Source organism: Drosophila virilis, unplaced genomic scaffold, assembly GCF_030788295.1.
Source record: "Drosophila virilis strain 15010-1051.87 unplaced genomic scaffold, Dvir_AGI_RSII-ME tig00001170, whole genome shotgun sequence".
Taxonomy (NCBI): Eukaryota; Metazoa; Arthropoda; class Insecta; order Diptera; family Drosophilidae; genus Drosophila; species Drosophila virilis.
Window position 1 is genome coordinate 3,089,548 of NW_027212828.1, and position 72,089 is coordinate 3,161,636.

At 38.0% G+C, this 72,089-nt stretch overlaps 4 protein-coding genes and 2 long non-coding RNA genes across 12 annotated transcripts; 2 read left to right on the top strand and 4 right to left on the bottom strand.

Moving 5' to 3' along the window:
* Window positions 1-3,843: 3,843 nt before the first annotated feature.
* LOC138911518 (uncharacterized) lies at window positions 3,844-4,678 on the bottom strand. The gene is made up of 2 exons (XM_070210838.1): window positions 4,579-4,678; window positions 3,844-4,526 (listed from the first exon to the last, which is right to left on the bottom strand). Exons 1-2 carry the CDS (start codon window positions 4,676-4,678, stop codon window positions 3,844-3,846), a joined length of 783 nt encoding a protein of 260 aa, XP_070066939.1.
* A 6,584-nt stretch (window positions 4,679-11,262) lies between these two features.
* Window positions 11,263-13,243, bottom strand: Alg-2 (Apoptosis-linked gene-2). The gene is made up of 3 exons (XM_015169323.3): window positions 13,083-13,243; window positions 12,533-12,908; window positions 11,263-11,548 (listed from the first exon to the last, which is right to left on the bottom strand). The coding sequence occupies exons 1-3, from the start codon at window positions 13,139-13,141 to the stop codon at window positions 11,447-11,449; spliced, it is 537 nt and encodes a 178-aa protein (XP_015024809.1). The 5' UTR covers window positions 13,142-13,243; the 3' UTR covers window positions 11,263-11,446.
* Window positions 13,244-17,794: 4,551 nt separating this feature from the next.
* Window positions 17,795-37,895, top strand: shams (glucoside xylosyltransferase 1 shams). Of its 7 annotated transcripts, none has more exons than XR_004305315.2 (11): window positions 17,796-18,281; window positions 18,338-18,459; window positions 30,634-33,739; window positions 33,810-34,055; window positions 34,246-34,579; window positions 35,236-35,831; window positions 35,895-36,061; window positions 36,126-36,161; window positions 36,221-36,346; window positions 36,403-36,427; window positions 36,507-37,892. XR_004305315.2 is itself a non-coding variant. In XM_032440798.2 (4 exons), the coding sequence occupies exons 2-4, from the start codon at window positions 18,350-18,352 to the stop codon at window positions 23,554-23,556; spliced, it is 1,068 nt and encodes a 355-aa protein (XP_032296689.1). In that variant the 5' UTR covers window positions 17,825-17,891; window positions 18,328-18,349; the 3' UTR covers window positions 23,557-24,269. The 7 variants fall into 7 exon arrangements, 2 of the variants coding, with proteins under 2 accessions (XP_032296689.1, XP_015024793.1); XR_004305316.2 differs by having other exon boundaries at window positions 17,797-18,281; window positions 30,634-32,091; window positions 33,583-33,739; window positions 34,246-35,831; XR_004305317.2 differs by having other exon boundaries at window positions 17,795-18,281; window positions 34,246-35,831; window positions 36,224-36,346; window positions 36,507-37,895.
* A 3,979-nt stretch (window positions 37,896-41,874) lies between these two features.
* On the bottom strand, window positions 41,875-44,997 carry LOC138911491 (uncharacterized). Its single transcript, XR_011417110.1, has 2 exons — window positions 44,940-44,997; window positions 41,875-44,830 (listed from the first exon to the last, which is right to left on the bottom strand). It is a non-coding gene; the product is annotated as an uncharacterized lncRNA (long non-coding RNA).
* A 5,808-nt stretch (window positions 44,998-50,805) lies between these two features.
* Window positions 50,806-52,844, top strand: LOC138911494 (uncharacterized). Its single transcript, XR_011417120.1, has 2 exons — window positions 50,806-51,345; window positions 51,627-52,844. It is a non-coding gene; the product is annotated as an uncharacterized lncRNA (long non-coding RNA).
* A 3,316-nt stretch (window positions 52,845-56,160) lies between these two features.
* On the bottom strand, window positions 56,161-60,106 carry veli (L27 and PDZ_signaling domain-containing protein veli). The gene is made up of 5 exons (XM_002058717.4): window positions 60,009-60,106; window positions 59,874-59,920; window positions 59,555-59,821; window positions 57,902-58,035; window positions 56,161-56,930 (listed from the first exon to the last, which is right to left on the bottom strand). Exons 2-5 carry the CDS (start codon window positions 59,908-59,910, stop codon window positions 56,781-56,783), a joined length of 588 nt encoding a protein of 195 aa, XP_002058753.1. The 5' UTR covers window positions 59,911-59,920; window positions 60,009-60,106; the 3' UTR covers window positions 56,161-56,780.
* Between the last annotated feature and the right edge of the window lie 11,983 nt (window positions 60,107-72,089).

Sequence of the window (72,089 nt, forward strand, 5' to 3'; positions counted from 1 at the left end):
AATGTGTTCGGAGTATTAAAAGGAAAATAGCAACTGGTCAACCGCTGGATTCCACACAAGACCAAGGGCCTTGGTGACATAGCTTCCATCGTTGAACTTCAAGTACATTGGTGACTGGAACTCCACTTTCGAAGCTTGAAGTTTCCACGAGACAATATCCCGGCCGTCTGACGAAGGCTCATCAACAGCTGGTGCATTGCCCGCCCGGGCTGAAATTATGCTGATTTGGTCCCGTATGTTACTGTATCTAATTTAAAGATTTCGATGTCCTTCTGAGGCGAGTCCCTCCACAGGATGCACTGGAAGTAACTATCAGGCGAAGACACTTGTTCACAGCGATACATTTTGCAAATGTCAGCTGTCAGAGCAACAGGATATGTGCGGAAGCGAATCAGAATGTGAAACAACTTAGGTTGAATGATTGGTCCCGCCATCAGTACATCATTAAGAGAATGTCCAGAATCAGTGAGCCAACAAACGCAACACGCAACTTGGTTGTGGTGCTGTCTTCCTTCAAGACGCAATGATGTGGGAGGAAGTATTTACAACAGCCACTTAACTCTTGACTAACTAGCGACATGTGATTTAGGTCAAAATACTTTTTGATGAATGGCGAATACTGCCCCTTCAGATGCAAATTCTGACCCAATTTTCGCTCAAGACTGATAAATCGACGAAAAGCCTAGCCATAAGACTCTCCTAGAAGCTGAGACCGGCAGCCAAAAACAAGGTACTGTGAGGTCTCTTAAGCCCACCGGTCACGACCCAGCCAAGAGGAGTTTTCTGCAGAAAAGGTAATACTCGCAAAAGCACAATTTGCTAAGCAGACAAAAGCTCATAGAAGAGGCTCGCTCCAATTAAGAGGTCCACTCGCTGTGGTTTGTTCAACGCAGGGTCAGCCAACCTTAGGTTCGAGGGAATTTTCCAGTTTGATGTATCGATGACGAAGCTGGGTTGACAATCGGCAATTGTTGGAGTCCCAAGAGCATTAAAGGTGCCTGAATAATCTGAGTCTGTGACTTCATGTGAATCCTAACAATTGATCCTTCAGAAGATACGCTTGTGTCTCCGAGACTTAACTGAAGTCTCTGTGCGAAATAGGATGTGACCTTGCGCAACTGCGAGCAGTTAAAACAAAGGCTTCATGACTACCTTATGCCGAAGGGATGGAGACAAGTTTCCGTATTTACTACAGGTGTAGATCTCGTGACCAGATTCATCACAAAAATTGCACCCATTTTGGTTAGTCTCAGCTACAAGCATTCTTTTGCTGTGGTTAGTGCTATGGTTGAATTTGCCCACCTGATAATTGGTTATATGGGATGACATTGCATGTTGCCCGCTCTCCAGCCTTTGACTACGCCTTTCCAGAAATGTGAAGAACACAACGGCTGTCGGAATTTTGTCAATGCCTGCAGCCTCCTCCCATTTGATCTGAGTCTGGGTGTCCAACCTTTGTAGCAGCGTGTGCACTATTATGCATTCTAAAATTTGCTCCAAACTGCCTAAAATAAGGCACGCAAATGCGAATTGTCCTTGTCCGACAACTCGCGTAGTTTTGAAGCCGACTCCGAATCTTCCCTCTTGAACCCAAGAATCTCATTGATGTGTGCCTGGAAACAAGACGCTTGTTAGTAAATCTTATATTAAGGATATCCAAAGATAAACGATATTTGGCACCGGAATACTCCAAAGATCGAACCGAATCCACCCCAGGGCCAGACAAACATGAGCGAAGATTCTGCCACCTTTCAATATTAGACAGCTCGGTATCGTTGTCGATAGCTGATTCAAACATCGCGATGATGTCCGAATATTCGGTATAGCCACCGAAAAACGTTGGGAAAGATCATGGTTTGGTTTGGCAAGTCCTCATGACGAAAAAAGGTTGAGTGGGAAGAACCGTTAGATTGACGACGCCAAATATTTACGCGAACGCGAGCTTCAACCATGGCATTCAACTCGTCAACATCATTTTGTAATTTGCTGCCAATTTCATCGAAATTTAGCTCCTATAACGAGTTATGCGCGGCATTAAAGTCAGACTTAGTTTAAACAATTGGCAATAGGCGCAATTCTTAGTCAACGGAACAAGAGCTGTTAATTTTATCCTCATATAATTCATTTTAAATACACTTGGCTCGCTCTAACAATGCATTCGCCTTGCGCTTAAGAAAATATATCCTCATTTGTGTTCTCGCCTTGCATCATTTTTTCACAAGCACGAAATCAGAGCATCGAACTGAGCACACAACATGCGACGAATTGTGCAGCTGCTTATGTACTAGCGTATGTATGTATATAAGCGGAGCCGGCGAATGACCGCGCAAGGGGAAAAGCGCGAAAGTCAACTAGCAGCGTTTATGTATTTGCGAATATTTGGAAGCTGTTAATTGTCAGCTCACACAGGCGGCTTGCACTTACCTAATTATAACAAGTTACGATGTCCCCGGGGCCTCCAAAGAAATAAGTAAATATTTGGCCTTTTTACAACGACACGTAAAATTCAGTTTAATTTATTGAATTTACAAGGTTACAAGGCTACAAGGTTAAGTTACAAGGTTATTTGGCTGTGGTTCAGAAATAGTTCTTCGCTTCGGCTCGATCAACAATGAACTTACCTGATAAAAGGGAATATGCAGGTTTTTAGAAGCTGCGAAAAGTGCAAGAGAGGCTTGCCAACCGTCTTCATAATAAACAACTAGACAAAGATTGCGACCTCTTATGTTTACATGAATGTTTGCTTATGCTGATTTGATGCAGAATCCAACATACTCCTCCGGTTGGAAGCCTGACTATCAACTGTATCCTTAAGGGGCAGCAAACACAGCTTGTTTACGGCTTTTCCGATGATTCCAGCCGTGGTCTTCAGATCAGCTACACGATTTACTCCATCCTTTCCAGAAATCAAGTTAATAACCCTACCAAGCGGCCACCGCATAGGAGGCCGATTTTCGTATTTAACGAGCACAATGTCGTTGATGCACAACGGTTCTGTTTAAGTGCTCAATTTAGCTCACTGTTGTATTAAGGTGAGGTACTCTTCACGCCATCGAGCCCAGAACACCTGTTGTAGCTGCGTCACAGGCTGCCAACCATCCAAACGGTCGTACTTTAATTTGGTCAAGTCCACCAAGCAGTAGATGAGCAGGATTCAGGACATCTAGATCTGCTGGCTTCTCTGAAAGCGAGAGTAATGGACGTGAGTTAACAATAGCTGTGATTTGGCAAACAAGACTAGGAAGCTCTTCAAAGGTAAGTAAAGAGCGGCCGATAGAGCGATAGAAATGGCGCTTGGCCAACTTCACTGCCGTCTCCCATAGTCCACCAAAGTGCTGAGAACGGGGGGGATAAATTTCCACTCGATCTCATCGGGGAGGCAGAACAGCCGAACCGCTTCCATTTGGGGATCGCCAAGCAAGAACCGTTTCAAATCAACCATCTCATTTTTCGATCCAACGAAGTTATTTGCGTTGTCGGACCAAATTTTCACAGAGTCGACGAAAATAGACATCGTTCTGAAGCACCTCACACAACTACTGACTGCTCTAGAGACTGTTTTCAATCCACCAATCGGCCAATATTTAAATCGAAGTTTAACTAGGAGTGCACGGGGACCAGTGTGTAGATACCAATCATGAAACTGAACGATGATAGCTGTATAATGGGATGTTGCGCATCATAGCCCAAAGGCAATGGACCCAAGGGTTTTTGTGTGCTCGCTTCCCAGAGATAAATTTGCTTGTGGAAAATTAATGATTAGTACTCTTTTCGTCAAATCAATGGTTGGAGTTTCAGGCAAACAGGACGCCGGCCAATTTACGCGATCATCTATCTATAAAACTAGATCTCCGATTGGGCTAGGATATCGGACACTGCGCCACGGGCCTTGGTGATATCGCTTCCATCGTTGAACTTCAAGTACTGTTCTCTATCTTCATAAGCTACTCCATTGAGAACTTCTTGGTGACTGGAACACCACTTTCGAAGCTTGAAGTTTCCACGAGACAATATTCCGGCCGTTTGAAGAACGCTCATCAACAGCTGGTGCATTGCGCACACGGACTGAAATAATGCTGATTTAGTCCCGTACCTTACTGTATCTAATTTAAAGATTTCGATGTCCTTCTGAGGCGAGTCCCTCCACTGGATGCACTGGAAGTAACTATCAGGCGAAGTCACTCGTACACAGCGATACATTTTGCAAATGTCAGCTGTCAGAGCAACAGGATATGTGCGGAAGCGAATCAGAATGTGAAACCACTTAGGTTGAATGATTGGTCCCGCCATCAGTACATCATTAAGACAATATCCAGTATCAGTAGTCTCTGAGTCATCAAACACAATACGAAACGTGGTTGTGGTGCTGTCTTCCTTCAAGACGCTATGATGTGGGAGGAAGTATTTACAACAGCTACTTAACTCTTGACTAACTAGCGACATGTGATTTAGATCAAGAAACTTTTTGATGAATGGCGAATACTGCTCCTTCAGAAGCGAATTCCAACTTAATTTTTCGCTCAAAGCTGATAAATCAACGATAAGCCTGGCCATAAGACTTTCCTAGAAGCTGTCCACTCCGCTTCAGAGGCAACCGCACTGAATACTCGCCGGATGGTAATCGGGAGAAGTTATTGGCAAAATGCTGCTCGCACTCCGACTCTTCTTTGGTGGCCATTACTGTAGGCTCTTCCAAGCATTCAACTTCCCAAAAACGTCCAACCAACACATCTGGACGGAAGTCCAACCAAAGACAATATAATCACTAAGATGTGTAACGCCATACAACAAAATGCTACTATGCAGCTTGATTTTTTGAAAATTGAGAACGAAAACGAAATCTGTAGCATTGCGCTCTCACAGCCGAGAGAACGAAAAAGCTAGAAATAGAATTTGGTCTCAGCTTCGGCTCTGTGACGGCCGTGCAAGCAATTATGTTTGTATGCGTGTGAATATACATACATAACAGCATATTTGAATGAGTTGTTATCCACTGCTCTGGCAAAGTCTCTGGCTGGCAAAGAAACAATTTTCTTTGTTTTTTAGCGCAGATCACGACCTACCCAAAATTTCTGTTGATATATGAATGCAATTTGTGTACTAAGGTTGGCTCAGTAAAAAAAATTTGTATTTTTAAGTCGATGCAAATATGTAATTTTTTATATTTGAAATTATTAATTAAATTATTATTTTTTCAAAGATACATTTACACGAGGAGACCATTATAATTATAATGGGATCATAACTAAATATGACCTTCGGGTATTTTCTGCGGAGCCAACCTCAGTACACCAAATGCAATCATATATCATCACAAATTTGGGATAGGTCATGATCTGCGCTAGAAAACTAACAAAATTAATTTCTTGCCAGCTAAAGCCAGAGCAGTGAATAACAACACATACATACATACTTTAAAGTTCTTGTGCATGTATAATTCACGCATACAACCAAAGGTGCACGCACGCTATTGGCTGAGACAAGAACTGTTTTCGAGCATACACTGTCCAAAAAGAAAAGTGAAATCAATCTATGTGTGCTATTTTCTTAACATAGTTAAAAAAATTATAAAAGTTCTTAAATTTTCCTGTAAAATTCTTTGTTAATATCTAGGGTAATATATCATTTAAATAAAGTATGCATTTCATGAATAAAGCACAAGCACTTTGCGTCAATCGTAAGTTCTAAACTTTTTCGCTCAATGTACTTCGAAAACGAAGCGACGCAAAGCAGCATCGACCAGCTTTGCTGAACGGAGGCTGGCGACTTACTTCGTAGCTCGTGTCAGCATCAGCAAGCCGCGACTTCGGCATTCGTTCGTCTGGTCTTTGGAGAACGAACAACCAGTCGGCAGGCATGCCGTACGAAGACTCAAAGGCCAGATGAAAGGCCAGGCTAGAAATTTTGCGTCGCATTCAAATGTATGGGCGTTACTCATCTTAGTGTTTATATTGTCTTTGGTCCAACTGACTTACTTCGCTCTCAGGAGTGAGGCAGACAGCAAACAACGAGGTACTGTGCGGTCTCTTAAACCGGTCACGACCCAAACCAAGAGGAGTTTTCTGTAGAAAAGGTAAACCTGGCAAAAGCACAATTTTCTTAACAGACAAAAGCTCATAGAAGACACTCGCTCCAATTAAGAGGTCCACTCGCTGTGGTTTGTTCAACGCAGGATCAGCCAACCTTATGTTCTAGGAAATTTGCCAGTCTGATGTATCGATGACGAAGCTGGGCTGACTATCAGCAATTGTTGTAGTCCCAAGAGCATCAAAGGTGGCTGAATAATCTGAGTCGTGACTTCATGTGAACCCTAACAGCTGATCCTTCATTAGATACGCTTGTGTCTCCGAGACCCATAACAACTGTCGACGACCAGGTTTTCCTTAACTGAAGTCTCTAGGCGAAATAGGATGTGACCATGTGCAACTTCGAGCAGTTAAAACAAAGGGCCAATTTCTTGACTACCTTATGCCGAAGGTATGGAGACAAGTTTCCAATTTTACTACATGTGTATCTACACCCGATGCCAGATGACCAGACGCATCACAAAAATTGCATCCATTTCGGTTAGTCTCAGCTACAAGCACTTTTTTGCTGTCGTTAGTGCTATGGTTGGATTTGTCCACCTGATAGTTGGTTATATGGAATGACATAGCATTTTGCCCGTTCTCCAGCCTTTGACTACGCCTTTCCAGAAATGTGAAGAACACAACGGCTGTCGGAATTTTGTCAATGCCTGCGGCTTCCTCCCATTTGGTCTGAGTCTGGGTGACCAACCTTTATAGCAGCGTGTGCACTATTATGCATTCTGAAATTTGCTCCAAACTGCCCAAAGTCTCTAAGGCACGCATACGCGAATTGTCCTTGTCCGACAACTCGCGCACTTTTGAAGCCGACTCCGATTCTCCCCTCTTGAGCCCAAGAATCTCATTGATGTGTCCCTGGAAAACAAGACGCTTGTTAGTAAATCTTATATTAAGGATATCCAAAGATACACGATATTTGGCACCGGAAAACTCCAAAGATCAAACCGAATCCACCGCAGGGCCAGACAAACATGAGCGAAAATTCTGTAACCTTTCAATATTACACAGCTCGGTATCGTTGTCGATAACTGACTCAAACATCGCGATGATGTCCGAATATTCGGAATAGCCACCGGAAAACGTTGGGAATTTGAGCTCGGGCAGGCGCGTTCAGTTAGCCAAGATCATGGTTTGGTTTAGCTAGATGACGAAGGGTTGAGCGGGGAGGGCCGTTAGATTGACGACGCTGAATATTTACGTGAACGCGAGCTTCAACTATGGCAATCAACTCGTCAATATCATCGCGTAATTTGCTGCCAATTTTATCGAAATTTAGCTCTTATAACGAGTTATGCGCGGCATTAAAGGCAGACTTACTTTGAACAATTGGCAATAGGCGCACTTCTTAGTCGACGGGACAAGAGCTGATAATTTTATCCTCATATAATTCATTTTTAATACACTTGGCTCGCTCGAACAATGCATCCGCCTTGCGCTTAAGAAAAGATACCCTGTTTGCCTGCATATCATTTCGGTTCTCGCCTTGCATCATTTTTTCACAAGCACAAAATCAGAGCATCAAACTGAGCATACAACATGCGACGAATTGTGCAGCTGCTTATGTACTATCGTATGTATGTATATACACTTCCGGACGGAAGTCCAACTGACTTACTTCACTCTTAGGAGTGAGGCCGGCAGCAAACAACGAGGTACTGTGCGGTCTCTTAAGCCGGTCACGACCCAAACCAAGAGGAGTTTTCTGTAGAAAAGGTAAACCTGGCAAAAGCACAATTTTCTTAACAGACAAAAGCTCATAGAAGAGACTCGCTCCAATTAAGAGGTCCACTCGCTGTGGTTTGTTCAACGCAGGATCAGCCAACCTTATGTTCTAGGGAATTTACCAGTCTGATGTTTCGATGACGAAGCTGGGCTGACTATCGGCAATTGTTGGAGTCCCAAGAGCATCAAAGGTGGCTGAATAATCTGAGTCGTGACTTCATGTGAAGCCTAACAGCTGATCCTTCATTAGATACGCTTGTGTCTCCGAGACCCATAACAACTGTCGACGACCAGGTTTTCCTTAACTGAAGTCTCTGGGCGAAATAGGATGTGACCATGTGCAGCTTCGAGCAGTTAAAACAAAGGTCCAATTTCTTGACTACCTTATGCCGAAGGGATGGAGACAAGTTTCCGAATTTATTACATGTGTATCTACACCCGATGCCAGATGACCAGACGCATCACAAAAATTGCATCCATTTTGGTTAGTCTCAGCTACAAGCACTCTTTTGCTGTCGTTAGTGCTATGGTTGGATTTGTCCACCTGATAGTTGGTTATATGGGATGACATAGCATTTTGCCCGTTCTCCAGCCTTTGACTACGCCTTTCCAGAAATGTGAAGAACACAACGGCTGTCGGAATTTTGTCAATGCCTGCGGCTTTCTCCCATTTGGTCTGAGTCTGGGTGACCAACCTTTATAGCAGCGTGTGCACTATTATGCATTCTGAGCTTTGCTCCAAACTGCCCAAAGTCTATAAGGTACGCATATGCGAATTGTCTCTGTCCGAGAACTCGCGTAGTTTTGAAGCCGACTCCATATCTCCCCTCTTAAGACCAAGAATCTCATTGATGTGTGCCTGGAAAACAAGACGCTTGTTAGTAAATCTTATATTAAGGATATCCAAAGATACACGATATTTGGCACCGGAAAACTCCAAAGATCAAACCGAATCCACCGCAGGGCCAGACAAACATGAGCGAAAATTCTGCAACCTTTCAATATTAGACAGCTCCGTATCATTGTCGATAACTGACTCAAACATCGCGATGATGTCCGAACATTCTGAAAGCCACAGGAAAACGTTGGGAATTTGAGCTCGGGCAAGCGCGTTCTGTGGGCCAAGATCATGGTTTGGTTTAGCAAGACGAAGAAGGGTTGAGTGGGGAGGGCCGTTAGATTGACGACGTTGAATATTTACGCGAACGCGACCTTCAACTATGGCAATCAACTCGTCAATATCATCGCGTAATTTGCTGCCAATTATATCGAAATTTAGCTCCTATAACGAGTTATACGCGGCATTAAAGGCAGACTTAATTTGAACAATTGGCAATAGGCGCACGTCTTAGTCGACGGGACAAGAGCTGTTAATTTTGTCCTCGTATAATTCATTTTAAATACACTTGGCTCGCTCGAACAATGGATCCGCCTTGCGCTTAAGAAAAGATACCCTGTTTGCCTGCATATCATTTGTGTTCTCGCCTTGCATCATTTTTTCACAAGCACAAAATCAGAGCATCAAACTGAGCATACAACATGCGACGAATTGTGCAGCTGCTTATGTATGTATATAAGCTGAGCCGGCGAATGAGTGCGCAAGGGGAAAAGCGCGAAAGTCAACTACCGTCGTTTATGTATTTGCGAATATTTGGAAGCTGTAAATTGTCAGCTCACACAGGCGGTTTGCAATTACCTAATTATAACAAGTTACAATGAATGTTTTACTTAAATGAATGTTTTACTATAATATATTCACTACAATGTTAAATCTCGCCGGGGCCTCCAAAAAAAATGAGTAACTATTTGGCTTTTTTACAACAACACGTATAATTCTGTTAATTTTATCGAATTTATATAAGTTACAAAGGTTTCTGGCTGTGGTTCAGAAATAGTTCTTCGCTTCGGCTCGATCAACAATGATTTTAAGAAGCTGCGACAAGTGCAATAGAGGCTTGCCAACCTTCTTCATAAGAAACAGCTGTTTCACTTGACTAAGACTACGACCTCTTACGTTTACATGAATGCAGATTCCAACAGTAGGGTTCAAGCTCGTAACTGACCGCATTACTTGCTGACGACGACTACAAGGTTTAATTCTGACTGTAGATGTTGGCAAGCTTTCCCATTCTATAAGCTTGTTGATATTACGGCTGTATCATCTGTGTATGTTGCATTAATTGTGTAATTACAAACTGGCATGTCAGCCGTGAAATGGGTGTACAAGGCAGGCCCTAAAACGTTTCCTTGCGGAACACGTGCATTTTAGGAAAGCAATGGCGACGATTCACTTTTTTGCTGCACGCAGAAGCATAGTTTACCCAAATACAACTTAAATAAATAGTTTGGTGTAGGTTGCCACTTCTATATTTTATATAATATACCGCTGTGCCAAACGCTATAAAATGCTTTTTGAACGTGAAGATATGCTGCAGTACAATATTTTTTGTTTTCAAAAGCTGATGTGATTTCATTTTTTACTCTGTGACACTGCTCAAGGTTTCCGTGGCCTCTTCTAAATTCGAACCGATGTTCAGGAATAATGACAAGTTTTTCAAAAGTTGGCAACATTCTATTTAAAAGTATTTTTTCAAATACTTTAAAAAAGGTTAACAGTAGGCTAATAGGACTGTGCGACGAAAGCTTATTTTCAGGTTTGTTTGGCTTTAGAGTCATAATTATCTTTGCGATTTCTTATTGGCTCGGAAAGTGGTATAGTCTGAGTATTGAATTGAATATAAACGTTAGGAAGCCAATGCATTTTGGAGGAACATTTTTTATAAATTACCCTTCGATGTTGTCAGAGCCTGGATCTTTTTTATTGTTTATCCTGTTACCAGTTCCTCGAACCTAATGTGACAAATTGGTATGCTTATTTGACGGGTTGAGTCAATAAACCATTCTTCTTACCTTTCGATTAGGAATATCATTTGTTCTATCATCAATATCATTGGTCCGAAATACCAAGTGAAAGTCCTCTTCAAATGCTTCAGCTTGCTCGTTACCTACACCATTCACCATTACTTTTACGAAGAGAGAGAGACTAATTTTTCAAATCAGACAATTTCTTGAGACCAGATGCTGCTTGATTATACAATCTTTTGTCAGCGAGGTATCAGATTGCCATAGATTCTGCAAATTTCTTTTATTTCGTACTTCTCGCCGGATTTCAGTTAAAATATAGTGCTGGCTAGCCCAAAACAGTGAACGGCGAATAGCATGTAGGGCGCTTGTGATTAAACTGTTAAAATGTGTGTGCCAACGAGCGAATATATATGGTTTGGCTTTTCTGTATCGACATCAATTAACTTGCATTTAACCTTACAAAACAACAAGTGAGATTTAAGTACATGTGATTTTTTGTTCAATGGTAAACAAATAATCTCTTTCACTAAAGAGCTCAATCGTTTATATTTTAGTATTGAATTGCATTATCTTGCTATCAAACAAAGGCTTTTCTTTGTATAAACAATCAAATATATTTGATCAGTTTTAAATATTTAAAGTATACATAAGCTTAAGATTTATATCGAGGGTAGGATTTCATGTTCACAAAAAGATTGAGTCACTTTCATTATTTACATTTATATACATATATTAAAGATATTGTTTGTGTTATAAATTTGCTCAAAACATTATTATATTTTAAGTGAGAAAACCATGCTTAAAAACTGTTCATAGTGGATTGTGATGACACCATCCATGTCGGTATCATGTTGCCGGAAGGCTGTAGTTAACGTCTGTAATTGGATCAATTATTATCGTTATTAGATTCGAATTTCATATATTCCTATAACGATTTCTAATAATGTGCGATTTACATGAATATGTGTATATGCAAATAAAAAATTGAAGCATACCGTTAGTAAAAACAAGAGGGTTCTCTAGTTAGGAGGGAGGGCACGACTAGGGGATACCCTGAATATTCTTCTATCAACTACATATGCAACTCGCGGTCTGTGCTTGCTTGCCTTAGAATTAATAATAACAAATTTAAGCAAGTAAGAGGTTCTAGTCGGGAGCTTCCGACAAGGGAATACCCTAGACCCTCTTATTCCAACACCAAATGCAGTTCGCATAACGCGCGGTGAGGTAGCGATAGGTATAAAATGAAAGATTTTTATAAATATATAATCGAGAAGTATCATATAAAGTTTGGTGACGCTAGCTCTTTATATTTACCCAATTTGCTCAAAAAACAGGATGTCGGTATCGATTTTTATCAATTATTTGGAAACTAAGTAAGTTATCGATTATCGAATGCAAACTCGATCTGCGCAGGCACTAGGAGGTCCTACAGCTAATTTCTAGTCTATGGCTCTTTTAGGTTCTGATATCATTGCGTTCATACATACAGACAGACGGACAGACGGACATGGCTAGATCGACTCGGCTATTGATGGTGATCAAGATTATATATACTTTATGGGGTTGGAGATTTCTCCTTTTATGCGTTACACATTTCACGACAAAATTATAATACCCTCTGCAAAAGTATAAAAAGATTTTAAGGCATTATTGGTGATCTTAAATTAATACATATTTACAACAGTATGACTAATAAGCCTGGGACAGAAAAATGGTGGTTGTTAACAATTTCAAATTTCATAATCACAACTGTTTTAAAGTAATCTTTGTTGTATCGCGACAAAATATTTGCTTAATACTTAACTTATTCATTGTGTTAGATACAATAAAATGAGAATAATAAATTAGGTACTCACATAGAGGACAATACAACATTGAATAAAATCGTCGAAAAGAATAGTTCCCCGGCCAAACCGGTCGAATTTCCGAAGTAAAATTTCAATGAGATGGTCAGACAAACGATAACCAAAAGAAGTCAGTGCGGTTTTAAGTTCTTGCTTATCAATGTTTCCAGAATTATCACGATCAAACGAACGAAAACAATTTTGCCAATCAGTTACATATTTCCACAGCGCTCCAAAATCCTGAAATGACACAGTTCCTCTATTTTCCCGATCAAACATCCCAATCATAAGTCGGACTGTTTCCGGGTTGAAAGCAGACCACGTGCCATTAGAAAGGGCCACTTGTAGCTCATCTGCCGATATATGCCCGCTTCTGTCTTTATCAACCCTATAATTGCAAGAAATATTATAAATACATTTAATACAGTTTGACGTTATACTTGTTTGTACATAAAAGACACATTCATGTATACTCAAGCATATATACATATGTACATATATGTACAGCTTTCAGCACATGAACGAATACGAGTACATATGATATAAACATATCAGCTTATACCTTTGAAATACGTCCCAAAGAAACGTTTGATCTGGCATTCCACTTTGTTGGTATGACATATTTTGTAAATTAGATAAACAATATTAAAAGCCTTTTAGCAATTTTACGAATACTCCCTCGAGCCTTAAATAGATACTAAGAATTCAATAGTCAGGTATGAGTCACAACTAGTATAAGTCGTAGGGTTCAGCGATATTTATTCAACCAGTTACAAGTATCTAGAATTTAAAAGTAACTAGTTACTGCTATCACACCTTTCAAAAGTAACAGCGACAAATCCTATGACATGCACGCATAGTGGATCAATGTTGAGGGCGAAATTTGTATATATTTGTCATGCCCCCTCTCAGCCCACCGCAAAATAATTAGCCGGACATTATATCTTATAATTATCGTCAATTAATCTTATTTTTTACTACATTATCTTCGTCATACGGTTATGGACAGTTAATATCAATCTCTAAAATTTCAGAGTACATTTCTTAACAACATCAAACTGAACAGACGACGAATGTACGGACAGTTCGCCAGTCGCCACAAAAAGCAGGAAAGTAAATAATTATAAATAATTGTACCAATGGTAACAAGGTACACACACATATATAACTATAACTGAGTATGTTACGATAATCAGTCGTGTAACGGGTATGTGATAAGCCAAATCGCTTGGTAGCCTATCCTTCGTGATAGCGCCGGTGATAAGTGTACCGAAGGGCATGGCTGACATGCGCCGCTAAGCCGAAAGCGAGCCCGGGTGGTAGGCCTCTCTAGCTCGAGAGCTTCTTGGACGGTCTGAAGTCTTGAGCGTGCATCCTTTCTTTGTCGGAACCGTTGGTCGTTTATTTCTATTTGTAGTACATATCGGATTGGCCGGCTAGAAACTTTTTCTCGAGTAATTTTGTTGTCGACTGTACATTTGGGCACCAACATCATTAGACACACGCATACATAGGTCACCGTTACTGCCCATATGCACAGCTGCATTTTTGGATCAACCGCCCAAATGAAGGTCAAGGGCATTGCCAAGGGCATACGATCCGCTCTCCTTCTAATCTCTTTAGCAGCGAATCGGGTGGCAAATCGCAATCGCCCTTTTCCATTAACCGTTAACCTGGCGCCGTGGATCGCAAACCGGACGTGCCACTCTTTATTTTATTGGTTGCCACTATGTGCCCAATACTCTGCCCACAGGATAAAAAGAAATCGGCGTGGTCGATTATACCGAGCGCAATCAACTACGTGAAAAATCGATGCTGCCGATAATGCCAAAAGCAGCATGACCGCTCAGATTATTGTAACGGCAAGTACACGACCATTACATTGAATCTCCGTACGAATATTTTATATCGGTCTACCCAGCCGGTTAATAAGAATGCCCAAGGTATGCCACACCCATCCTGAGATGTCAGCATCGGGACCGCTGCCGCCAGCGTCTCTGTAGGAGTTTCATTCGAAAACCGAAGTCCCTCTGGCGTCCTTGCCGTCAAACCCCTTGTCCCACTGTTTGAACTTTAGGTCCGCGCATCGAATTCATTAGCACCCGCTTCTGGCAGATATTCACCCGCTGAGTCTGACAACTCCCGGTGAACCTTGGATGCCTATTCCTTTCGGCGTCACTGGCGTGGAAACGTTCCGCGCTGTAGCCCTTCGTTATTCGGGATTGGGCTTGATTCCGGGTCCGGCGCGATGCACGGTCTGGAAATCTTTGAAGATTCATTGGCGTTCCCCTTAGATCATCTGCAGGTCGTGGAGGTTCCCAATCGGATCCCTGTTCCTCAGCTATGAATGACTTCTTACCTCAAGGCACTAACCTAACTTTTAATGAAACCAATGTGTGTTAATCTTACCTCATATCTCTACCAAAATCCCTATCCAAGACCACAAGATCTTACCTTCAATAATAAATAAGGCAATAAATAAAAACCGGCTACCAAAATAACTCACAATTAATTTAATATTTTTAATACATTTTCATACAAGTACTTCGAGACAAAATCCTAACGCAGGCTAACTAATCTACGCATAATCTAGATAATGGACAACATTAAAGCTTTCATCAAATGCTCAGTTCGTCAGTTTGACTGGGAGGAATGCCAAGGAATGCTACCTTGAAGTCTATTCGGTTTCTGTCACACTTCTAGACACATCAGAAGCATGCAGCATGACAGATGCGGTGCACGATCAAATCTATATCGTCCTGGGTCAGTTGGTTCTGAAGCTCATATAAATACGACCAGCACTCACCAAACGTAAACACAGAGTGAGACAAAACTAAATAGTTTAATAGCGTTACAACATCAAACTGAACAACCGACCTGCTAGTCGCCGCAAGAAGACGCAAAGCAGACAATTATAAAGTAATCGTTGCACCGATGGGAACAAGGTACCCACAAAATTATACCTATAACTGTATGCTACGATAATCAGTCGTTATGTCGGTATGTGATGTACCGAACCGCTTAAATTTACCTTACCCTACCTACAGAGCTCAGTGAGGGCGTTAATGGGCGATAGAAAAGACAAGTGTGAGTGTGTAAGTATAAAATATAACACTTTTATATATATAATAAGCATATGCAATAAAATTTGGATTGTTCACTCCCTGTTTGTACTTTAGGAAGTGATTCCTATGTGAAACTAGGCGTTAGTAATAATATAATTACCCATCATCTAATTAGCCCTCTTTCAGGAAGCTCGATCCTGTGTCTGCGTCTGATTTTGCTTATTACACAGGGTGAGGTTCGAGAGCTTCTTGGACAGCATGAAGTCATGAGCGTGGATCCTTTCGTTGCAGAAACCGTTGGTCGTTCTTTTATTTATTATCTTATCTATTATTTGTCCGTTTCGTGTCGCAAGCAGGTTTAAAGCTTTGAAATTTGTATGCCTCGTCAAAATGTTTTAATTTAAGTTTCATTATCAAACAACAACAAAATTCTTCGTTATTTTTGTTATAGTTCATATCAGCTTGGTTGGCCAGTTGACAACTTTTGCTCGAGTACTTTTGTACGCAGCCGACATGAAAAAGGAAAAAAAGCACGGCATGCCCGCCATTGACCGCTAACAAATATTTTAACTTCTCGACTGTACATTTTGGCAGTAACATCATTCGACGCACGCATACATAGAAAGGTGCGAATTGGGTGGCAAATCGCAATCACCATTTTCCGTTCCCCCTTGGCGCTTGGATCGCAAGCCGGTTGCTTCTATGTGCCCGATAATTTGTCCATAGGACAAAAAGATATCGGCGTGGCCAATAATGCCAAGCGCAATCAACGACGCAAAATATCGATTCTGCCGATAATGCCAAGTACTGTGTAACAGATCTGTACCCAGACTGTTCCCTTCGTACTCCTCAAAGAGCTGCGTACTGTGTCACTTGCCTCTATTCAGGCTCTTTCTTTCGTACTCGTCGAAGAGCTGATTCCTCTGTCACTGGCCTGTGCCACTAACCATGCAATCTTTTTCATCGTAACACAATTCATCGCAACAAGTGAGCCCCAAGGATGTGTGAGCCCATTTCAGTGTGCCCAGATAAAGCAAGACTGCTGAGAGTAGCAGCCGAACGCTGATTTCGGAAGCAAAACGTTCAGTAGAAGTCGCTTCTCGCTCAGCGGACGACGTGGCTGCGGCTGCTGCTTTTTCTTAATATTTGTATGCCAGTTTTAAAACCTACAGACCAAATACGTACCTCATACGTGCCTCGCTCTCACTTATTGCTCATCCCGGACTTGTGTGCATCTCTTTCTCCCTGCATAGCTTTCCACAAAACCTCCGGGACTTACAAACATACACATGTTTGTGTATGACGACGTTTGTCGCGAGCCGTTAATTTTTTCTTCAACCACGGGCGCAAAAGGCACACACATTCAAATGCTCTATTATTTTTTTCTTCGTCCAGTCAGGCAAATTGAGCAGATTCTGCTCTATTTGTAATAAATTACAATTAATTGACCTAAATGAAATATTTATATATTTCTTCTGTTTTCTGTAGGGACCTGATTTGCTTAAGATGCATTAATATCTACGTCGTATTTCTGAAAGAGTTATTTATCGTCGGCTTGTCCACAAATTCTAAAAAAGACAACAAATTGTAGTTATTCAACTTTTGGGACTTGCTACGTATGCACACGCAAACTTTTTCGAGTAAGTAGTTGAGTGATATTATTATAGGGTTTGGTCTCTTCATGTGCAAAATTGCTATCTTCCATGCTTGTTGTATGGGTAAGGGTAAGGGTATCTTTGGCAAGTGTGATATCTTTTTGGGCCGACCGAGCACACCCAATTTCACACGTCTCTATATGGTTGGAAGTATTTATGCGTTTGCCTGATGTAAATTTTACAAAATGTGAAGTTTTTTGCATATGTGAATTTAGTGTATATTTAATGGCTATAGTCAGAATCCAGATTGTGGCTTACGTTCAGGTTGCAAAGCTAAGATCGGTGTTACTGATGTGTACTTGGCTGTTATTTTGAACTTGCAACTATACGGCCTTTTAACTAACCAACTAACTTAACTAAAAATATCATGTTAGCACAATACCATATATTTTATTCATCGTAACATAATTTTATTTAAGTTGGATTACTTAAAAGTCAACTATCAGTCGCTGTTATTTGTCGCTGACATGTTTTGAACTCTCACAGTTGTCACTGTGACATAAAAAATAGCAATATCAATCATCCCTAATGGTTAGTGCTATCGCTTAGCTCGAAGCATTAGGGATAGTTCAAAACTATCGGAAAATCATCGTCAGTAATATAGTTGTTGGACGATAATCAACAATCGTTCTGCCATCGCGTTTTCTGCAAGTAATTGTATATTATATTTAATAAAAACACAATAAAGTTAAGTTTCAATGCTGGAAATGGAATCATGAAAAAAGCTACGTGGAATACACTCCACCCTCGACTTATTTGGAGTGACTTGTGTAGAGTGATTAAAACTAACAATAACCGAAACTTTGTGCAATAGGAAACACATCGATATATGACATAAATTTAAAAAGATCAATGAATCGATGTTTCGTCCACCAATAACAAGCGCTCTTCGTAGGATTCGGTTTCCAGGAATGAGCAGATGTGTTTTTTATACCCTTGTCTTAACTAATGCTAGTTATAATTGCTTATGTGTAGCCGTGGAAAGAAATTCATACATAGATATTTACGTGCATTGCAATTTACTTATTAGAAAACAAAATGGTATAAAAAATTCGTATGATATTTTAACTAGCTTATCTTACTATAGCTTATTTTAGCGACATTTTCTAATGTCTTTTCTTATTATTATGGCACTCACTACGATTTTCTACATATTGAGTGAACGTCCACATCGGGACTCCATAGAATCATTCAAATCCGACACTGGACACAGCGAAATGTAAGTATATTTGCATGCATATATGTTTTCATATGGATAAAGAAGTATGTTAATGTCTTTAGATAAATATATTAAATAATATATAATCGATTGCCCTTAGGAATAGTTTTTTTCGGCAATAAGTGCTGCTGAGAGTTTATATACCGTTCGAAGTAAGAGAATATGGCACAGACACGATTTTTGTTATATTTTGGCGCGTTCGACAAGCTATGACCAAAGACAATATAAACACTAAGATGAGTAACGCCCATACATTTGAATGCGACGCAAAATTTCTAGCCGGCCTTTCATCTGGCCTTTGAGGCTTCGTACGGCATGCCTACCGACTGGTTGTTCGTTCTCCAAAGACCAGACGAACGAATGCCGAAGTCGCGGCTTGCTGATGCTGACACGAGCTACGAAATTAGTCACCAGCCTACCTTCAGCAAAGCTGATCGATGCTGCTTTGCGTCGCTTCGTTTTCGAAGTGCATTGAGCTAAAAAGTTTAGAACTTACGATCGACGCAAAGTGCTTGTGCTTTTTCCATGAAATGCATGCTTTATTTAAATGATATATTACCCTAGATATTAACAAATAATTTTACAGGAAAATTTAAGAACTTTTATAATTTTTACACAAGGCGCTTCTTGCGCAATAACTATGTTAAGAAAATAGCACACATAGATTGATTTCACTTTTATTTTTGGACAGTGTATGCTCGAGAAGAGTTCTCGTCTCAGCCAATAGCGAGCGTGCACCTTTGTATGCGTGAATTATACATGCATAAGAACTTTAAAGTATGTATGTATGTGTTGATATTCACTGTTCTAGCTTTAGCTGGCAAGAAATTAATTTTGTTAGTTTTCTAGCGCAGATCATGCCCTATCCCAAATTTGTGTTGATATATGAATGCATGAGGTTGGCTCCGCAGAAAATACCCGAAGGTCATATTTAGTTATGACCCCATTATAATTATAATGGTCTCCTCGCGGTGTTCCCTGCGTACTTTGTTCTTTATAATTCGAACAACAAAAATAATAAAAAAAAAAAAAAATAATTAAATGTATCTTTCAAAAAATAATAATTTAATTAATAATTTCAAATATAAAAAATTACATAAATATTTGCATCGACTTAAAAATACAAATTTTTTTGTACGGAGTGCACAAAATGCATTCATATATCAACAGAAATTTTGGGAAGGTCGTGATCTGCGCTAAAAAACTAAGAAAATTGTTTCTTTGCCAGCCAGAGACTTTGTCAGAGCAGTGGATAACAACACATTCAAATATGCTGTTATGTATGTATATTCACACGCATAAAAACATAATTGCTTGCATGGCCGTCACAGAGCCGAAGCTGAGACCAAATTCTATTTTTAGCTTTTTCGTTCTCTCGGCTGTGAGAGCGTATTGCTACAGATTTCGTTTTCGTTCTCAATTTTCAAAAAAACAAGCTGTATAGTAGCATTTTGTTGTATGGCGTTACTCATCTTAGTGTTTATATTGTCTTTGCTATGACCTTATCTAAAGCTTATTCCATTGTCATTAGCTATCTATCTTCTTTAATCTTTAATCCCTGACCCCATTAAAAATGGCTAAAAAGGGGATATTGTGTTGCAAAATGGAAATGTATGTAAATAGGCGGAAGAAATCATCTCCAACCGCAGAAAGTATATATATGTTCTTGATCAGCTTCAATAGCAGAGTCAATCTAGCCATGTCCGTCTATCTGTCTATCCGTCTCGTATGTATGATCGCAAGGATATTAGAACCTATAAGAGCTAGAGATTTGAAATTTTAGCCGTAGGTCCTCCTAGTGCATGCGCAGATCGACTTTGTTTCCGATGTTCGATAATTTGCCCCGTTTCAAAGTAATCGATAAAAATCGACGTCGACGTCCTGTCTTTGAGAAAATTGAGTAAATATTAAGAGCTAGAGGCACCAAACTTGATGTTGCTTCTAGAATATTATATATATATATATAAGTATTTTTCATGTTATACCTATCGCCACCTTCCTGCTACCACCGCAGAGCTATCAAACTAGTTAAAAAACCAATTTATGCTGCCCTCCAATATAAGACACAATTTAAATGCAATTGACTTTTCAGAACACACAAATATTGTATGGCACAATAAGATATACTATAGACATTTTTTTTAATTTTTATGTTTTACTGCGCAAATGGATAGGGCAGCTAGCGCAAACTGCAAGAATTTCTGTATACATGTACATGAATTCTATCAACAGGATTGCAATGGCGATTGTTTTCAGTGCTGCTATTTTAAAGCAGAGGCATAGCGGGTGGAGAAGTCGGTCGCGATATCGAGCCCTACCGGGGAAACAGTTTTTTTTTATACCCTGAACCCATTGAAAATTGCTAAAAAGGGTATAATGTATTTGTGTATGTAACAGGCAGAAGGAAGCATTTCCGACCCCATAGATTATATATATTGTTCGATATAACCATGTTCTTTTGTTCGTCGGTCTGTCCGTGTGTCCGTATGTACATATGAACGCAAGGATCTCAGAACCTATAAAAGCTAGAGACTTGAAATTGAAATGGAATGTAGGTCCCCCAATCGCATGCGCAGTACACTTGCCAACGTCAGCTGGGGACAAGGGCAAGAATTTCTGTATGTACACACACACACATTCAGTGCAAGAATTAAGTCGCAAACCACTTATTTCGTGTATTAACTAATCGAAGAGATTGGCAGCTGCCAAAGAGTTTAAATGGAAGCTTTTAACTTACTGGAACTATGCCCTATTCTCGAACGGTAAATAGTTATCGCTTAGAATACCGAATTAAGGTATGGAGAAAACCCAATACGGCAATACTTTTCGCATTGTACCCAGCCTTGTGTAGTACCCTCTGTAAAGTTTTGGGGCGAATTCGTTTCCCAGTCGCTTTAACCTCTGATACTATTTAGGATGATAAGATTTTTGATCTTACGTATTATTTTAGCGCAATCATGACCCATTTACTTTCGTGGGCGGCCGGTGCGTTCAGCATTTTCTAGCGTAGGGTTGTCCAAAAATCTGCGGATTAATTTCTTAATAGGATCTGCTGTGTTTACGTAAATTTATTTTAATTTTTCGCTGCTCTACTACGGTGGTTTCACACTTCTTAGCGGCCATTTTTGCAAAAAACGGCGCTTACAGATTTGCATTTTGGCAATGAAAAGTGTGACCACATAAAAAGAATATTAAAATAACGTTTTATTGAAAATTGACAATACATTTGTCCCTATAAAATTACAGATATTTGGAATTAAATAGTTATTAACAATTGGCCATTCCGCCAACATTTATAAAAATAATTTGATCGCCTGCACAAATAGCTAATAATCGTATAAAAATGATTAAGTAACATGGTCATTTACGAGTTCGAATCCTATCGAGGGAACTAATTTTTCATATATAAAATATTTACTGGCTGGCTCGAGGTCCGGGTTTCAGGTGCACATCGGCAAAACGTCATCAAGGCACTAATACCAAGATACAAAAAACAAGATTACGTTAAGTTAAACAATAATTTGAACATTTTATATACATTATTTTACACGTCCGTGCTTTCTGACGTAGAGACTGAAACTGAGGCTCTTTGGCTGTTTAAGATATGTCTGTACATGTGAGTGCAATTTTCTGTGTCTGTCTTGTAGTTTAGTCGTTTGTTGGAGGGTGTGTCAATTATGTGTAGCATTATTGTTGTTTCATTGAAATTTGGTGTGTGATTGCTTCTCATGCTGCTAAAAAGAAAAGCGATCGTAGAGCATTTGGTGTTGTTAGAGGAGGGTTCGGGGCATCCCCTAGTCGGGAACTCCCGACTAGAGCCTCTAATTTGTTGGTAATATTATAATTATGAAAAAATTAATTTCATTTGATTTTTGTTTAGCAGCTGGATAACTTTTCTGTTAGACCAGGAATCTGAAAATAGAAATTTGTTATTTATTTTATTTAAAATTTCTTTAAATTAATATATTTTTATTTATTAACCAAATTTGTATACAATTTCATAGGCGACATAGGCGTCCCACCTATCATATTGTTGCAGTCGCCTGTGGCCAGCGAGCCCAAGAGACTTTAGTTATGATAAAGTCGGCTATCCTTTTTAATTATTATCACGAATGCCTCAAGTTCTTAATATTTACTGAAGATCCATTAACTGAAATAATAAGAGAGAAGCTGACGGACTGGCGTGATACACTCCCCCAACTCTTTGAATTTGAGCTTTTGCCATTAAAATTTCCAAATCAAAGTGAAATGGAGTGGAAAACCCTTTTTAAGCCATGTGCTGCACAACGCCTATTTTTGCCGGTAAGAACTTGTTGCACGAAGATAAATATTGTTTTGCTTAAGCAGTTAAAGTTATGTTTTATTTGTATGCACTAAGGCTCTAAAATTTTATTTTAGAAAACTGAAGATAATTTGTATATTTTAATTTATTTCTAGTCCCTATTGACGGAGGTCGACTCGTTGTTATACGTTGATACAGATATTTTATTTTTATCTCCGATAACGGATATTTGGAAATTTTTTGACAAATTTAATGACAGTCAAATCGCTGCTTTGGCGCCTGAGCACGAAAATGGAAATGTTGGATGGTATAACCGTTTTGCACGGCATCCTTTTTATGGTGAACTTGGAGTAAACTCTGGAGTCATGCTGATGAACCTCACACGCATGCGAAACTTTAATTGGGAACAACATGTATTTCCTATTTATAAAGAATATAAGTTCCGCATAACCTGGGGTGACCAAGATATTATAAATATACTTTTTTATTATCATCCCGACAAACTACATATTATTCCATGTGAATACAACTATCGCCCAGATCACTGCATGTATATGACAATTTGTAATACTTCTTATTCAGGAATAAAATTGATACATGGTAATAGGGGCTACTTCCATTCCAAAAAGCAACCATTATTTAAAATAATTTATGATTCTATTGAAAGTTTTCAATTTAGTTCTAGTGTATACACCGATTTTTTGTTGCCGCTTCGTTCAGCATTAAGGGCCCAATCTGTTAATGAATCTAGTTGTGGAAAAATTGCAGGTGATATTCTCTTTGTGGCGAATATTCTTTTCGGCGCTAGTTATTAGATACTAAGTATTGACTATTTTTAGTACTCGCTTGCCTTACAGTCCATAGTGAAAATCGCAGCTAAGTTAAAAGCCGTAAAATTGGGATATATTATCCATCTCCATTTATTTATTACAGCCTTTAAATTACATATTTTAACTGAATATAATAAATTATCATTTCCTTATTATCTTTACTAAGGTATTTCCCTTCTCGATCTTTTTTTTTTTTTGAAAGTTAGTTTTGCAACATATGGTGTTTCTAAAAAGCATCTTTTTTTACAAAGTAAGGCAGTCAGCTTTACACGAAGAACAATTGGGACAGGAAAATAACTAAGATTAGAAACTATATTAGTCCAGACAATGATTAAAGCACGAATAGTCATTCAAAATAATTAGCTATCAAAAGGTTTGTTAATCACATGGAACATTTAATGTAAGGTCCCAGCTAATTTATTAATTTATGGAAAATGACGTGCCGTCATCGTGATGACAGGTTGATAAATTATTATTTCATTATGTAATACTATTGTACTTGCCCTATTATTAGTTTGACTTTTTCTAATATTGTATATGTAAAATGTAGATTTTATTTTAATGAAGTAATAACAATGTCGGGAATGCCCGACTAAGCGATTCTCTTCATAAAAAAACAAAAGCAGCTCGCGCTACGCGCTTACTTGCTAAAGCTTTAAAATATATATATATATATTTTTTTTACATTATATACAATATGAGACAAATTTGGTGAATCTAGCTCTTAAAACGTAAGAGATTTGTCAAAAAGCATTGTTTTTATATCGAATACTTGGAATCGGGGAAATTTTTGGATAATTCACAACAAACTCGAACTGCACGGACACTAAGAGGACCTACGTTTTAAATTGCAAGACATTCACAAATAGGTTCTGAGATCGACCTCTACGACGTCGCGCCTAACCAAGAATATATACTTTTGGGGTCGGGTTTGATTCCAAGTGTCTGTTACATACATTAGTTGAAAACCATATTACACTTTGCCAATTTAAAATATGTTAATGGTATAACCAAAGACAATATAAACACTAAGATGAGTAACGCCCTACAACAAAATGCTACTATACAGCTTGATTTTTTGAAAATTGAGAACGAAAACGAAATCTGTAGCATTGCGCTCTCACAGCCGAGAGAACGAAAAAGCTAAAAATAGAATTTGCTCTCAGCTTCGGCTCTATGAGGGCCGTGCAAGCAATTATGTTTGTATGCGTGTGAATATACATACATAACAGCATATTTAAATGTGTTGTTATCCACTGCTCTGGCAGTCTCTGGCTGGCAAAGAAACAATTTTCTTTGTTTTTTTTAGCGCAGATCACGACTTACCCGAAATTTCTGTTGATATATGAATGCATTTTGAGTACTGAGGTTGGGATCGTACAAAATATGTATTTTTAAGTCGATGCAAATATTTATTTAATTTTTTTTATTTGAAATTATTTATTAAATTATTATTATTTTTAAGTAATAAACAAAATAAAGTAAGGAAATAAAAGTGCAAATTTGGTTATTTTCAAAGATACGTTTAATTAATTTTTATTATTTTTTTTATTTTATTATTTTTTGTTCGAATTATAAAGAACAGATTACCCAGGGAACACCGCAAAGGGGCCATTATAATTATAATGAGGTCATAACCAAATTTGACCTTAGAGTTAACTTGAAATGTAATTGTATTTTCTTAATTGGAGAATAAAAATAATATTAATTTAATTGAAAGAAGTTATGTAAATATTTGCATCGACTTAGAAATACATACAAGAACAGACAAGAACTTTTCTCGAGCATACACTGTCCAAAAAGAAAAGTGAAATCAATCTATGTGTGCTATTTTCTTATCGTAGTTATTGCACAAGATGCGCCTTGTGAAAAAATTATTTAATTCTTAAATCTTCCTGTAAAATTAATCGTTACTATCTGTGGTAATATATATTTTAAATAAAGCATGCATTTCATAGACAATGCACAAGCACTTTGCGTCGATCGTAAGCTCTAAACTTTTTAGCTCAATGTACTTCGAAAACGAAGCGACGCAAAGCAGCATCGACCACCTTTGCTGAAGGCAGGCTGGCGACTAACTTCGTAGCTCGTGTCAGCATTAGCAAGCCGTGACTTCGGCATTCGTTCGTCTGGTCTTTGGAGAACGAACAACCAGTCGGCAGGCATGCCGTACAAAGCCTCAAAGGCCAGATGAAAGGCCAGGCTAGAAATTTTGCGTCGCATTCAAATGTATGGGCGTTACTTATCTTAGTGTTTATATTGTCTTAGGTATAACAATGCATGTTTGTTTTTTTTTGCGGGATCTTTCAGACGCTAACACTTAGGTATTTTTCCAGATTCATCTATATAATTGATCCTGCGGAAATGTACTATATTGTACACTAATTTATCAAATCGAGATAATTTCGAAGCAAATACACACTACTAACAGATCGACAAACGGAAATACGTACCTGTATCGACTCAGCTGCTGTATTTAATATTTTTAGTAAATTCTTTTCAAATTTGTTATACCTTTTACAAGAGTACACATAGTATAACTTCCACAGGTAAGAAGCCTGCTTTTTGGAATGTATTTAATCTTCGTTTTACCAAAATTAACTTGTTTCAAATTTTCATAAAATGTTCATGTTAAGTGCATTTAATAGATAGCTATATTTTGTGAAATAAAAGAAAACAATGTGGCTGTTTAAATCAAAGCAGAAAACCTTAAATGCATAATGCATAAGCTATGCTCAATAATATTACTAACCAAACAACATGGTGTTTGGTTAGTAATAATATTTAATGAAATATAATTCTATTTTCTCTATATTCTTTCGATTTAGCACGTTGTATTTGCAAATAAAAACAAAAAATTATTAAATGTTGAAGCCTAAAAGTGGAGCAACCAGAGTGGACACACCAAAATTGGCCACTACTGGTCTTAAATCGGGAGCAAGAGAGGAAGATATACACATGACGTCTTTTTATTCGCTTACACTACAGGAAAATGCGTTGGATTACTCTCTTCCATATGATTTGTGCTCGCCCAAACCCTTTCATATTACTCGACCCTTCAAATTAATTTATTAGTTTTACCAAAGACAATATAAACACTAAGATAAGTAACGCCATACAACAAAATGCTACTATGCAGCTTGATTTTTTGAAAATTGTGAACGAAAACGAAATCTGTAGCATTGCGCTCTCACAGCCGAGAGAACGCAAAAGCTAAAAATAGAATTTGCCCTCAGCTTCGGCTCCATGAGGGCCGTGCAATCAATTATGTTTGTATGCGTGTGAATATACATACATAACAGCATATTTGAATGTGTTGTTATCCACTGCTCTGGCTGGCAAAGAAACAATTTTCTTAGTTTTTCTCAGTTGATATATGAATGTTGGCTCCGTACAAATAATTTGTATTTTTAAGTCGATGCAAATATTTATGTAATTTTTTATATTTGAAATTATTAATTACATTATTATTATTTTTAGGTAATACAAAATAAATTAAGGAATAAAAGTGAAAATTTGTTGTTTTCAAAGATACATTTAATTAATTTTTATTTTTTTTATTTTATTATTTTTTGTTCGAATTATAAAGAACAAAGTACGCAGGGAACACCGCGGGGAGGCCATTATAATTATAATGGGGTCATAACTAAATATGACCACTAACCAAACAACATAGACTGGACATCACATACAAACAGCGCTGTCACAAAAAGTATCGGAAGCATCTGGTCCAAAATCGCGAGTAAGGGAGTAAGATATACATATGATGTATTTTTGAACCGCTTACTCTACAGGAAAGTGCTTGGCGCACTCTCTTCCATATGATTTGTGCGATAGAGCGGCAACGCTGTTAACTTTTATCTCGCTCGCACTTACTCTCAACTCTCAATGCTCTCTCTATGTTTAGGACAAGCAAAACTGCGCACAAATTCAATTATTCTCAAATGCTGAGGTATTTCTACCCTTTTGAAGGCACGGCTAATATGAAATAGAGAAAGGGTTTGCCACGTCGATGCGAAACACAGATTGAAACGATCCCTAAACATAGAGAGAGCATTGAGAGCTGAGAGTAAGTGCGAGCGAGATAAAAGTTAACAGCGTTGCCGTTCTATCGCACAAATCATATGGAAGAGAGTGCGCCAAGCACTTTCCTGTAGAGTAACCGGTCCAAAAATACATCATATGTATATCTTACTCCCTTACTCGCGAGTTTGGGCGAGATGCCTCTGATACATTTTGTGACTACTTTCCGGTACTCATGTCCAGTCTATTGGCTGAGACAAGAACTTTTTCGAGCATACACTGTCCAAAAAGAAAAGTGAAATCAATCTATGTGTGCTATTTTCTTAACATAGTTATTGCGCAAGAAGCGCCTTGTGTAAAAATTATAAAAGTTCTTAAATTTTCCTGTAAAAGTATTTGTTAATATCTAGGGTAATATATCATTTAAATAAAGCATGCATTTCATGGACAAAGCACAAGCACTTTGCGTCGATGGTAAGTTCTAAACTTTTTCGCCCAATGTACTTCGAAAACGAAGCGACGCAAAGCAGCATCGACCACCTTTGCTGAAGGCAGGCTGGCGACTAACTTCGTAGCTCGTGTCAGCATTAGCAAGCCGTGACTTCGGCATTCGTTCGTCTGGCCTTTGGAGAACGAACAACCAGTCGGCAGGCATGCCGCACGAAGCCTTAAAGGCCAGATGAAAAGCCAGGCTAGAAATTTTGCGTCGCATTCAAATGTATGGGCGTTACTCATCTTAGTGTTTATATTGTCTTTGGTTTTACCATGTGTATAAGCTAAATCCTATTACATCATATTACTACACCATTGGAGCGATGGGTCGAAAATTAAGTTGTATGAAGAAAGTTCTTCCTTCTCGTTTATTAATATTTTATATTATAATTATTATATATATACTACTGCGGCTTAAGAAAAAAAATAAATTTGAAAACTGACAATAACGAAAGAGAACATGTTTTTGTACCTAGCGCAATTTGCCGTTATATGTATAATATTCAATTTTTAATCGCTTGTTTAGGATTTAAAAAAAACTGCAAACTCGAAAAATGTAGGAAAATGGTTAAAATTTTTAGTTATGAATGTGTGAAATATCATACATATCAGCTTCAAAAAAGTCGAAGAGTTGCTGTTGATGTGCCAACTGCATCAACGATTATGATACTAGCTAGAATGTAGAGCGGGGATTTTTAGTTCAATTTGATGAGCAAGGTCACTCGTCATTTCATTTCTTCATTTTCTGGTCGTTAAATAAATCGGTCATGATTTCCGGATTAAAACGGTAGATTATTTAGGATTCATTATAAATATTTTATTTCTTAACATTATTATTCATATCTAAGAATTTATAAGATAGGAAATTTAAAAGATACACTGACTGACTGATTGGTGATCAACGCACAGCCCAAACCGTAAGAGCTAGAAAGCTGAAATTTTCACTGTAGTTACCTTATATGATGAAGGTGCACGTTAAGACGTTTGTATAAAACTTTTTTGTTTACCATTCGATTGGCTCAAACTCAATTTCAAAGTTCTTTGTTTAAATTCATTTGAGGGGTGTTTCATACATTTTTAAAAATGTGTATCTCCTTGGTGAAAATGGGGGTGAGTGATTTAGTGCGTGACGTTTCGCGCTCAAATTCAGTTTCAAAGCTCTATACGAAAAATCATTTAAGACGTGTTTCACATTTTATGCAAAATCTAAACTTTTTCGGTAGAAATGCGATTCAAAGGTTTTTTGGGCGAAGTTTTAAGTGGTGTCCGATTTGCTTCAAACTTATTTTTTTTTCAGCAATTTCAAAAACTCAGTGGTTATTTAGCGAAAAACGTTGGTATCACACTTTTCGAAAAATACATTCCTCCTTGGTCAAAATGGGAGTCAAAGATTTGGTGGGTGGCCTTTTGCCTTCAAATTCGTTTGCATCTGTATAAAAACTCATCAGAGATTTCATTTCGGTGGAGAGTGCATTTTCAAGTTATTTTTTGAGAATTTTAAGCTGTGTCCGATTTGCATCAAACATATTTTAAAATCTCTAAATAAGAATATAATGAAAACGTGTTTCGGCGATTTGGGAAATTCCACTCGAAACAGTCGTAAAATGACGGAAAAGGTTTGTATGAGAGTAGTTTGTTTACTGGCCGCTCAGTTTCAAAATCATTTTCAAAGCTATTTGAGACCATTGATTTTGTTTTGTTGCCATCGATGAAAGATCTTTCTCTCGGATTGCTGCGGCTAAATTTTAATAATACACATATTCTCATTGCGTTTACTTTGTTTTGGACTTTTTGTTTTCTATTTTATGGGTTTAATTCGATTGAACAAGCATTAACTCTTAATTTCTTTTCACTTGGGTGGATATTCAACGAGAAAACTAATAAATAAGTGTACAAAATAGTACATTTCCGCAGAATCAATTACATACATGAATCTGGAAAATACTTAAGTCTCCCACAAAAAAAAAAAAAAATTATTGACCTTGAAGAAACTGCCTACTTCAAAAATGGATTGTTATACCATTAACACATTTTAAATTGGTAATTGTTATTATCGTTTTCATAACCTTTGGCTGAGTTCGAGCTCGCAACTGAAATAGTTTCCTTAGTAGGGCTTGAACTCGCGACATACCGCGCCACTTGTCTCTGACTTTTATCAGCTGCCACACCAATAATTGAGTCTTATTAAGAAAATAACGGATTAAAAGTGCAGCACAGAAAACAATGCAATCGAAGTCGAAGCAGTCGCGCATAAATGTCAGTTCAGTAGAGGCAGTGGTGTGGTCTGTCGCAAGTTCGAGCCCTAGCGAAACTATGTTTTTTGTCTGGTGTGGCTGTTGCGTAGAGACGGCGGCAAGTAATGCGGTTAGTTTCAAGTTTTAACACTACCTACTTTTTTTAAATTTACCCTTTTTACTCCAGACGAGCACGTAGAGCGAGTTGCACCTGGTGTTGAAATAAGAGGGTTAATGGCATCCTCTATTCGGAAAAATGAAAAAGTAAATTTATCTTAATTATATGATATTTTTTTTCTTTTTTGCTTTGCAGTAACTTAGCCGGGCCACGGAGTCGGACTACCCTTCGTGTTCTCTGGTCCCTGCCTTTAGCCTGGGGTGGCATAGCGCTCTTGGAACGGACTCGTATCGCCGTACAGAATTTAATTTCTTAATTTTTTTCGGCACAATTTAAATTTAATTTGCATTTTTTTTTGGGCATTACACAATGTTAATTTTTAATTATTATAAAAATTTTAACTCCCTGTACCTTACATGTAAGAGTTGTTCACCATTGCTGCCCATCTGCACAGCTACACTCTAGAGTCAACGGCCCAGTTGTACGCCAAGGGCATTAGCAAGGGCATCCGATCCGCTCTCCTTCCAATTTCTCTACGACTGAATCGGTTGCCCAATCATGACCCCTTCAGGGCAGTGGGTCGTAATTCGGGCGTTGCCACCCTCCAGTTAATTGGGGCTTACTGTGCGCTCGATTTTATCCGATACCCGATACCCAGCCCATGAGGTGAAAAGATATTTACGGGGCCGACAATATTGGACGCAACCAATTAAGCAAACTATCGATGTCGCCAATAATGTCAAATGCAACATCACCAAGCAGATTAAAGTAAACGTGAGCGCGACCGCTACAAAGTATCTCCGTGCGCATTTCATAGCTTGACCCAGGCGGCTAATACGGATGCCCATCTTGCGCCGAGAAAGGAATAAGAGGAAAATTAAAGAAGAGAGCAAAGAGAGTAATTGCCTAAAATACCTAAAAATTCCTTCAAGCATAACATAAAAGAGAGCGTGAGAGGGAGAAGAGTGCAAAGAAGTTGCCAAAAATTCCTTCAAACAACAGGCAAACACGGTCAAGCGAAACAGAGCGAGAGAGACGAAAAATTTCTAATGCATGAATCCGGGGCGCAGCTTCAATCGTGATGTCCCGTTAATGGAGCACAAAACAGTTACACCATGCCATAACCTCAAAAATTGATTCGAAAATTGTTAAAATGAGTTTTTTATCCACTTTTAAATCGCAGCTGGCAGCGTTTGTCCTCTGATTACATGTCATTAACTTTCCCATGTACATATGCCATCCAATACCAGCTGTGTGTATCGTTTAATATGTACTTTGCTTGCAGTCGAGTTTCGCAGTTGCTTTTTCGAAAGCTGCTGCCTGGTGAGCTTTTCCGACATCGAGACGTAACGGGACGTAACGCCGGCCTCTCATCATTCAAACAAATAATTTAAATGGAGCAAAACGTTATACGTGTTGTGCCCAATTAGCGCACAAGAGCAGAATACGAAAATTGAAATGGAAAACGCGGCAAACCAGTTGCTCGCGACACGTGTGAGTCGCCCAGTTGGCTTGCCAAGTCAAAGTTAATTATCAAAAGCGTTGCTTTCGATAGATCGATAACACAACAAAAAAATTGCGCTCAATTGTGCACATCACATCAAGTGAAAAAAACGCATTCTAGGAGAGTCAGCCTGAAGATAAGGCGGAAAGGTGAGACGCGCGCGATCGCCGGGCCAGGTCGGGCGCGACTTCTTCCAGGCAGAGCCCCAGTTTGTGACCCCCGCTATTGACCTATTTCCATGCTCTGTTATTTTTGATGAGCTTGTCCCTAGACGAAACTAGGCAAGACTTGGAGCCAATCGGAGCCAAAGTTTTCTTTTTCCTCATTTTTTTCCATTCCATCCCTTTTTGCCGAAAGCCTGCCGCGATTTCAAAGCCCTCCAAGCAATTGTCCAAATTAAACTTGATTCTTTTCTGCAAACTGTGCTCCCTACTGGTCCTTTACACCTGCTGACTCCCTCTGCCTGGGGCCTAGATATGCATGCCTTACCAGACAATCCAAATCTACATAAAATATAGGAAACAAACCATTAACAAACTGAATATATGACTGAAAGGTGCTGCTCTTATAAAGTTCAAGAAATTTTGCCATATTCTCGCAAGAATTCCGCTGTTAAATACTGTAATTTACCATAAAATGCCAGCGAAGATTTCTGACGATTTTTTGTCAAGCGGCGTTACCATGAGGATGAGAAGCGTTGTTGAACGCCAAGAGGCGTTGCCGTATATTCATGAACAATTTCTTGAACCAACTCTGCCTCCAAAAAGCGTTGCCAGATTCAAGAGAAGATACCCCCAACTGTTTACTAATTATTCGAATTTCTATTTACAGCACTTTTAACTGTTCACAGTTTCTGCTCAATACCGTTCCGTTTCGTTCCGCTCTCACGTTTCGGTGACGCGCACTTCCTCAATTCCGACCTGCATCCGGTAGTATTGTGCCTTGGTCTCCTTGCTCCAGCTGTGGCATTTTCGCACGTAGTCCCTGACTTGCATAGCCTTGTTGGGTCAATAGAATCGCCGGCGCGTACGTGCAGCGTTTTCCTTATGCCTCTATGAGCTGAGGCCTTGTCCGCGTGTGCTTGTTGGATAAAATCTGCAGCGATCAGCGACTACCGCACCCAGAGCTTTCAACTCGTGCTTTCGACTTCGTCTTTAATGCTCTCATGCACATTCCTCTTGAAAAGTAGACCTTTTCCGTTGTTCATCAACTCCTTTACCAGCTCTTGGTACTCGGTGCTCTCGAACTCCAGGTTATGATATGCCAACAGATCCTCCTCTTCTACGCTTCTAGACAATGTGTTGACTCCCTTGCGTTACAGCACGGAAAAAGGGAACGCTTACAGTTCTAGAGACTACTTGTTTTCGCGCCCAGTCTTATAAATTCATAAGCCTTTGCAGGCTCGCGTGATCGGTAATTACCGTGAACGGCATCATCTCCATGTACAGTCGGAATGGATGTATGGCCAGTTTAGCGGCTAGGCATTCTTTCTCGGTCACCAAATAGTTAATCTGGTACTTGCGATCATCCTCGCTAAAATAAAATGCATCTCGTCGATGCGCGACAAGCCCATGCATCGATGCATGGAAGCGGGTAAGCGGGTAATTTCCTGGCGTCTAAACAAACCCTGTACTTGCCAGGCTTCATCACCACCGTCGTCCGGCTGTTGTCTCGGTTAAAAGCCATCTTTGGGCTCGCTACCGTTACCTCAGATGCCTCTGGAGGCGCTTCGGGCCTAATGGCCGGGCCGAGCAACTCGGAGGCAATCACGAAGGCTCGCCAAAATTCGATTTCCAGGTAAAGTTCCTGTCGCAGGTACGGACACATGTAGAATAGATCACTACTTTCATACTTCCGAATTGCACAGGCAAAACAACGCTGCCTAAAATTGGACGATTGGCACCCGGCGCTGTCCTTAGATCGATGCGTATGGCTGCGCTAGCTCAAGGCATCCTCGTCCCAGCAGATACATTTCTGGAGTCAATTTTATCCCGGCGATCTCCACACCGCCGAATACCCGTGGGTCTATGCCATCCTCTCGTCTCACCGCTTCACTGACCTGACGTCTCTTCATCCTGCGTGTGCGGAAGCGCGCACGAGCTTTCACCATATGGTAAGCCCGTTTATGTTCTTCCTTTGTTCATATCCTTATTAATAGTCTTATCCTTATCCGTATCGTTATTCGTATCCTGATCCTTACTGTTTCTATTCAACCCCTTTTCAACTACTATTGGCTTTGGTGCTCTTCTCCTACTTCTTCGCGGTCGCCGTCCCCGAACGCGGTTCCTTTCGTGGTCTCCCAGCGGAATGTGGAATCGCTCGGCGAGTTGACGTAGATGGTGGATGTGGTCATCCACTCGTTGGCTGGTCTGTAGCTCCTGCATCACAACATGCTCCGTCTGATATCCCCGGAACCTGTCTTAGAGAGCGTGCCGCAGTTACATATAGCTGTCAATCCTAGAATACCGCTTGTGCATCCAATACCACTCGCGGGCACGGTCGGTCAAAACAGCGCAGGACTTCCTTCCACGGACATTGATTTTGCCTTTGCAGGAGCTCCAGTCAAAACACAAAGTCCTCGACAGAATTCATTGCGACCTCGCCATCGAACTTGACGTTCCACCGCTTGAGGTTCAGGTACGCTGTTTCTCGTACTTTGGCATACATTTCATCCACTCTCCGGTTCTCGACTCGTAAATGGCGATTATTCGGATTATGCCAGTTCCTCGCTTGAGCATATGCAACTTACACTGGGCTGCTGGATGAGTACTCCGCTCCTCGCCCGCCTTGTCTGTGTGGCTTTAGTGGCATGAAACCGATTCGCCCTTCCTCGTGGATGGACTCATTGGTGAGCTTGAGCTATTGCCGCGTTTGCTGCCGACGTAAGAACGGAGACCTTAGTTGCTCTTTGGGAACTCCAGATTCCTTGGAGGAATATTTTGTTGCACCAATTGCTTCTCTAAGTCTACCAGATGACCCTCCGCCGGGATCTGCCGCTCAGCAAACCCTCGAAATTTTATTGGCGTTCTCACTATACCCCCTACCAAAATCGATGGGGACAGTGGTGATCCCACATTCCGTCAACGTCGGCAACCCAGTCCTGTTCCTGGTCCTCCGGTGTTCAAATCTATATCGTCCTGGGTCACCTGGCTCCGAAATTTATATAACTACGGGCAGCACACACCAAACGTAAACTCAAAATTAGACAAAACAAATAGTAAACCTTATGTAAGCTCTAATAACGATATATCACAATTTATCGCAATTTATTTTGTCATGGCGGCTATCACCAGGCAACATGCGAACGTGTCATACTGCCATCAACTGCGACAAGACAACTCCCCATGTTAATGGACACAATGGCAAAATCCGTCTCTGTCGCTGTTCTGGCCATTTATGCAGAGTGACAGATGCAGCGCAGGCTCGATTCTACAATCGTCCTGGGTAACCTGTTTTCGAAATTCTTCTAACAACGGTCAGCATACATACAATATTAACGCAGAACGAGACAATGAAAACAAATAAACAAAAACAAATATACAAATAAATAAACAAATATCGCTGCGCTATAATGGGCCACCAACGCGTTCTGCATAAGACATCAGTGGTGTGGATCCTAAAGCCAAGGAACAACTTTTTTCTGTACCTGTACAGATATTTTTATTTATCTTCTTTGATTTACACACTGACTTCAAGAAAACTAGGTGCTTCTTCAAAAAACTGCTTGTTTCTCGGTGGGCCGCGCCGACTGGCTCATCGGTTCTCTGTCCTATCCCGCAGTCCGCATAATCGATATCAACAAAGGTACAATTTCCGTAGAAAATCAGACCTACACAACACTGTTCAAAACAAACCACAAAATCGATAACATCAAACAGCAAGAACCAAGGTGAGACGTTCATTTTAAATTATCAAAAAAAAAAAACACTTTTTATCTTCCTTACCTCTCCAGATCAGGTCCCGGTTTCGTACCTAGCGTACACGACCTACTTGAGACGATCTTCTGATCTTGTCTCCTTCATTTCGGCCACTAGAATGCCTGCATCAACATATGTCGGCTGTCATGCCACCTTTCCCCATCAATGAACAGTTACCAAGAGATTTCTGTCTCCGGAAACGGTATATAATTGGTCGCATTTCTTATCGGTACTAACAATTAATATTATTCTTTATTTCCTTGCAGGATATCTGCAATCTGCTATTTCTCATTTTTTACAAGGTAACAGTTCTTCTCAGATTATAGACAATAGGCATTAATCTCCAAGTTTTAATTTACAGCAGAACACCAGAGGAAAAGACGTCATCGAAAGCTATGGCCATTTGCCGCCGATAACAGCGTTAAAGAATGAATTTATAAATATTAAATTGAGCAATTGGTTCCCCAAACATCCCGGATAGTGTGTTGTAAAGATTCTTATAATTATTAATATATATTTACTAAATTCCTTAATTTCACTTAGCCTATCGTTGTTGTGCTAGAGCGAGGTAAGTAAATTTCTTTTATGTATATGCATATACAAATGTACGGAGTTCGTGGAACCAAAACTAAACTTTTCGTTTTCAGATTCCCCTGGCACTGGCCGTAACCTTTGGGTCTTCCTTTCGGCGCAATATATGTATATCCTGTTTTTTTTTTTATTTTACATATATAATTAAGCAAAATGCAAAAGTAAAGTCATCTTATTATAAACATATATATAAATAGTGATAGAATTTTGAACCACTGTTATTCATAAGCAGCGTTGCATGGTACTGTATGTTTACAAATTTAAAAATAATAATAGCATGCCTTCTGCAGCCGACTTAAAATAATGCTAACAGCATCGAAAATCATATGAGTAGGATAAGCAGCAAGAGGTTTTAGTCCACCAGACAAAATATAATAGTTTCCCCGGAACGGCTCGAACTCACGACAGAACGCACGACTCGCTATGCCTCTACGAATAATTAAGTACCTATGAGTAAAAAACAACCTTAAATAGCATTGCAGAAAAAATAAGTAATTACCATGCTGTTAGAATGCCAAGCAGGCGCGCATGAATGTATTTGCTAGCTGCCCCATAAAATTGCGCAGTTACACATAACTTTGGTTTTTATAAACCGATCCTTATGACATTTTGTACAGTCTATCTTAATGTACCATACATAATTTGTATATTCTCTAAAAGTCAATTTTATATCACTCGCAAGACACGACTTATCAACTATTTCGAAATTAAGACAAGGAGCACAAATGAAGAAAATTATTATAATAACCATAATAAAAACCCAAATACTAACAATATTGCACGAAATACCTTACCTCAATTTACCCCAAATTACATGACTAACAGTAATCAAAAACCACAATTTTTCACAACATACTCTGAACAAGCAAACCTATTTTAACCAAAATAAGCAACTAGCTCAAAATTCAAACAGAATTTAAAACACAAATAATTAACCCCATAAATCAAAATATTTCTCCGGGTAGATATATACCAAATCAATCGTACAAGCGTATACGAGAAAATACTAGTGGTTCCCAAAAAATTATGATTGATAACAATTATCAACAATCAAACAACTATCAGGGTAATTACGTACAAGAAGAGTATGGATTTCAGAACAACCAACATGAGGAGGTTCAAAATAACGAAATTAAAGACGGAAATTTTCTAATTGAAGCCTCGAGACATGCCAGTAGATAGAAATTACATTTAATAATAAACAATACAGATGTCTCATTATATACCAGCTTATGCAAGACCTACTTTGATTAGAACTATGACAAAACTAAATCATTATGTATCCACTGCACCTAATAAACTCTTTAAGCAAGACCAAATCTTTTACATACATGATTTTTCCCCTCACTATAGCATGCTTTTAGGCAGAAATTTATTAAAGGCAAACAACGCCATTGATGACTACAGTGATGACGGTGTAAAAATTAGCGAGAGATCGTTTAAATATAAAACATTAGTTCAAGTGCAGAAACAGGTTTTTAATCATATTTTAAACCTAAAAGTTATACACAAGAAGTTAATTACGCAATAAGTATAAAAATATCATCGGGACAAGATCACCGAATTGATCATCTAAATTATAAAAAAAAAAACAAAACTATTAAAATGACTGAAAAAATAAGAAAACCATACGGTTACCCGTTCGCTTTGAATAAGAAGTCGAAAAGCAAATTGAAGATATGCTTACCCAAGGAATTGTTCGGCAGAGCCAGTTGCCCGATTGTAGTTCCTAACCAGATTGTAGTCCCTACCTAGTACCACTAACCAAACAACATATAGACTGGACATCACATAGGCAAAAAAAGTATCGGAGGCATCTGGTCCAAACTCGCGAGTAATGGAGTAAGATATACATATGATGTATTTTTGAACCGCTCACTCTACAGGAAAGTGCTTGGCGCACTCTCTTCCATATGATTTGTGCGATAGAACGGCAACGCTGTTAACTTTTATCTCGCTCGCAATTATTCACAGCTCTCAATGCTCTTTCTTTATGTTTAGGGATCGTTTCAATGTGTGTGTGTATGTGTCCGACAAGCAAAATTGCGCAAAAATTCAATGTTTCCCAAATGCTGAGGCATTTCTACCCTTTTGAAGGCATGGCTAATATGAAATAGAGAAAGGGTTTGCCACGTTGATGCGAAATTCTGGCATTTTAGTTCGCTATTGTTGGTAAGGGTACCCAAGCGTTGCCATGTGTGCATTTAAAATATTTTGGACTCGCTATTCACGAATACTTGCATATTTTGTATATGAATAGAACCATTTATGCGCTTGTGTGCCTGTTGCTTGCAGGAGAATAAACAATCTTAATAAAAACCGAAATGACTTCAAAATGAATACTAAGTTTAGGAAAGCACCTATAATTCACGATAAATTACAAAACCATTTCAAACCCACTCAGAAAATAAAACAAATTGACGAAGATAATTTTGAAAAGACTAACAGAGGTCGAAAAATTAAACATTATTAAACAAATTATCAAAACAAAAGAAATTAAATAAGAGCAAATATTTACTGAAGAAGGAAATTCTAAAACATGACTTATAAATTTTATTTTTTCTGGCATTAATTATGTCAACAATATTACCAGGAAGTAATAACCAGTTTATAGATATTAACCCTATTAAAGAAAATAATGGATACTTACTTTTTAAAATAGTCATGATAGTCATACCAGATAATTATGAGCACCACAGAAGACTCATATGACAAACTAATGTTACAGACAAACAAGTAAAAAGACAGAATACAAATTCATTATTTAACAGAAACGTTGCAAAGAGAAATAAACGGTAACCGAATAGTATAAAAAAGTAAAAGAGGATAACCCAATGTTGTAGGAACAACATAAAAATACTTATTTGGAACTCTAGATAACAATGATAAAGAAGAACTCGAAGATAAAAAGAACTCAGTAGCTCAAAACAGTGTTTAAATTAACGAACTCAACCATGTAATTAAAGCGGTTAACCAAGGAATAAAAATGCTAAACAAAGAAAAAGAAGAATCTAAACTGCTGGAGCTACAGGCATTCTACCACTAACCAAACAACGTATAGACTGGATATTACATAGAGGAAATCGAGCACAAAAATATCGGTGTCATCTGGTCCAAAATCGCGAGCAAGGGAATCAGATATACATATGACTTACAGGATTACACTTGTCCATATGACTTATGCGATAGAACGGCAACGCTGTTTAATTTAATCTCGCTCGCACTTACTCTCAGTGCTCTCTCATGCTTATGGATCGTTTAAATGTGTGCATGTGTCCGACAAGCAAAAATGTCTACAAATTTAATTTTTTCAAAAGTCGTTGACATTTTTACTCTTTTGAAGGCATGAGTAATATGAAATTGTTTGGTTAGTGATTATATGATATATATTCAGTATGTCCACTACGTCAACGCAACAGGTTTTATTTGGTTAATGCTTCCGTATACCTGCGATGACTGCGTATTAGCATTGCCTTGCTGAAGTTGGCTGCGGTGGTAGCTTCGATATTCATCACCATCCAGTGGCAAGTTTAGCATGGCGTATTATCCTTAATTTATCGAACTTCACAAGATTGGCTTTTAAGAAAGAACATGGACTTGAGCCAAATATTTGGGATCCGCATATATAATGCTGGCTGCATATCTCATGCGTAACCCATATCCTTTAAAGAAACCAATATATCTACTAGAGCAAATAGCATATGGACGAAAACAGAATTTACACTCCATTCCCTGCAACTCCTGCATCTTTGAAGTTGTTTTTATAATTTACGGATAATCTATTATTCCTTGGTATGAATGGGGTCAAGTTTTGGTGGATAAAGCTTAAATTCATATCCAGAGATCATTAGATAAATCCAAAAACCTGATTTGTTGCAAAATTATTTTCAAATACATACATAAGAACTTAGTAGAAATTCCGTCCGTAACTGTGGTAAATTGGAAGAAACGGTTGTATTAGCTTATTGCTTACCATCCGATCGGCTTCAAAATCATTTTAAAATATCTTTGTCAAAATTAGTTTGCGATATGTTTCTTAAATTTCGCAAAATCCAACATTTGGTTACCGCTTCATTGATTTTTAACATGATTTTAAAAGATTTGAAGACCAAGGGAAAAGGATAGGTTTCAATTTTCCATAGGCGTGTACCTGGCGTAAAAATTATATCGTTAAATACTAACTCTAACTCTAAGTTATATGCCCTAAAAACTAACTCTTACATGAGCGCTTACTAAAAATAATTGATTTATTTATATGGCTGCTTATTAGCTTCGGCCAATCAACCAACAGGAAATAGTGTTTCTCAACAATAGAAGCGTTCAGTGCAATGTAGTCGAGATCAAAAAATCGCTTCGCGGCTGCCAGCATTATTAGAAAAAGAAACGTGAACAATAGAACTTACAATTGTGCCAAAGCAACATACCCAACATATCGTGATAACGCTACGGATCTAGCTTGTGTTCCACATATCATTAAATGCATGAGGTAATTCTTACCCGAACCAATGGTGAGGATAGGTACTTTTGAAACTCACATGTTACCGACAACCTGTGGGACACCAATATGTCAAATTTTAAAATGTGACATTTTTTAAGTGGCTATTATACAATTAATAAAAATAATACGTATTATAAATACTGACAATAAAGACGAACATATACTCACGGAAATTCGGGTTATTTTATACATGAAAGAGACAATATTAAATAATCTTAATAAAATCCGAAATGAATTCGAAATAAATACTAAGTTTAGGAAAGCCCCATAATGCATGGATACCCTTACAAGCCCACTTGGAAAATAGAACAAATTGACGAAGATCATTATAAAGAGACTAACAGAGGTCGAAAAGTTAAGCAATATAAAATAAATTATCAAAAACAAAAGAAATTTAATAAGAACAAATATTTACTGGAGGATGAAATTCCAAATCAGGACCTATAACATTCATTTTTCTGGCACTAATGATGTCAATTATATTACCAGGAAGTAATAACCAGTTTCTAGATATCAACCCTATCAAATAAACAGCTGGACTCTTAATCTTTAAAATATACATGATAGACATACCAGATAATTATGAACACCATTGTCTCACAATAAATTTTTAGACACATATGACAAACGAATGTTACAGACAAGCAAATTGAAAAATATAATACAAATTCATTATTCAATAATGACCGTTGGCTAGGTCTGCGTGGCAATGCGGCCTCGTTGCGTCGTCTGCTGCATTTTCAGGAGTAGGTACCCATCTCCATTGGGAAACCTTAGTTGACTCCAAAATTTCTCCCAACTCGATTTTTCAAGAACTGCTTATATCGACGGTGGGTGGTGCCTATCCAACGCAGCACTGTTTTGAGGTATAGTATAGCGTCACTGATCGCCATACTGTGCTCCTTTTGACAGTGTCCATTAGCCTCGATCCTAACACGGCTGCCTGCAATCCCAGTCGTGGAATTGACATAGTTTTCATTGGGGAGCACATCGTCTTGGCACATATGAAGTATTCTCGCATCTCGTTGATGTCATAGGTGACCCTCAAGTAAGTTACAGCTGTGAATGCTGACTGGCTAGCGTCGACAAAAACGTGCAGTTATATTGCCAGCACAGGTATTGGGCCAAATTAATGGTGCGAGCTCAGCAATCCTTCCACGTTGGCTTCAGGAAGCCATTTACTTAAGGCGCGGGCGATTTCATCTAGTAGGGGTTCATCCCATTGCACATTTCTTCGCCAGATCTCCGGCATTAATAACTTTCCAGTTATCATGAGAACCTAAAATAGAAAAGAATCAAATGTTGACATGATCAAGCTCAAGAATTTGCTTTTCGTAGGAACTCGCTCCAAATTAAGCACACATCAGGATACTATGTGGTACTTCATGTTGAATTTGAAATCGTCTGCGGCTGGCTTCCAACACATGCACAGGCACAAGTCAAATTTAGAATTTATATGTATTTCTCTTATTCTTGTTGATATGGCGATGGCGTCGCCTTCACTATTAAAACTATCCACATAGTCGTCCACATAGTGACATTCAATACTAGATTTAACCGCGCGACGATCTGAATCCTGATACTGCAGGGCATTCATGGAGTTTGAAGCACGCTGCTCCATTACCCTCATCTCACAGGAATCGGGCGCATCTATCCTGTGGCCAAATCAACACTTGATGGAAAATCTTTCGGATATCCCCACCAACGTCAACGGCACCTTCCCGAAATTGGAAGAACAGCCAGCAGCGACTTGTAGTGCTGCGGCACCTTGGATAATGTCGAGTTCACTGAAATGTCACCGACCATTGCTGCCGCGTCAAGGTTACTCAATCGTGTAACAAATGACACGATTTTAGGTATGCTGTGCTCTTGAATTGCCTGCACCTCTCGAATACAAATTAGGTGGCTACGTATTAGTTGTTCAGGGCGTCGTTCATATCTTAAAAGTAATTGTTCCATCACGTTGTTCCTGGAATGTATGAGCAACGACTTCACAGTGTCACGTGCTTCGCCTTTGAGTGTTGGCTATTCTCTATATTCGTACAGTTGTACGACAAAGTTGTTTCCATAAACGTGCAGAAGAATATAGGCCAATCCTCAGGTTGGCCTCCAAACTCGGGTAGATCTGGTAATTTGCATAGCAGACATACATAGCTCTAAAATGATCGCTTGTTGGATCTCTTGTGCCAGCATGTAGCTGAGCGTTGGCTGCGAAATGCCTGCAGAACAATATGGTGTAGAACAGTTATCCCGAACAGTAGCCAGTTATATCGCTTGCAACTGTGGTTCCAAATTTCTACTCAATGACGTTGGCAATGCCTAACGATCTAGCGATCTGCTCAAAATGGCAGTTCCAATTAAACTTTCACTTGAATTTGGGACTCCACCCAAAATTGACGTATGACGAGTGAAAGTTTGACCACTCGTCGATGACTCTCCGCTCAAAGGTCCAAACAAAAATGGCGGTAGGTTATCTGTATCACGCACGCCAGCATTACTCAACTTTACGGGATCAGTAGCTGAACTCACATGTGCTTCACCAGTGTTGGACCTCTGCAACTCGTGCTCTAGCGCAGCGACTCTCTTTTATCAAATGCATGACTTGCGTACTTGAGAGTTGCATGCTTAGGCTTGGCCTTCCTTTCAAAATGTTGGCTCGTGCACTAACTCCCGCGGCCACAGTGCCGTTAGGTTGTACCACTAACCAAACAAAATATAGACTGGACAGTCGGAGTACGGCAATAGGGCCGCTCGCTTTCTGTACGGCTGGCCCAAAGTCGCCTGCGTTTTTGTTCGGGTTCATAAAACTGTATCGCTGCTTTGGCTTACTCTCAGTGCTCTTTGAATTTTCAGTACAACGGTAAATACAAACAAGAGGTTCTAGTCGGGAGCTCCCGACTAGGGGATAACCTGAACCCTCTTCTTCCAACATCAAATGCATATATATATTCTATTTTAGAAGCTATATGACTCTAGCTATGTGACTCTAGCTCTTTTTATTTACCAAAATTGCCCAAAAAACAGCATATTTACATCGATTTTTATCGATTGCTTGGAAACGGAGTATCTTATCGATTATCGGAAATAAACTCGATCTGCGCGGGCACTAGGAGCACCTACATCTAAAATTTCAAGTCTCTAGCTCTTATAGGTTGTGACATCCTTGCGTTCATACATACGGACAGATGGACAGACGGACGGACGGACAAACAGACAGACATGGCTAGATCGACTCGGCTATTGATGCTGATCAAGCATATATATACTTAATGGGGTCGGAGATGCTTCCTTCTGCTTGTTACATTCATTTGGAATTTGGAACAAATACAATATACCCTTATATCCATTTTTAATGGGTTCAGGGTATGAAAAAAACAGACAAAACTAAAATGAGGCAGTATTTGCGCAGATCGAGTTTATTTCCGATAATCGGTAACTTACTCCGTTTCCAAGCAATCGATAAAAATCGGTATCGATATCCTGTTTTTTGGGCAACTTTGGTAAATAATAAGAGCTAGAGTCACCGAACATATAGCTATGACATATAGCTTCTAAAATAGAATATATATATGCATTTGATGTTGGAAGAAGAGGGTTCAGGGTATCCCCTAGTCGGGAGCTCCCGACTAGAACTTCTTACTTGTTTTACATTGGCGTTTTGAATTTTGTTATGTTTGTGCCTTATATCAATGAAGAATACTTAGAATAATAATATGCAAAAAAAAATTAAGAAGAAATAGTTTAATTCGATAAAATATTAGTTTAAAAATGAATTTCTGTGCTGTTTTTCAATTTGCAAACAATTACTTGACAAACTGTATGTATATTTCGACTCAGCTCGGTTTCCCAGTCAATAATAACCGTTTTTTTTTTCGTAAATTCCTGCATAAAATATAAAATAAGCGAACAAAATATGTCGTGTCAATGAAAAATAGTACTAAATTTATACATTGCTGATATTATTTATATATATATATATATTAATACGTACATGTGAAAATGGTATTTGATTAGATTAAACAAGGATATATTAAAGGTAGTCGTCTAAGTCGTTGGATAAAGTTCTTGTGGGTCATGTTCTGTAGCAATAGGGGTACTAGCCATATTTGACTGTGTACTGCTTGTCCCTGCGATATCTAAATTATTAATGCTTCTGATATTTCTAATTGAAGTTGTTGACTTATTGGAGCTGGGTTTTCTAGCTGAGCCACGCAAGTTATTATTCCCTGTAGATGCTGGCTCTTCATCCTCCGAACATTCGACACTGGATATTGAAAAATTATCCTTTAAAAGAAATGAAGACGTTAAGTAAGAATGTTATAAGTAAATCAAAGTGAAACGTTCTTTCTTACCGCCTCCCTTTGTGCTTTGTAGCCTAGTAATTTAAGCTTGCGTTCTTCTCTCATACGTGTGAGTCTCATTAAAAGGGTATAATGTTGTTCCACCCGATATAAACAAGTTTTGCATATAGTTTTGGGTAATGGATCTGTGGGAGATATCTAAAAAATAATATGTGAATGAGTTTTGAAACTATAAAATATATATTTATGTTAATGTACTTACAGTAATAGGCAAGTAGCCATTGATTTTTTCGACAAGACATAAACGCTGGCCATGGTCTCCATAGATGTGTATAACTGTTCTATGCATTTCTGAGCAAAGGCGGCAAAGAAATCCAGAAATACACGCCTTTTCAATACTTCCCATAACTTTAATTGTATCAATATCGTTGTTTTTGTGGGAATCAAGATATATGGTTTAAAAAAAGAAATTATGCACATTCATATATACATTACAATTTATCATAAATACTAACTGTTACTACTTAATACGTAAAGAACTGCCTAAATGTCAAAATACTGCATTCTCTAGTGCTCTCACACACATTTGTTTTTGCTCACAATAGCAAGGTTGTATTTCGATAGAAAAATAGTTGTAGCGCTTTTAATATCGATATAATATAACACTACCATATTTTATAATTTGTGTTGCATTTGGTATTATCACTAACCAAACAATACATAGATATACCAAACAGCCTTTTTGGAGGTTAACGATAAATCGGAACGAGGGAACCCCAAGGGTGCCTGCGGCCATTTTAGTGTGCCGAGACAGAGTAAGACTGCTGAGAGTCACAGCCGAACGCCGGCCTCGAAAGCTGAATGTTCAGTATGAAGCCGCATCTCGCTCAACGCACGACGTCGCTGCGGCTGACGCTTTTCCTTAATAAATGTATATATGCTAGTTTAAAGTCCTAACAGCCCAAAAACATATGTGTGTATGCATGTGCCGCGCTCTCACTCGTTGCTTTGCGCACTTCTGTTCATCTCCATCTCCCTACATAGCTTCCCACAAAACCTCGAGATCTACAAACATAAATGCTCGCGGATGTCGCGAGTCTGAAGTTATTTCTTCAATTGTATGCCTATTGTACATGAGGTAGCAATAGGCATACATATTTAAATGCTCCAGCATGTCTTCGTCCAGTCAGGCATAAGGCAAAGGTGACCTCGACGAGTGTGCCAAAATTCGAACACTAAAACAAAAACTTGTTAAACTTTCTGGTGGAACAGGTCTTAAAATGTTAACATACAAAAATCTGAAAAGAATGTCAGAATTATTGCGTGTTCAAATAAAATAAAAAAATTAATTATATATAACAAAATTATTATTTTTCACAAATTTGAAACTGTGTAAGAAATGTGGACAGTGGAGAATGTCTATTAGTATACGCTTCTTTTGTATATTCAAACATTTTAATTTATAGCTACTCAAACTTTTCTGCTTAGGTATTTTTGTGTTTGGGATTCGTATGCAGACAATACTTTAAAAATATAGTTCACCCTCGTGCTTCTATTCAAATCAAAATGATTCATCACTTTCTAGTGGCGTCTTAGCATTGTTAGCAACGCCAATTCTAACCGGTCAAGTTAGAGACGGAGTATGCATTTCTGTTCAGCTTTGGATTTAATAAATTTTGCTTAAAATGTTTTATTTTTAAACGTCTCTGTATCGAAATCATATTTTTTATCCGTATTTTGAGAGACAAATCCCTTGATTTGATATTTGTGTTGGATTCATTCAGCATCCGTTTTGCACTAAATAACCCCATTATTCACTGAAAATTCGCATCTTTACATAATGAGACCGGGTCCCAGAGATATTTATTTTTATTTATTAAAAGTCGACAAAACGAATGTCTTAAAAAGAAAGGAAGCATTTTGTAATAACGTAAAGAAAAGTAAGCTAGCTATATTTTATAGGGGGTAAAGAAAACGTGATGCAAACTATTGAAATTTTTACATAACACAATAGAAAAGGTTTGCTTCTGAACAGATTCAATACGAACCTGGCTGTTTTAATACTGCGGAGACCAGATGCAAGAGCAGTATTCAAGGATAGAGCGAACAATAGGGATGTACACTAAAAGGATCGCTAAACTCTTTAGACCATCATTTAATGAATCCAAGTAGACCTTTTGCCTAATTAACGATGGTATCTTTGTGAAGATTGAAACAGAGCTTAGAATCAACAGGAACGCCTAGATCCTCAACTGTTAGTATATGTTGCAATGGAGTATTATCGAGTGTGTAACTGATAAGAAAAGGTGAAGTACAATTAAATGTAATAAACATACACTTTGAACAATTAAGATGCAATTGATTGCCCGTACACCAAAGTTGCATAGCGGGGACATCATTTATAAAAACAACAAGGAGTGAAGGACCAGGATAGCTACCTTGAGCAATACCAGAAGTAACATGAACCTGTTTAGAGGTAGTCACCCTAAGCATTACTCTTTGGGTCCTAGCTTTTAAATAATAACTATTTCAAAGCAAAAGAGATGGAGAGAAAAATATTCAGTCAGGTTTTAAAAGTAAAATGTTATGGTGCACAGAGTCAAACGACTTACTGAAGTCAGTGATAGCATTTTTCATTTTCGAAAGAAAAGTATCATTTACCATGGGAATCATCGAATCCATATTGAACAGGGGAGATTTGCAGAAATGCTGCAAATTCAAAGTAATTATTTAGTCAAATTATTTAGGAACAGCGGACAGTTTTGAAATGCTCTTATATTTTTGTATATCAGACTTTCCACCTATCGTGTGGAGAGGAATGATATAAAATTCTTTTCAAAGTGATGGAAAGACAGAAGATTTAAGGGATAGTTTAAATAGCTTTACTAATGGATAAACAAGGGAATAACTACACTCCTTGAGTAGACAACTAGGAATATTGTCAGGCTCAGGAGAGTAAGAAGATTATAAAGAATTTACACCTTTAAGTAGGGAGCAATTGGAACTAATAGGAGTAGGTATAGAGGAAGTAATGGTATAAGGGTAAGAATTATTATTAGAGCAGACTCAAAAGTAAGTTGATTAGAAAAAAATTAGCATTGAGGCTAGCAGAATCAGTCATTGCTTTGTCCATCCCGAGAGAAAAAGAAGATGGCAAACTTAAAGATTTACTTTCTCAGATTTTAGGCAAATTGCCTTTTGCGACGAGTCAGATAATCCACACAGCATTGAAAATTCAGAAGAAAGAAGTTTGACTTGGCAATGGAATATTCAGCCAAGTCGGTACTCGAACCAGAACTATTAAACTTTTTAAAATATTTAGACTCAATATTTTGTGGATTTGATAGTCTGGGAATGAACCTGGGTGGCTTTGAAGAAGCAATTGAGTGTATTGAATTGGGAATTCAATTATTAAATATGGAGTTCAGTTCAACTGTGTCATATAAAATATGCTAATCGATTGCATGAATGCGTTGATGAATTGATAGTTTCCTTTGCGAAAGCAATGGCGGGATTGCAACTGAACTTTGCAAGCTCTAAATTTGGATGGTATACACCCTCAGGAAGGGATAGAGGAGAGGACCTGGAAATACCAGATCAAAGTTATATTCAAATGATTAAAAATTGAATTTATTTGAAACAAGGAAAGATCTATCATGCAATCTATAAAATCATGCTGTGCTGAGGGTACTAGATAATTTTCATGGACATAAGAGCATATAGATATTCCGTGTAGGAAAAGGCACCTTAACTGAGACAATTTCTGCGTCAGTAGGCATACTCAAATATAAAAGTTCTAACTGGAGAGTGGCTTTAACAGCAATTAATGTTTCTGAAAATTTGATTATATCCGAATTGAAGGAAGAGCTAGCCATAAAAAGATTTTTAATATTGGAAATGAGACCTCTGACATTCTAGTAGTAAATAGAGACTTTGCAGGAAGACGAAGGTAGTTTTTTGGGGCAGAAATAGTACCCTGTGACAGGCTGGCTTAGCTCTTATGGCTTGAACTCATGAATAATCAAAATTTTGGATCACAAATGATTGGGAACATATCATATGAAACATTTATTTTGAAAGATGTTATTTCACGAGAAGAGGAGAAATTAAATTTGGTAATTGACACGCTAGCAGAAGATTTGCTGGCAATATATTTTTGTGACTCTAGCTCTCCTAAAAAACAAAGATGTCGATATCAATTTTAATCGATTGATTGAAATGGAGTAAGTTATCGATTATCTGAATGTAACTCGATCTGCGCAGGCACTAAGGGGACCCACAACTAAAATTTCAAGTCCCTAGATCTTCTGGGTTTTGATATTATTAACTTCATGCTTAGAGACAGACGGACGGACAAACAGACGGACATAGCTAGATCGACTGGGCTGTTGAAGCTGACCAAGAATATAAACACATTATGGGGTCGGAGATGCTTCCTTATACTTGTTACATACATTTGCTCAGGTACATGATAACCTTTCCCATTTTCAAGAGGTTCAGGGTATAAAAATAACTTTTGGTGACTCTAGCTCTCAACATTTATCCAATTTGCTCAAAAAACAGGATGTCGATATCGATTATTATCGATTGATGTTGATCAAGAATATAAATACTTTATGGGGTCGTAGATGCTTCCTTCCTGTTACATCTATTTTCAAATAAAAATATACCCTTTTTACTCGTTTTCAGTTAGTTCAGGGTATAAAAAGCTAGATTAAAGCGTAAAAATATATAAAAATCGTGGAGCATAAGTAAAACACATCAATTACTCTCAACTAAGAATAATAGACAAAAGTTTATCTGAGTGAATAACTTTTCATACATGTAAATCCAAAAAAAAAAAAAAACAGTAAACTAAAATGGCTTTTGCAAATTGCTCGCCATTCCTAAAGCCTAAGAGAGAATGGTAATATCTCCGTCAAATTGCTAGTTTTATGAATAGAATGCAGACTAACGTTATCGATACTGATATAGGTAATTCGTCACATATTGTGTTTCGGCATTTCAGTAATTGGCTTAACTGCAACTCAGTAAAACAGAACTTAATAGGTTCTTTTCAGAAACGAATATTCCAAATAAATCATCTTGGCTCCTTACCATTTTAATCAATGAGTTTCCTTCAATACTGTCTCCCTGCCCAGTACTAATGTAAGCCGATGACCTAAAGTTGTGCTTTCCACATAAGTAATGGCCTCAGGTAACCCAAGTCCGCATTGACGATTTTAAGTCCTCGTGCCTAGTTATTTAATCTTAAATCTTTATTTTTCCAAATTCATTATATTAACTTTGTGGTGGCGCTTGTATAAAAAAAAATTAACCATAACTGACTAGACTTATTATAGTAATTAACTAGTGTGTTTTGTTAAGATTAACTGGATGTGTTTTAACTAGAATTTATTTGGTTAAAATTCTGTTTGTGCATTATGTCTATCCATTATTGTCTATCCTTGTATAGTAGACATTTTTAATTGTTTTGTTTTAATTTTTTACTCTTCGTAGAGCAAGAAAAGAATATATTAGCTGATGTAGAGCTAGCACTTTCTGCTTAATTATTTATTGGTGTTTTTTTCATCCCTATACTATTTTTTTTTGTTGACTAGTTGATCGGTTGCGAAACGTATCCAAATAGTTACCCTTCTTGAATACAAATGCGTGGCATCCATTAATTTTCATTTACTGCTATGCCATAGTTTCGTTCTATTTATCGATTTAATTGAATTATTTTAGATAGGGTTGGCTTTTCTTTTAAGTGTAGGTTGGTAATACAAAAAATCGTAGTTGTTAAAGCTAAGTAACTGATTTGATTAATAAGAAACAGTGATATTTAAGCTGAGTCTGCGTATAAACCGGTGACCAATTCACACACCGATAGTTATAAGGCCTCAGATAAAACTATTTGTCAGTTACAATAGTGTTAGTGGCTGGGAGCTGCTGCTGCTTCTCACAATAACAATTTTATTTATTGAATTATATAAAATGCCGGGTCTTTTCACCATATAGAACGAAAGTTTCTTGTATAGGAAAAGGAGCCTCTGATTATCAACGCAGATCAACACTCCGGGTGGCTTTGAAAGCTTGTTGCAGATTTTGGTAAAGGTGAGTCATCTACTCGTTTGATTGATATGAATCCTTCACCAGCATATTAATTCTCGTTTCGGGATTTGAATAGAACGAATCTAACCGATTTGTAAATGTGTTCTAAATATTAAACCATTATCTACCCTTGTTTCGATCTGCGGTTTCACTTGTGCTTTCGAAATAATCGCTTCATTGCTAATAGCTTCTTTCACTCCTAAAAATTACAAGCATTATCATTATGATCGTTGCTTGATTAAACTAATTTGCAGAAAAGAAAGTAATTTCAATGTTACTTTCAGTCAGAGTTCGCCATCCGAATATAAACAACAGCGACATAGCCCTTTATTGATGCGTCTGAAAGAGCATGAAGCTCGATAAGACTTGATGTGTAACCAATATGTTATGCCAGGCTTGGATGGTTTTTTTAAGAGAATGTTATTGCCATGCCATTGCCACTTCTCGGACAGGTAAAGTGAAAATAAAATAGTCCAGCCTTTATCGAAAAGCTATAATTTTTTAAACAAAATTTGTAATTGTATGGTTACTAACGCTAACAGGTCGAGCTGATCAACTACGCGAGATACTTAGGAAAGTACTTTAAGTATAAGCAGGGTGCGCAAACTTACGAAAGTGAACGTGTTACCGTCTTAGATCCAATGAACTCCAGGAGTGTTGCTTGTGTGCATTTTGTTGAAAACATCGGCAACTGGGGGTATCTTTCGATAACCGTTTGAAATACATTTTTCAAGTAACAGTTTCATCTTCATCTTCCTTTACAAGATGTCCCAACACATTTGAAAGTGTAGAGTTGTTGTTAACAAATGAAAAAGTTGGAAAACCCATATAATTTGTTAATAATTATTGATTAAATACATGCTACATTAATGGTGGATGGTTGACATGCAATTCCTAGTGCGCTTGTGTATTGTAGTGATATATCTCTGATCCTGTGTTTAATAGAAGACGGAAGCCTGTATATGTATATTAAATAAGCGCAGGTAGCTTTGCCTTTCTACCTCCTTATAAAAGGCACGACAATGTTTACAATCATGATTTAATAATGAATCGTTGACATTTGACAGGCCTTAAGACAATTTAAGCATAGCGATTGATGAACGTATGCTGGTGAAGTTAAAGATGCGGTGCTGCCAAGATGAAAACGCACAAGAAAATGAGTTAAATGACCCTATTTAAAATTTAAAACAAGTAATTCTCTTATTCAAACACCAAATAAATTAATAAAAAAAAGTTCCCTTGGCAGGGCTCGAACTCGCAACTGACCGCATTACTTGCTGTTGACTCTACTCAACAGACACACCAGCAAAAAAACAAAATAATACTTTCCCCGGTAGGTTACGAACTCGCGACAGACCGCACCACCTGCTATGCCTCTACTCAGCAGACACACACCAACAATTAAGTACATATGATAAAAAAGGAACTTAAATAACATAACAAAAAAAAGATGCAATTCCCATGCTGTTAGAATGCGAAGCAGACGCGCATGAATGTGTGTGTGTACATGTATACAGAAATTCTTAAAGCTGCTGCCCCATCCTATTGCGCAGTTGCATATAACTTTGGTTTTTCTTATCTTTATGAAATTTTCTACAGTATATCTTTCTGTACCGTAGAATATTTGTGTATACTGAAAAAATCAATTGCATTTAAATTGAGGCTTAAATTGCTTGGCAATAAAAGTTGGGTTATTAACTTGATTTATAGCTCTGGGGTGGTAGTGGGGAGGTGGCGATAGGTATGAAATGAAAGATACTTGAAATATCTATAATATTCTAGAAGCAACATATCATGTTTGGTGGCTCTAGCTCTTATTATTTACCCAATTTGCAAAAAAAAAAAAACAGGATGTCGATATCGATTTTTATCGATTGCTGGGAAACGGAGTAAGTTATCGATTATCGGAAATAAACTCGATCTGCGCGGGAACTAGGAGCATCTACATCTAAAATTTCAGACGGACATGGCAAGATCGACTCGGCTATTGGTGCTGATCAAGATACTATGGGGTCGGAGATGCTTCATTCTGCCTGTTACATACATTTGGATTTTGCACAAATACAATATACCCTTATACCCATTTTTAATGGGTTCAGGGTATAAAAAAAACACTAGGTGTGAATATGATAAATGAATATGATTCCCAAGCATCCAGTACATGACCAACCATGAGTTCCTGCCATGACATTGTACGACGTTCTCAGTTTCAATGTATGAGTCGCAAATTAAATGAGGAAGTCGAAAAAAATGCTGTACACTGCATTAACTTATTGCAATCAGGACATAATTCAGTGTACCCCTGAAACTGTTGTGAAAATTGCAAGCATCGCCGTTTAACGTTTAACCACAATTCGATTCGCGGAGCAAGCAAGATTATCGGCGTTCAGGACATTAAGGTCACCGAATCACTTAGCCGAGGACAGGCACCGTAAGTTGAATTAATTAATCCCGCTGTCAAAGACGACGAATCTGACAACAACTTAAATTTGGATGAAATGCTGACACTAGCGAACTTGGCATATGAAACATCGTGATGTCCCACTATTTGAATTTAATGTTGTATTTCACGGCTCCAAATAAACCTATTCATTCGACTACGTCTTCACTTTTCGATCCGTTGGGATTTCTGATGTCAATCATCATCATCATCTTGAAGATTTCAAAACAGGAGATGTGGCTGCTACAAACTCATTTCCCTGAAAAAAAGTGGAGCTTACCTCAATTTCTGAGTAATTTATATATAACACGATCAAAACCAATTCGGCGGCAAATAACACAGAGAGTCTGATTCGTAGAATATTTTGTACTGGCTGCAACAGCAATCTATTAGACAGTTGGAAACAAAATGTCCATAATTCAGTATGAATTGTTACCGTAGCAAAATAGCTCTGCTGCGAGCGCGACAATGATTTGATAAGGGATACTATCGATGCTGAGAAACGGAATCCTAGATTTACTGCAATCATCAAACTGACTGACTTAACGAAAATAGTTCGTACAATCGGTCACTTCGAGTTATGGTATATGCATATACATAGACATCAGCAGAACTTCGCCTCGACGAACATCCAACATAACTATTTCAAAACGATCTGCTATTGCTGAACAAGCACAGGGACGATAAAGACTTTTTTAAATCTCTTAGCGTTGTAATAGATCAAGGGTGCGGTGTACTCCAGCATGCTAATATATCCTCACATCCACTCACACTGCTTTCATCTGATCCCAATTGTCCGCGAGTAACCTTCTTGGCCGTGGTCGATGGTAACAAGTTTGTCTGGAACGGTTATGGAACGGTTATCGAACCGTTAAGCAAGTAATACTGTCATTTGCAAGTTCGAACCATGCCAAGGAAAATTCTTTTTTTATATATATACTGTATTTGTGCAAAATCCAAATGTATGTAACAGGCAGAAGGAAGCATCTCCCCCATAAAGTATATATATATTCTTGATCAGCTTCAATAGCCGAGTCGATCTAGCCATGTCCGTGTGTCTGTCCCTCTATCCGTATGTATGAACGCAAGGATCTCAGAACCTATAAGAGCTAGAGACTTGAAATTCTATATGAAGGTGCGCCTAGTGCCTGCGCAGGTCGAGTTTGTTGTCCGATAATCGATTAACTTACTTCGACTTCCTGATTCTTGAGAAAATTGGGTAAATAATAAGAGCTATAGTCACCAAACATGATATGCTGCTTCTAGAATATTATATATTTGTCATTTTATATCTATCGCCACTTCCCCCCTACCGCCACAGAGATTTAAATCATGTTAATAACCCAACTTAAATTGCCAACCAATTTAACCCTCAATTTAAATGCAATTGATTTTTTCAATATACACAAATATTCTACGGTACAGAAAGATATACTGTAGAAAATCTCATAAAGATCGGTTAAGAAAAAACCAAAGTTATATGCAACTGCGAACACTAAGATGAGGAACGCCCATACAATTGAATGCGACGCAAAATTTCTAGCCTGGTCTTTCATCTGGCCTTTGAGGCTTTGTACGGCATGCCTGCCGACTGGTTGTTCGTTCTCCAAAGGCCAGACGAACGAATGCCGAAGTCGCGGCTTGCTGATGCTGACACGAGCTACGAAGTTAGTCGCCAGCCTGCCTTCAGCATTGCTGGTCAATGCTGCTTTGCGTCGCTTCGTTTTCGAAGTACATTGAGCGAAAAAGTTTTGAACGACGCAAATATCTTTGCTTTATGAAATTAATTAAAAGAAATTATATAAATATTTGCATCGACTTAAAAATACACATTTTTTACGGAGCCAACCTTAGTACAAATGCATTCATACATACATATGTCAACACAAATTAGGGATAGATCATGATCAGCGCTAGAAAACTAAGAAAATTTATTTCTTTGCCAGCCAGAGACTTTAACAACACAGTCAAATATGCTGTTATGTATGTATATTCACACGCATACAAACATAAGTGTTTGCACGTCCCTCATAGAGCCGAGGCTGAGAGAACATTTTATTTTTAGCTTTTTCGCTCTCTCGGGTGTGAGAACGCAGGAATACAGACTTCGTTTGCGTTCTCAATTCTCAAAAAACTTGATTGGTTGCTTTTTGTTGTATGGCGTTACTCAGTGTTTATATTGAATTTGGTTCACGGTATCTCCTAGTCGGGAGACTAGAACCTTTTGTTAAAACTCCGTTTATCGCCTAAACGTTTCATTCTTAAATTATCTTATATAGTTAAGTTAGATTCTCAAAACAAAAATATATAATTTTTATCATTCAAAATAAAAATAATAATGAAAGCACCTAACTAAATTAATAAATTAGATTCAATAATTGTGTTTATTTGTGGACAAGAAATATGTTTATTTTTTATGCCGTTCGGTATGTTAATTTTTGCATTCTTAAAAGCATATTATTAATATAACACATAAGCAACTTGATATTTGAGATACTAAATTATACAATACGAGGGTGGGTTGCTGCTTAATAAATTAAAAAGAGGTTAACATATTTAATTTTTTTTAGCAATTTATTATCAGAATCAACAGACATTTTAAAAATTTGCATTATTTATCTTATTTGTTGACTACCATTAGTTTAAGCTACATAAGGAGTGGGATAAAACTTGGGTATCAATTAAAGACTAACAGTAGACTCGTTAATTTTACAGCTCAAATTTAAGGTAAAAATGTAATTCTGCCAACAAGTAAATATATAAAATAAAGTTGATTATCGTTCAGCCGACATAAGCTTAAAAGTATAATATATCCATACGTAATTTTAGTTAAAACAAATGTATAATATTTGGTCGAGTTTACTCTAGTTTTTTATATTTTTATAATATAAGGCAGCAACCCTTTTAACTGCAACTAAAGAGCGCATTATGTTATTATTGAGATTTTTAAAGCATGTTAAAATGTTTGTTGCAATTGTAAGATACATTTTTGTTAGCTCTACTGACGACGACGTGTATTACGTTGTTTATCAAATCGCATTTCCATTTCTTCAAGAACCTTGGGTGTGTAACGTACCACAAGCTTTACGGAACCAACCGCTTGCTTTAATAATTCAACTGCTTTTTCATGATTTTCCCCTTCAACCGACTGAAAAGAAACAAAAATACTATAATCTTAATATAATTTATTTGTGGATTATAAAAATAGCTATTACTCGAGAATCTCATAGCCGTTTTGCCCGAAATCCGCTCCCTGAAATCTGATGAATATATTTACGGTTCATATACACTTTTAAATTTAAACACTTACGAATTAAGCAAAAATGATGTAATTTTTGGTCATGATATACTAATGTTCATATTTAATATTTTTCGAATATTCCCTAACTCACATTTTACAGTTTTGGAGTAGAAGACAGTAATTAAACTTTCAGAATCGGTTTTATCAACCATAGTTCGGATGTTAAAACTAATTTCCAAATTTAATGCCTTTTTTAATACATATATTCATATGTACTTAGGTTAAGAATTTTTATTGCGTTGAAGTTTGTAAATATAAATCTAACCGAATCAACCACCTTGAACTCCACATCTAGATATATTTTTCACAGGATGAAATTGAACTAAAAGTTTTGTCTCGCATTTCCCAACAATTCTCTTTGTTTCTGGACAATTGTGAAACATGTGTCCAAGAAATTTTCACAAATATCTTTAAAAAAAAGTCCCGATCCGGTCGGATAGTAAGCAAAAGGACGCATACAACTGTTTTCCCGTAATTCACTACACATGTCGCTCGAAATTTACAAAATCGCTATTACACGCACTCATTCATATAAAAGGATCGGACAAAAAAAATTGTTGATTTGTATTTTAAGTACCAGAGTTGTGGAATTAGACGAGAGGTGTGAAATAAGTCTTTACTTAATATGCACTAGTTGGAAATAAGTTACAACCTAAAACTTTCCCATTAGATCTTTGAATCCGAATTTTCGATAAGTGTAAGCCACTTGCATAAATTTTAACAAGTGTCTTTAAAAAAGAGTATAAAACCGTTGTAAGAAACTGTACTGTGGGATTTTTCACAAACCCACCACACGTTATGACATAGTGTAAGCTTACCACTCCGTTTACTGAAAGCAGCTGATCTCCTCTTTTTAGCCCTCCATGTCTATCTGCAACACCACCAGGTATTATTCGCGAGATATAAATTGGAGAGTTCTGCTCTTTGCCTCCCATTACATTGAAGCCCAAACCTGAAAAACATGCAAGTCAGATATAAACTATGACTATATAAATTATAATTGAAATTATTTTCAGTGATTTAGTGCGTGACGTTTCGCGCTCAAATTCGATTTCAAAGCTCTGTACGAAAAATCATTTGAGACGTGTTTCACATTTTATGAAAAATCTAAACTTCTTCGGTAGAAATGCGATTTAAAAATTTTTTGGGCGAAGTTTTTAGTGGTGTTCGATTTGCTTCAAACTTATTTTTAAAGCTCTACATAAGAACTTAATGAATACGTGTTTCAGCAATTTGGAAAATCCCACCCACAATTGTGGTTAATTAGCGAAAAACGATGGTATGAAACTTTTTTGTTAACCATCGGATCGGCCTCAAACTTATTTTTAAAGATGCTAAAAATCCATTCCTCCTTTGTGGAAATGGGAGTCTAAGACTTGGTGGGTGGCCTTTGCCTTCAAATTCATTTGCATGGGTCTGCATGAAAAATCATTTGAGACGTTTGTATGAGAGTAGTTAGTTTACTGTACGCTCAGTTTCAAATCATTTTCAAAGCTATTCAAGAACATTGCTTTTTTTTTTATATAATATCAAATTATTGGTGTGGCTGTTGAGAAAAGGCATAGCAACTGGTGCGCTCAATCGCGAGTTCGAACCCCACCGGGAAACCTATTTTTTTTTTTTGTGGCAGGTGTGGCTGTTGATTAGTCAACAAGTAATACGGTCAGTTGCAAGCTCTAACCCTGCCAAGAAACCTTTTTTTTTTTAATTTATCTTCTTTACTACAAACGAGCGCGTTGCGAACTGTATTTGGTGTTGGAATAAGACGGTTCAGGGTATTCCCAAGTCGGGAGATCGCGACTAGATGCTCTTACTTGCTATATCCTGAATCTATTGACAATGGTAAAATGTTATTGTAAAAATCTTAATAATAGGCAAGGGGAAGCAACTCCGACCCCATAAAGACTATATGTTCTTGATCAGCATCAATAGCCGAGCCGGTCTAGCCATGATTGTCTGTCTTTCCGTCCGTATATAGGAATGCAAAGGATCTCAGAAACAGCTTTTTCCCATTTTTAAAATGTTTTCGATGATTTTCAAAATGTAAGTTTATGAAGTATATTCAAAATTTGTACAAATCGATTCATAATCAAATTTATGAGCTCACAGTCAATAAGAGAAAATTGATATGATCAATTTGCTGCAAAACCTTTAGGTATTAAGGTTAAGACATAAGTTCATGGCTTAAAAGCTTAAGAAGAGTAGGGTGTGCTAACCTGATGACCAACATTTTACTGTCTTTTTTATTACTTTATTTTATAAATTTTTTTGTTTTATCTAACGATATTGATTCTTGCTCGAACTTTAATTCAACAGATTATTAGAAATAAATTTTATAATTGTAACTTGGGACAGCTCGCTTCGATTCTGCGAAATTGCAATCAATATACCGTCGCCTATATTCTCACTACTCACTACTTATTACGACTTACACAAATCGACACAAATGAGTATAATACAAACATACATACCTTCCTCTGTTTTTGGCAATTCTACAACTCTTGGATGTGCATGGCCTTCACTGGCAGCAAAAGCAGCCACAGTTGCTTTAGCTGTTGCAGATGCCCGAACATCGTGTGAACCTTGTATATCAACTGTTTCGTAAACGTGTTCATAGACTTCACGCACAGAGTTCAAAAAATCAGAATTTAGAACTTTTTGTAATGCGGCTAATTTTGTTGTTGGAAAATCTCCGCTAGCCTGAAGTTTTTCTAATAATTCTATTGACCTTTTTACATCTGTAAATATAATTGATTTATAAAGCTCTTTATCTGATAATGTATGCCTCACCCCTTGCCAAGTTCAAGGGCTCACAGATTTCAGTCATATTACTGCCCCTGCACAGAAAATGTTAAGTACATTATTATTTGTTGTAATTTACCACCTTTATTAAGTGGAGTTATTGAGCGTGGCAGTCTACATTACCTATTTTAGAATTATACCTAGCTCAGAATTCAATATATCTTAATAATAGAGATGAGCAATATTTATTCAAGCCACTTACAGTAACTAGTACTTAAGAGTAACCAGTTCCAGTTATTACCAGATAACATGGCATTAGGCAAGAAAAAGTTCTAGCTATAAAATAATTGATCAGAGAACTTTTTAAAAAATATATTTCGAATTTGGCGGACATTGATGCTAATCAAAAATGTATACATTAATGGGGTTGAGATGCTTGTTACATATATTTATACAAGACAATAATATCGTTTACTTGGGTTCAAGGTATCTATGCCTATATTACGCAACTATTTGAGCCACCAGTTCATAAGTGTAACTCTGGGCATTTTTAAAGGGGAGAGTGGCTTTTGTTGATGAGAAGAAAAAAAGAACATAAGAAAAGAGCCAGAGCCAAATGCTAGCCGATCGCATAAAAAATCATAAATCATAGAATTTCCTGGAATTTAAAATAAAATAATATAAATGTTTCGTGTATTATTTATTTTTATAATGTTATTGCTGCCCGTAACATAAAGGATATTTAAAGAGTGCCGATTACCGAGTGTCGTGTAGAAATGATCGTTAGTATCATACCAACAACTATCACTGTTAAATAAAAATGGCAGTAATAAATTATAATAACCGTGACTTCTGTATTAAGCCGACACATTTAAAAAAGAGTCAATTAAAGTAAACTAATACAAATGTTATATTATGGTAAATAATATATATTATATTTATTTTCATTACATTACATTTTAGTTCATAAAATGGGTTCATTAGCGTATACAAATATTACAACCTGAACCTTTCCGTCACATAAAAAAGAGGACAGATTAAGAGAAAAGTATCTAACATTGCACTGAGGAGCGTAAGCTTAAGCATTTACGCGTCAGCAAGGAGATTTGAAGCCCTTTCTGTTTCCAACATTTCCTGAAGTCTTTCCCGAATCTATCGATAACTTTCATCCAGCTGGCAATCCCAAAAACAGCATAGTGTTTGTATGGTATTTATTTTTATAAGTTTGTTGCTGCCCGTAACATGAAGGCTATTTAAAGAGTGCCGCAACCGTGCCGCCTTTATGTTATATCACTAACCAAACAACATCACATACAAACAACGTTGTCACAAAAAGTATCGGAGGCATCTGGTCCTAAATCGCGAGTAAGGGAGTAAGATATACATATGATGTATTTTTGAACCGCTTACTCTACAGGAAAGTGATTGGCGCACTCTCTTCCATATGATTTGTGCGGTAGAACGGCAACGCTGTTAACTTTTATCTCGCTCGCACTAACTCTCAGCTCCCAATGCTCTCTCTATTTTTAGGGATCGTTTAAATGTGTGTGTGTGTGTGTATGTGTCAGACAAGCAAAACTGCGCACAAATTCAATTTTTCTCAAATGCTGAGGCATTTCCACCCTTTTGAAGGCACGGCTAATATGAAATAGAGAAAGGGTTTGCGACGTCGATGCGAAATTCTTGCATTTTAGCTTGCTATCGTTGGTAAGGCATTCATCAAAATCATAAAAAAGAGGGCGCGCGTCAGACGCGTGCCAATAATGATATTTTCTTTGCGCCCATGATCTGCCCATTCACAGACATTTGTATGTGTGTGTCTATGTGTAGAGGTCCAAAATCAGAAATCCCAAAATTTTGTTACATTTGCATCGGGGACAGGCAAGCAACAGGCACACAAGCGCATAAATGCTTCTATTCATATACAAAATATGCAAGTATGCGTGAACAGCGAGTCCAAAATATTTTAAATGCACACATGGCAACGCATGGGTACCCTTACCAACGATAGCGAGCTAAAATGCAAGTATTTCGCATCGACGTGGCAAACCCTTTCTCTATTTCATATTAGCCGTGCCTTCAAAAGGGTGGAAATGCCTCGGCATTTGGGAAAAATTGAATTTGTGCGCAGTTTTGCTTGTCGGACACATACACACACACACACATTTAAACGATCCCTAATCATAGAGAGAGCATTGGGAGTTGAGAGTAAATGCGAGCGAGATAAAAGTTAACAGCGTTGCCGTTCTATCGCACAAATCATAGGGAAGAGAGTGCGCCAAGCACTTTCCTGTAGAGTAAGCGGTGCAAAAATACATATATGTATATCTTACTCCCATATTGGCGAGTTTGGACCAGATGTCTAAGATACATTTTGTGCCTACTTTCCGATACTCATGTCCATTCTATATGTTGTTTGGTTAGTGGTTATATATATATACCATTTGTTATGATCCGATTTGACATTCACATTCCTTTAATCGATTTGCCGGAGATCAACCAGGGGTGATTAAGACCTCGATTGAAGAGTCGGCTAACAAAACTATTTATATTTACTCTTGGACTAACGAATTTCGGTTACTTTTTGAACAAGCTATCGGACAACCTGAACAAATGCATACAGTGGACAATTGTTAAGGTCCACCTATATATAAATGTATATATATGTATAAAATGAAATTTCTCTAGCACCCATGATCTGCCCATTCTCACATATTTGTATGTGTGTTTTTAGATCCCCGAATTCAGAAATCACAAAAACTTAAAATCTTGTCAAATTTGCAAGGGATACGCAGAAAGGCCACCAACAGGCACACAAGTGCACAAATTCCTCTATTCATATACAAAATATGCAAGTATGCGTGAATAGCGAGTCCAAAATGTTTTAAATGCACACATGGTATCGCTTAGGTAACCTTACCAACGATAATGAGCTAACATTCAAGAACTTCGCAACGACGTGGCAAACCCTTTCATTGTTTCATATAACTTGTCCCTTAGAAAGGGAAGAAAGCTACTTGAATTTGTGAGCATTTTTGCTTGTGCGGACAGATACACACACACAGACAGTAAAACGGTTAATATACAAATTGAAAGAGCACTGAGAGTAAGCCAAAGCAGTTTCCTGCAGTGCGAGGGAATAAAATAAAGCGTTTTATGAACCAGAACAAAAACGAAGGGGACTGGAGTAGGCGCACAGAAAACGAGCGGCCCCATTTCCTTACTCCGATAGTCCAGTCTATATGTTGTTTGGTTAGTGATACAATTTAATTAAATCAAATTTGCCAGAATATAGGCAGTGGTCCGTGCAAGTGCCTTAAAAGATGCCACATGCAATCGTTGTCCAGCCTTTGAGCTACAATTCTGTCATTACCAGGAAGCAATCTAAAAAAATTTAGGAGAACGGAAATTAAAACTATTTTTTTTTTGTAGAAAAGAACTAGCTGCCTAAAACCAAAATTATCTCACCCGATCTTGCAATATGCAGAGTCGTATATGTAAAAATATAAAATATAGAAATCGTTAGTAAGCGTTAAAAGTAGTCCATATTGTAAGGTATATTGAATTTGGTGATGCCGAAGGATAAAAATAAGAAACATACATTGACCAGAAGGATTAGAATAGATTATATAAAAGTAGCCGGTCGGAATTTCTGACGGGAGCGCAAGTAGCATAATGGAATGTAGAGAACGAAAAACACGTCCATCATTGTAGTTTTATCCATTGTATTGCAGAGATGTTTTGGTAAAGTATTCATAGGTTTTCGTCAAGATTTTCGTATTTATTAATTATCTTACTTCTTGGGTGGTTTCAGTTAAAATTAAATTTTCATTCAGAGCATATAGGTTTCCAATATTATTTAATTATACCCTGAACCCATTAAAAATGGGTATAAGTATATTGGGTATGGGTATGGGTATGAGTATATTGTATTTGAGAAAAACCCAAATGTATGTAACAGCTCCAATAGCCGTCCGTCTGTCCGTCTGTCTGTCCGTCCGTCCGTCCGTCCGTCCGTCCGTCCGTCCGTCCGTCCGTATGTATGAACGCAAGGATCTCAAAGCCTATGAGCTAGAGACTTGAAGTGATGTAGATGCTCCTAGTTCCCGCGCAGATCGAGTTTGTTTCCCATAATCGATAACTTACTCAGTTTTCAAGCAATCGATAAAAATCAATATCGATATCCTGTTTTTTAAGCAATTTTGGTAAATAATAAGAGCTACAGTCACCAAACTGACATATAGCTTCTAAAATAAAATATATATATGGATTTGATGTTGACAGAAGAGGATTCAGGATATCCCCTAGTCGGGAGCTCCCGAGTAGAACCTCTTACTTGTTTTTGAGTGCGTTGTTGAGAGAGTTCTCAGTTTAGAGTGATTGACGTGCTTCACTTGTGCTCCAAGATTTGAATATATTTGTGCGCTTCAATCCAACTTTTTTAATCTAAATTTAGCATTTGATGTGCTTTATTTAAAAAACTTTAATAACTTATTCAAAATGTTATCTGTAAGTCTGTTAACTATTGCATCTATTGAATGTGTATTAAACAGTTCCGTGTTGTTGTTATTGTCTGTCTTGACTTTTTTGCAATTTTTTTGTGTACGAATAGTTATTATTTTAGCGTTTACTTGCTCCCTCACTTTGCTGCACTGTGTTTTGTTTCGCTCTGTCCTCTCGCAGGTTCTGCTTATCTTATGCCGTGCAGTAAGAAACCTTGCACTTTCAAGCAGGCTGATAATCCCGCACTGCCGCAATTTGTTAATTGCTGGCTCTGTGAGAATGTGGCGCATGCTAAATGTGCATGTCTCACTGGGCGTGATTGTGGCAAGATCACTGCAATTGCTAAGAAGGGCTGCGGTGGCCTGCGTTGGTCGTAGCCAGAATGAATCGACAAGCCTATTGATTTCTCCAAAATGTTTAATTCTATGAGACATCAATTCGTGAAGCTTAATAACGTGGCTAATCAGTTCTACCTCTGTACATACAGCTACGCCTCTTTTGTTAATGCCTGGCAACTAGGATTTAACGACTAGCGACTAACCAATTATAACCCTGGTTTTATCCCTTGTAGTAGTCTCATTAGGCCCTGTAAAGTAAAATCATGGTGCCTCATTGGCCCCACCAAATCTTGTACTACCTGGAGCTCCTACTTTGACTGTTGTTGCCCCTCGTAGGTAAGTTTCTATATCTTCTTGACAGCCTATATTGCTTGCAAATCTTCTGCTAGCGTGTCAATTACCAAATTTAATTTCTCCACTCCTCGTAAAATATCATCTCTCAAAATAAATGTTTCACATGATATATTCCCAATCATTTATGATCCCAAATTTCGGCCTCCCCACATGATTTTTCACGAGTTCAAGTCTAACAAGTAAGAGGTTCTAGTCGGGAGCTCCCGACTAGGAAATACCCTGAACCCTCTTCTTCCAACATGAAATGCATATTTATATATTCTATTTTAGAAACTATATGTCAAGTTTGGTAGAATATCGATATCGGTTTTTTTTAGATTGCTTGGAAACAGAGTAAGTTATCGAATATCGGAAACAGAATCGATCTGCACAGGTACTAGAAGCACCTACATCTAAAATTTCAAGTCTATAGCTCATATATGTTTTGAGATCCATGCGTTCATACATACGGACGGACGGACAGACAGACGGACATGGCTAGATCGACTTGGCTATTGATGCTGATCTAGAATATATCTACTTTATGGGGTCGGAGATGCTTCCTTCTGCCTGTTACATACATTTGGATTTTGCACGAATGCAATATACCCTAAATTTGTGCAGGGTATAAAAAAAATAAAGGTCCAAGATGACTACCTTGGGAAACATACGAAGTAACGTGACTCTACATTTTCAATAAGAACTAAACCGAAGCAAAAGAGATGGAGGGAAAACTATTTAAGTTTAGGTTTAAGAATTAAAATGACATGGTCCACAGAGTCAAACGCCTTACTGAAGTCCGTGTAAATGATACCAGTTTGCATTTTGGAAAGAAAAACATTATTTACATTTTTATTTTATTTAGTTTTATATTACACTTATTTGAGAGGTTCCAGTCGGGACCTCCCGACTGGGGGATACCCTGAACCCTCTTTTTCCAACATCAAATGCATATATATATTCTATTTTAGAAGCTATGTGTCGAGTTTGGTGACTCTAGCTCTTATTATTTACCAAAATTGCCCAAAAAACAGGATATCGATATCGATTTTTATCAATTGCTTGGAAACGGAGTAAGTTATCGATTATCGGATTCAAGTCTTTAGCTCTTATAGGTTCTGAGATCCTTGCGTTCATACATACGGACGGGCGGACGGACAGACAGATGGATATGGCTAAATCGACTCGGCTATTGATGCTGATCAAGAATATATATATTTTATGGGGCCGGAGATGCTTCCTTATGCCTGTTACATACATTTTGCACACATACAATATACCCTTACCCAATATACCCCTTCAGGGTATAATAACCGTTTTATTTTAACTTCAGACAAAAATAAATTTATTTGGAAAACAGAGCATGAGCAGATAAGGAGAAGGTTATTTCTTGCTGATAAATCAGTTGTTATTGTTTTTGACCCAAATTACCCAATTGAGTTGCATACAGATGCAAGTTGCAGTGGACAAAATAAATAATAAGCCCAAGGTAATAGAACTATATAACAAAACTACTTCACCTGCAGAGTCGAGATACTACTCGTATGAGTTGGCAACTTTAGCTTTAGTAAACGCCATTAAACCTTTATCGACACTGTTTGTTGAGTGGGAATTTTATTGTTTATACCGATTAACTCACCAAAGGCGTCAAGAAATAAACAAGATTTTACCCCTAGTGCGCTGGCAGGCTTAGTTGCAGTCATTTACATTATACATTCAGTACAGAGAAGGGAAAAGAAAAGAAAGGCGATTGAAGAAAAGAGAGTTAGCTTGGTCGAAATTTCAAGCAATTTGCTCATTGCTGAACAGCGACTTACTTATATATAGCCGAAATTGTGGGATTTTTCTCTTCCTGAAAATATTGCGAAAATCTATGAACTAGGGCAGAAGTTCTTCACCGGAGAATACAGGGAAATGGCAGAACACACTATGTACCAGTGGTGGAGCGTGCTTTCAGATGGTCCGTTATAACCAAAGTTCACGAGTTAATTATGCATTTAGGTTTCGAAAAGACTCTGGACAAAATTTACGAGTTTTACTGGTTTGAAAATATCTCAAAATATATCAATTAATTTGTTTCACAACTGCTTCACTTGCAAAATTTCCAAATCAACTTCAGGAAAAATTCAGGCTGCACTGCATCCAATCCCGAAAGTCAAGCGAAGTTTATTTTATTCTGTTCAGATCATAAAATAAACTTGCAGTTGATTGCCATCGGAGTTAGTCGAGCTAATGGCCAAGTGGAATGGACAATGAGCACTTTGAAAAATATGTTAACGGCGGCTGAAACTGGAAAGCAATCTTGGCAGGATGTGCTAGGAGCGGTGCAGTTGGCAGTCAATTGAATGACTAACTTTGTGACAAGGGCAAGTCCTCTGGTGAATGGGAAAATGAAGTTGATCTGTCAAATGTAAGAGCATAAGCCGAGAAGAAAGTTTTAGCTACTGCCGTTTATGACAAAGAACGATTTGATAAAAATAAGGCAAAAGAACATAGGCACACAGTTGGAGATTTTGTATTACTTAAAAGCGAAGCATAGCATCAAACTAAGCTATGTCCAAAATTCAAGGGGCCTGATAAAATAACACAGGTTTTAGAGGGTGAATGGCACACTTTAAAGTCCTTAACCAATAAACGAAATTACAAATATGCACATGAAGATTTAAGAAAATTGCCAGGAGGGTAAGTGCTCGAGGAGCTGAATATTTGTGATGAATATAATAATAGAGTTGAAAAAGAAAAAAGAAAAATAAATTATTGTCAACGTTGAAATTACTGAAGCACGTGAAGAACATCAATAAGGGTGAAAGATGTTAAGCTGCTGGCCAAAGGAAATGGCAGAGTACTTGGACCACGTAATATAATGCAAGCAAAGTGCAAAACATACATACATAAAAAATACACACATTCAATTGATTTAAGAAAAAACAGAAACTAAACTAAATGGTTAAGATCACGTTAAAGTATGATTTAAGCTTGGTACTATTTTGTGAAATTGTTAAAGAGATAAGTTTTTCTGAATTAAAAAACTAAGATTTGCTTGTGTTGTGCCAACATTTGTTTGCAATAAAAAAGAGAAAAATAAACGAGAAAGAACGGCTATCTTCGGCACGCCGAAGATCTATACCCTTGGAGATCCGACCTTTTCATAATGCTTATAGTGTTTTGCCCGTATCTAAGAAGCACAGGGAAAATAGTTGATGCCGAGTTTGGGCAAAATATCTTGATAAACAAAAAAAAGTTTTTAATCAAAAATCTGGTTTTCGACCGAGCGTTACTATGGCAGATATATGATATATTAGTCCGATATAAATAAGATTTCGCAAAAATGAAGGTAGCATAGTGAAATCTTTATGTTTAATCAAAATATCTTGAATGAAAAAAAAGTTTTCCATACAACGGCCATTCAAAAACAAGTAAGAGGTTCTAGTTGGAAGCTCCAGACTAGGGGATACCCTGAACCCTCTTCTTCCAACATCAAATGCATATATAAATTAATATCCTTCAGTCTTCTAGTGGCTGAAGATTATATTGAGAGGCGACTGTGCCTCTTATTGCTGGCCTCGGGCTCAGACAATAAAACAAATTATTTAACGGCTAAGTGCCGGAATATTTATTTAAGCGACTTATTGGAAGAGCGCAGAATTAAAAACTAAAGAAACTTAATGCACAGAAAGTTTTACTTAAGCTAAGCCAAAACTCGCATCACGCCACAATGTCATGGTCGGCAAGCCGACTCAGCAAAATCTTAGGCAATAACGGAAACTCTTGCAGCAAAACAAAAGTGTCCGGTTACCGCCACTGACCATTGCAGCTATTGCGCGCTGATACAAAGTATGCAGTGTCGCAATTGCGGGGGCTATTCCTTAACTTATGAAGCACGCGATAGCGAGGGTTGATTATAACTTATGAAATATCCTATATTAAGTGTTATGTGTTAACTACTCCCCCTTCAATTATAAGGCCGTCCTCGGCCGACCCAATCCCGGCGACGACTTCTCGTAACTGCTTCGCAGACTTCTTTGCGTCGATGATCCGCCAAAGAGTGCCAATGCATATTAAAGCACAGCATATGGCTCCAATGATGAATGCCACACGATAAGCTTGATCAGTTCCGACGTCTTTCTTGAATTGCTGTATCGCCTCCAAATTACGTTCACTCAAACGATGAAGGTAAGGGAGGCTGAGGACATCTTGGCTGGCAGTGATGTTCAGCAGTGACGTTGTCCACCTGAATCCTTGCGGACCCGTCGTTGAGGATGATGATTCCGTCATCTACATGGGTGATTATTTCCAGGTTGCTCGGCTGGATCTCGCAGTGTGCCGTGCCACCTTCATGGAGCTCTTTGGCACATGAACTCTCTAATGCCAGACGACAAAATGTGGCTCCAGGTGAAGCGGCGCAACTCTGCAGTGTGTGGGTTTCTCCATCGCATTCGGCTATGACGTTGTCAAACAATCGCAATATGAAGTTCTTGTGGACGACAGGATAAATCGTAATTTTTCTGCAAGATTTTTTAATATTTGGGAATTTAATTATAAAATGTATAGTGTTAATGGATTGAAGAACTTTTACGGACGCAACGGACATAAGATCTCCTATGGGAGTGTTGGTGGGTTCCTCTAGCCAAATTGATTTCAAATCTGAGTGGTCCAAAATGTTTGGGCTAATAATGTTAGCCTTCGCAAGAGTAATAGCAAGCATTAAATTTTGCAACTCCATCATCAGCATTCTGTTTCTAGTCAGTAGCGTTTCAATAAATGGCTAGTGTCAACTTGTGAGTTTTTGGTTATCTTGAGAATTTTATTGACAGTGATTGTTAACTGGTTAAGCTGGTCTTGAACTCTAGTTTTTATTTCTATTTGTCTATTGTTGGCATTTATTAGTTGCCTTTCAGTGAACCTAATCTGCTCTAAATCACCGGCACCGGGTGTACCCGCCACAACCTTCAGTATGGATCCTAGGAAATCTTAGCTCCTGGCGACTCTATGGTGTGTGTCTAACGCCTCCAATAGGTCTTGTAGATGTGCCGTGTCCACACTTAGAAGTTTTTTCATGTGGGATAGCAGGAACATGTCAATTAATTTGACCGTTTCTTCCACCATTCGCACGTACTCTGAGAGGTTTGCCGAGTGCCTAACATAGGCGTATTCTTCCCATACCAAGATTTCACCGTCGACGATGGGAATGTACTTGGCACGCGAGTAGTCGGTGACATGTGCTGAAGCCACTGATAAGGAAAGGAGTAATATGGATCCAAACATGATTCAATTAACACAAAACAAATTTTCTTTATAAAATTGGTCACTCGCAGCTCCCGCGCTGCTGTCTTAATTGTTGTTGGTTGTTGCAGCTCCCGCGCTGCTATCTTAGTGCTGCTGTTTTACTTGTTTTGGTTGTGGAGTCCGACCACTAGTTGGGCGCCAATTAACATCCTTCAGTCTTGTAGTGGCTGAAGATTAGGTTGAGAGGCGACTGTGCCTCTTATTGCTGGCCTCGGGCTCAGACAATAAAACAAATTATTTAACGGCTAAGTGCCGGAGTGAATATTTATTTAAGCGACTTATTGGAAGAGCGCTGAACTCAAAACTAAAGAAACTTAATGCACAGAAAGTTTTACTTAAGCTAAGCCAAAACTCGCATCACGCCACAATGTCATGGTCGGCAAGCCGACTCAGCAAAATCTTAGGCAATAACGGAAACTCTTGCAGCAAAACAAAAGTGTCCGGTTACCGCCGCTGACCATTGCAGCTATTGCGCGCTGATACAAAGTATGCAGTGTCGCAATTGCGGGGGCTATTTCTTAACTTATGAAGCACGCGATAGCGAGGGTTGATTATAACTTATGAAATAGCCTATATTAAGTGTTAACTTATATATTCTATTTTAGAAGCTATATGTCAAGTTTGGTGACTCTAGCTCTTATTATTTACCAAAATTGCGCAAAAAAACATGATATCGATATCAATTTTTATCGATTGCTATAAAATGGAGTAAGTTATCGATTATTGGAAACAAACTCGATCTGCACAGGCAGTATGAGCACCTGCATCTAAAATTTCTCTAGCTCTTATAGGTTCTGAGATCCTTGCGTTCACACATACGGACGGGCGGTCAGCCAGACAGACAGACATGGCTAGATCGACTCGGCTATTGATGCTGATCAAGAATATATATACTTTATGGGGTCGTAGATACATCCTTCTGCTTGTTACATAAATTTGGATATTGCACAAATAAAATATACCCTTATTCCTATTTTTAATGGGTTCAGGGTATAAGCAAAATCAATGTATTATAACAAAGGACTTGAATTTTTGATGTATTCTTTATACCTTAAGCATTAAGAAAGTAAATAGATTCGACTGCAAAAAGTTTTAAGTAAAATGTCAGTATTCGAAACCTCAGCAAAACTGTCTAACGATAAGTATGTCGACTGGCATTTAATATATACTTTTGTAAGATCTACAACCTTTCGAATGAAAATTTGAATGTAATCATTGTAACCATAATATATTATAAGATAAAAAGCAACAATTCTAGAAACTGAGCCGTACGGAACTGACGAGAAATATGGAAATTAATGCAACGGGCGTTTGTATTTTACATTTTATTCAATTGGTCAATTGTTTTAAATTAAATACAATTTAAATTAGAAAGTATGTATTTTAATGTAAACATTGACAAAGATCAGTGTTTCAGATTGGCATATGCCTATATTAGCTTCAATGCTTCGTAAACAAACAGCTGATTCGTTTTCTGCTTCGGAGCCATAACTCAAATTGAATATAAATATTTTTTATTTATTTATTTATTAATATTTAATGTTGAACCTGTGCATTCATAATTTAGTACCTTAACAACACATGGATAGAAAATGTAATTTAGATCCGAACCCCATAAAGCAGTATAGGCATTTTAAATGCGGGTGGTCTTACTGGCGCCCAATTGTCTTGGCAAAACCTTTTGCGAGCAGGCTCAGGTGTCTTAGCAATCTATCGCTGTTTTCGTTTGTGTGCCTTCCAATCTGTTCTTCAACTGCATGCTTTTTGAGGTCCTTATGGAGTGCAGAAACGCGTACGTACCAGG

Excerpts from the sequence above, each read along its gene's own strand:
- shams (XM_015169307.3), top strand. Across the intron at positions 18,460-22,463 it reads GACACTGGACACAGCGAAAT|GCGACATAGGCGTCCCACCT; the intron begins GTAAGTATATTT and ends ACAATTTCATAG. Across the intron at positions 22,762-22,896 it reads CACAACGCCTATTTTTGCCG|TCCCTATTGACGGAGGTCGA; the intron begins GTAAGAACTTGT and ends ATTTATTTCTAG.
- LOC138911518 (XM_070210838.1), bottom strand. The coding sequence starts at position 4,678 with ATGGCCACCAAAGAAGAGTCGGAGTGCGAGCAGCATTTTGCCAATAAC. Across the intron at positions 4,527-4,578 it reads GCGGTTGCCTCTGAAGCGGA|CTTTGAGCGAAAAATTAAGT; the intron begins GTGGACAGCTTC and ends TTGATTTATCAG.
- Alg-2 (XM_015169323.3), bottom strand. The coding sequence starts at position 13,141 with ATGTCATACCAACAAAGTGGAATGCCAGATCAAACGTTTCTTTGGGAC. Across the intron at positions 12,909-13,082 it reads CTTTGGGACGTATTTCAAAG|GGTTGATAAAGACAGAAGCG; the intron begins GTATAAGCTGAT and ends TTGCAATTATAG. Across the intron at positions 11,549-12,532 it reads AATGTTGTATTGTCCTCTAT|ACGTTAACTACAGCCTTCCG; the intron begins GTGAGTACCTAA and ends ATCCAATTACAG.
- veli (XM_002058717.4), bottom strand. The coding sequence starts at position 59,910 with ATGACTGAAATCTGTGAGCCCTTGAACTTGGCAAGGG. Across the intron at positions 59,822-59,873 it reads GCCCTTGAACTTGGCAAGGG|ATGTAAAAAGGTCAATAGAA; the intron begins GTGAGGCATACA and ends TTATATTTACAG. Across the intron at positions 56,931-57,901 it reads TGCTTTCAGTAAACGGAGTG|TCGGTTGAAGGGGAAAATCA; the intron begins GTAAGCTTACAC and ends GTTTCTTTTCAG.